Source organism: Vigna angularis, chromosome 6, assembly GCF_016808095.1.
Source record: "Vigna angularis cultivar LongXiaoDou No.4 chromosome 6, ASM1680809v1, whole genome shotgun sequence".
In the NCBI taxonomy this organism is placed as follows: Eukaryota; Viridiplantae; Streptophyta; class Magnoliopsida; order Fabales; family Fabaceae; genus Vigna; species Vigna angularis.
The window spans coordinates 28,303,893-28,375,981 of NC_068975.1; the positions used below are offsets into that span (position 1 = coordinate 28,303,893).

Here is a 72,089-nt window from a genome sequence, read left to right on the forward strand (position 1 = left end):
ACCAATAAAACTAGTAAATCATGCAGTGTGATAACAACCAAAGGCGCATATATACGATGAAACATAGGAAAGTTGAAACGTACATAGATACTTTTTAGAGGAGGCTTATTAATAAGCCGAAGTTGTCTCTCTAACTCCAAATCTTTCTTTAGTATAGTTTGAGTTCCTTCAACTTTAAGACAAAGATGAGTACTCAAAAAATGCAGGACAAAAAACAATACATGGATCATCATTTTTGCAACTATTACTCAATACAATCTCTATATATATATATATATATATATTAAATATCAAATGTTTTAATATGAATGATAATGTAAAATATATATAGTGGTAAATTTTTCATATAATTCTTATTTGGTTCTTCTCATTTCTTTTATTATTTTAAGTTTCTTTAATATATTTTTTGTATAGTAACTAGTATACGTCACTTATTATATAGTAATTAATGCATAGCATTTAATATTTATATTTTGTATTTATTATTTAATATTTATTAGTATTTATGATATATCTTTTAGGCTTAAATGTTTATTTTGTCCCTATGTTAAAATGTGCATTTCTGTTTAGTACACGATTTAAAAAAATAAAGACACTGGGTTCTTATGTTATCAAAATTGTTTCACAATTGATAATGTTGAAGTTATTATGAATATGAGGTGTGTAAGAAATGTTGTTGTGTTATTTAATTGGCCTAAATTTAATTGGAGAGTTTGGATTATGTGTATATTGAAAGTTTAGGGTTTTTAATTGGGGAAATAAATCCCCAATTCTGGTTCTCTTTCTGTCGCGGGTTTGCAAACCCTAATCCCCAATTTTCTTTTCTCTTCTACAATGGTGGAGCTGCGGTGTTAATGCAAGTTGCTCCTTTGTCTTTTATGGAAATCCTTACACTGCTTCATTCTTCCTGGCAGATTCTGGTCACAATCTCAACACCATTAACGAACATGCCAGGCGCGAAATCCAGAATCCCATCAATCTCAAGAAGCTCATCAGGCACGAGCGTCTTCAAGAGAGTCCTAACCAGAAGAGAAGCGAGTTCTTCGTAACGAAACCTCTCGGGAAGAATATGAAGCCTCAAAGCTCTTTGAAGCAAAGTCGAAGGGTTGGGGCCAATCAACATGAAATCAGGAGGAGCAAAGATGGTAGCAAAACCCAAACTACCTGAATGATCTTTCTTTATTCCTTCAAGAACTGAATGCAGTGTAACGGAGAACGAAGCATACCCTTTTGCACGGAGCAAGTGAACAACGCGGTTCCAGGGAACCTCGTTCTTGGAAAGGGAGTCGTTGAAAGATCAAGTGGGTCGAATGAAGAAATCCAAACCCCGTTGAAGAAGGTCTTGCGATCGGCGTTTTCCTTTCACTTGTGTGGCAGATTCTCTGCGTTGTCGTCTGATTCACTTAAGGTGCGTTTCTTTCCTTTAATTTATTCTCTGGCGTAGAGTTTCTGCGAATAGATCTTATTCTTATTCCATCGAGGCGATTTTCCTTTCCATTTCGTAGTTTTGTGATTCCAACGCAGCGTCGTTTCCACTCATACTCGCGGGAGAAGAGAAAACCCTAATCGGACATGGGGAGGAAGAAGCCGACTGCGAGGGACGAGGAGAACGTGTCGCAGCAAGGCGGTGGCGGGAAATCTAAGAAGAAGGTTGTGGTCATCGACGATGATAAGTATTCCATTAGAACAAAGCTGTCTGAGGAGCCGGCGCTGGAAGAGAAACCCGTTGCAGCGGGAAAGAAGAAAAGTAAGAAAGACAATGCTAAAAGTAAGAGTAATTGATGATGACCAAGATGTGCCTGAAGTTGTGTTTGGTGTGAAGAAGAAGGGGAAAGAGAATTTAAATTTTGCGACGTTAAATATTTATTTTGCCACATCAATTAACATTTAATGTCGTTCCTATCAATTTAACGGATAGAATTGAAGTGAAACAATTTTGATAACATAGAGATTCAATGTGTTTATTTTTAAAATCAGATACTAAACAGAAATTGACCTCTTAACATGGGACGAAATAAGCATTTAAGTTTATTGTACCAGCAGGGTCGGGCGACGTACAGACAACCACAGGTCAGCGTCCAAAGCCGCCCGCCCCTAAGTCACAAACAAGGCGAGCGTCTGTCCAAGGCCGCTCGCCCAGGTCACCAATCAAAGAGCGAGCGTCCGTCCAAGGCCGCTCGTCCAGGTCACAATCAAAGACCACGTGTTCGTCCGTCCCGAGCGCCAAGACCAAGCATTCAGCTTGAGAGGCCATCTACAAAAACCCCTCCGCATAATAAAAATATGCTCGGGCTCGGGGGACTTGTGTACCAGCCGGACCGGGCGATGTACGGAAAGACAATCAGAGCGCCCGTCCAAGGCCGCTTGCCCTGGTCACAATCAAAGACCGCGCGGACACCCATGTCATCCTCCTGATTGTCGAGAAGGTATGTCAGGGCAGACGCCCATTTATGCATCCGTAGGACCGAGCGTCTAAATGACCGGACGAGTCGTTGTATGTCATCCTAAACGCGCAGACCGAACGAGCGCTTAACACTGCCGCCTGCTAAGGCCGAGCGTGCAGTATGAGGGGACATCTACAATACCCCTTCGCATAATAAAATTATGCTCGGGCTCGGGGGACTTATGTACCAGCAGGGCCGGGCGACGTACGGACAACCACAGGTGGGCGTCCAAAGCCGCCCGCCCCTAAGTCATAAACAAGGCCGAGCATTCGTCCAAGGCCGCTCGCCCTGGTCGCAATCAAAGACCGAGCGTCCGTCCAAGGCCGCTCGCCCTGGTCGCAATCAAAGACCAAGCGTCCGTCCAAGGCCACCCCCAGGTCACACGCCAGAACCGAACGTCCTCCCGTGCCGAACGCCGAAACCGTGCCGAACGCCAAAACCGTGCCGAGCGCCAAAACCGAACGTCCAGTATGACCGGCCAGCAGAGCCAAACGGCCGCCCACCCATGTTGGCATCCCTTGCCGACCATCTCTCCAACCGACCGTGATTGGGCCGTTATCAGTCCCACTAAAGGTAAAAGGGCCGTTATCAGGCCCACTAAAGGTAAAAGCCCATTACAATCAGTATAAATAAAGGTCTCAAGTATGAGTTCGAACGAACTTTTCCTTACGATGCATCCATGCATCACAAACTGATCTGTTATATTACTGACTTGAGCGTCAGAGTGCCTTTAGCAGGTACCCGACCCCCGGCTTGGAGCATGGAGCAGCCCCTGGAGTAGGAGGACGTCCGCCCGGCTTGGAGTGTGGAGCAGCCCCTGGAGTAGGAGGACGTCCGCCCGGCTAGGAGTGTGGAGCCGCGCCGTCCATCTTGGTACCGTCCGCCCGTTCAGCTTGCTTCAGTTCGTGGGATTCAGCAGTGTCCGCCCGGTCCATGCGTCTTCGCCGTTCGCTCGCCCGCCTTTAGCGTTCGCGACCGCCCGCCTTTAGCGTTCGCGACCGCCCGCCCGTCTTCGACAAGTACGTTCGTATGTTTTAGCAGGGTCCCCCGGATCCAGTCGAAACACTTATCTTTTATTAATATTTTAATTACTATTTTGAAAATAAAAAAAATTTAGTTTTACCTCTAAATTAAATTATAAAGTATTTTATCCCTACACATTATTGTAAAACATTAACTTATATTATAATATATTTTGAAACTTCATGGCAAATATTGAGAGCATGATGTTTCACATTACTTTTATAAAGTTTACAGCACTAACACAATGAGAGCCTTATTTTACGCTTTTTACATTAGAGATATATTTGAAATTATTGCATGACATGAAAACTTGAGTTACATGAAAAATGCATGATGTAAATTTACCTCGCATGAAAAACACACGATTTACATTTATGTCATACACTACTATTAATCCAACATAAATTTATAAATGCGGAACCTGTACAACTCAATCTTGTTCATGTGTAACCCAACCTTTGTCCTAAGTTTGACTTGTTTGTTCAACAACTGTTTGATAACAGTTGGTGTTTTTATGTGTATATTTTAATGAATAAATTAACTTCTTTATAACTTTTACCTTGTTTTATCTCCAAGTTTAGTGCTTTTTCATGTTTACTCTTGTTTTAGTTAACGTGTGCTTATTTACTTTTAATATTTATTTTGAGTGTGTAAAATAAGTCATTAAAAAACAATTCTAGTGAAAGAAAACAAGTTGAAACACAAATAAGCATGATTAGAAAATAAAGAATGTTTTTTAGACAAATACCTACTTAGGGGGCACTAGAATCACACCCAACATTGTAAACATGAAAAAAAGACACACTTATAGGATTATACTACCTTGGACCGCCCCGGACAACTAGAAAATCACCATTGAGCGTTAGCGAAATCATTAAGCGAGCTGGCTACTCGCAGAGTGAAAATGATATCCCAAACTTGCAGTATTCGAATCGTTGGGCGGAAATATGTGAAAGTGGGTATTTAATCATGTTTTTGCAAGAGTTTTGGGGATTTTCTCCTCCCAAATTTCATTATTCACCTAGAACGATTAGGAGAGGCCCATTGAGGTCTATTTGGGGTGTTAGGAAGCTTTCCCTTCTCCTCCTTGGGCTTCAATATTCATTAATGGTGATTTTGCCCCTTTTGGATTGAGGAGGAAGATGAGTTAGGAATTGAAGATGGAAATGCAAAGAGGAAGCATAATTGGAGCATGAAGTAGAGACAAAGAACCTTGGGGAAAGGCATATATCTCTCTTTGGTTTCAATTTCTTCTTATTTTTAAACCCTAGGTTCTCCACCGTGGAGAGCTAATCCTATTTGTTGAGATTAGATATAATAAACTGAATCTTGTGTATAATAATTAACATCACAAAGTTAGTATTTAATTTCTATGCTTAATGTTTATTGTGGCTTGATCATCTATGGCTTGATTGTTGGTTCTTGAGGTGCTTGAAAATGTCTTTTGAACCTAAAACTGAAGTTTAATACCTAATATCTAGGGGTAAAACATGATTCATTAGTAATCTTAAGACTCTTGAACTTATTGCGTGGTTGTTTGTTGAGGATTCAAGGAACTGAAACTTGATGAGTTATCATAGACTCAAAGTCATAAGTGATAAGATTTAAGCATTTTTGTGAGTTAATTTTGACTTGAATATGAAATTTAGATGTTTGTGTATGCATGGGAACATGATTCATTAGTAATCTTAAGACTCTTGAACTTATTGCGTGGTTGTTTATTGAGGATTCAAGGAACTGAAACTTGATGAGTTATCATAGACTCAAAGTCATTAGTGATAAGATTTAAGCATTTTTGTGAGTTAATTTTGACTTGAATATGAAATTTAGATGTTTGTGTATGCATGGGAAAAAGTGAATGAAATCTAGTATTGACAATTGTAAATACTCTATGTTAAATTTCTCGTTGCACACCAACTGTTTGATAAAAACACAAAAAGAGTTTGTTTGTGTTTTTGTTATCATTGTGTCTAATTGAGTTGTGAATCGTGAGGGTTGTCATTTGTTGTAGAAGTCCCTATAGAGAGAATGATATTTATTACTTGTTACATGTAATCGATACACTTGCCGTTTTCCACTAACACTCTTCCACTTTATCAAAATTCTTCATTTTATATATAATAGGTTAAATTGAAACAAGATTAGAAATAGTCATTTTGTTGCAACATTTATTATTGGTGATAAACTATTGTATGCCAGACCTAGTAGTATCCAACATAAAATGATGAATTTACATCGGACTTGTAGTAGTGTCTAATGTAAATTTATGTTCTCTTCATATATTATGTAAGTTTATGTTGTGTGTTTTTCATGCAATATAAATTTAGGTTATGCAAAACATCAAATCTAAGACTCAGGTAAAATGTCCAAAATAAGTTACATAAAAGACTTTTTGTGTGTGTGTTAGTGGTATGATAATTAACATTATCATGTTTTTTATTTTGTTATTTTTATCTTTTATTGGTATTTTTATTATTATCTTTTTAAATAATTAAGGATTTATTAGATAATTTTTGAAAAGATAAGTATTTTATCTTTTATTAGATAATTAAGGTTTTTTTAATAAACTAGAAAAAAAATAAGTATTTTGTTTATAATTTGCATATAAGTAGAAATCACTGAAGATTAAAGAATATGTCAACAAAATCAGTTATTAATAGAATCAGTTATCTAGAGTTGATTACTTCAAGTACAAAATTAAGTATAAATTTCACTCTCGGTCTAGCGAGCTATGAGTTTTGGAAAACTTATAAATAGAAGAATTTACATAATTAAATTTAATACTTTTTAGAGAGGAAACTTCATCAAAAAGGAGAGAAAGTTGATATTCATTCCAAAGACGATTGTTGTTTATCATTATTATTTTTTGGTGCTCATAATGTATAAGACTAATTAACTCCCTTATTTACGGAGATTTGACATAATATATTTTTATTTTTTGTGATTTATGCTATTCAATATTTTTTTTCATTACTCTTGTGTTCTATTCTCGTTAATTACATGATAATTGATTAATTGAATATTTGATTATTGGACACAATGTTATAACCTAGACTAGGATAGAAAAACTAATTGATTCAACTCCAAACATGAAGATTTGATCATTGGTTATTCTAAACATCTGAACTTAATGCTTATGCGAATTTGTAGTCAAAATATACAAGAGATTTTAATTTTTATTATTAAGGTTTATACTTGTTTCTAAGAAATTAGAGCTTGTTAAATATTTGTGTGAATGCTAATAGGAATTAAAAATATATTGTTCAGTGTTTTCATATTGATTTGATACATGAAATCTAATCTTGATGAAATTTTTACCATATAATTTTTTTTGAAAATTTAATTACTTTCTTAAATTTAGAATTTTAATAAAACAGTAACTATTTTCATTATCTTAAAAGTTCTTTATCCTAATCAATAAGCATTATTTTTCTGAACAACCAAGTCTCTTGGAAAATAATATATGTAGTTATCCACTGTATATACTATATACTGTATATATTGTATGCTTTAATACATTTCCAATATTGTAACATGTTCATATCCCTAAAGATCTTGAGATAGATTGTACTTTGCAAGAACCATCTGGATGGACAGAAAATGAAGACTTTGCTTTCAACATAATAGTAAGTTTAAATAACTTTTTTTAGATACAATGTAAACTTAGGGTGTACTTATCATTTGATGAATATTTCAATAAGACAAAATAAAAATTGAACTTTATGTGATCTATTTTTTTTTCTTAAGTTTATTATATCGTCTAACAAAGCGGTTGTACTTTATGTGATCTATTTTTTTTTCATAATTTAACATCTTTCTAATAAAATTATTTATATTTTCCCCTTTAATAACTAAACGAAAACTACAACAAAATTGAACTTTTACTCAAATAAATCACTTTGCATAGAATATTAAAAATTACAATAGTAAGTGAGGATTTAAAATGTAAATAATAAATAAATAATTAATATTATACTGAACTTTCTACATGAAAGTTAAAAGAAATAGTAATCTCTCATACTTGTATAACATTTATCATATAATGTTTGTTATATACTTGTTATATGGTATTTATTACATGTATTATTAGAATTGTATCCTTATTTATAATAAAAATAAAAATATTAACTATATTAAATTTTATTAAAAGCCTAATATGCTTTCTGAAATGTCGTCGTTATTAATCACCTAAAATTAATAAAAAAATACCATAGATATATAATAGTTAGAGTTAATTAAAACCAGTCAGATATTGGTACATTAGTGAGTGTGTACCCCTCCTTTCAGAAAGTTCACGAGATAATAAAATATCTAAACGTCATTACTTTGATTTGATATTAACAATTTTTTTTACCAAAAGAATTTAGTAATTGTAGTTAGGGCTGGACATAATTAGCCTAACTAAACTATATCTATGCTATAAAAATTAAACTATTTTTATTAAAAATAAAACTGAACTATACTGTTGTGCAGTTCTTTAAATTGAACTGAACTTTTCTATTTGCAGTTAATTGTTACGAATTGTAAATAAATAAACTGCAATTCCACCTAGCTTGCAAACCTACAACGAACTGTTTGTTTTTGTTTGTTTTATAACACTCAAAACTTAAATAAAATTTAATTGCATGGTTACATTAAAAACATTAATTAGAAAGATCTTAGTCAAAATCTATTCATGTATAAATTTCAATAATATAATAATTTTTAATAAAAATAAATACTTAAATGAAAAATAATAATAAATTAGTATGATATATAATTATGACAAATAGGATATACAAATATAAATTAATATAAACGAACAAGTTACATGAGAAAAAAATAATTTATACCGATTTGTAAATAGTATTAAATACATCTTTTCTTTTTTATCTTAAAACTATTTGGGAATAAGTTTTAAAAATTAATTTAAATTCTTAAATTACTTTTTGTTAAACTAACACTTAAAACTGTTATTCAAAATCGCTTTTCAAAAACAAATAATTGATTTATTTGAATTGTGATAAAAGTGCATTTTCATTATGTTTGCGTGGAGCCACACCTTTTATGATCTTTTTGAAGCAGTTAACTGATAATATAAAGTTCAGTTTTCTTAAATTGAATATATAATTCAGTTTTTAATCTATAGTTTTTATACTATAATATAGTATAGATAATCTATAATTTAATACAGTTTTTATAGTATAATATAGTTTTTTATAGTTTTTATAGTATAATATAGTTTTTATAGTATAATACAGTTTTTATAGTATAATACAGTTTTTATAGTATAATATAGTTTATATAGTATAATATAGTTTTTATAGTATAATATAGTATAGATAATCTATAGTTTAATAGTTAGATTAATCATGTCCAACCCTAATTGTAGTATCGAGTTAATAAAAGTTCGGTGTTACCAATATTACTGGAAAATGGTAAACATAAAGAGTTGTCAAAACGGATAACCCGACTCGGTTCACTATGGATTGGTCACTTAGTGAACTAATCTAACCTAGCTTACTTATTAGCGAGCTGAAAAAGTTCAAACCCAGTCCGACCCATCACGGGTTGGTGGGTTAAACGGGTTAGCTCAATGACTCATTTAATTATAAGTTTTTTTAAAATAAAAAAATTACAATTCTTTTTAATTTAAATCTAAATAAACGTCGTACTAAAATGATGTTAATCCAAAAGGTATTATACAATACAACTATAATCCAAAAACATGTACAAAAAGCGAACAAATAAGTTTTTAATATTAATAATTTTTGTATCACTTGTCAATTCATAATATTAGAGTTTTGAATAAATAAATTTATAATATTCTTCTTGAAACATCTTCTATATCACCACACAAAAATAATTACGTGTATTGGTGAACCCGACTCATCACGAATTCAATCCGGTGAATCAGATTCTAAGTGAGCCGGATTGAAAACTAGTCCACATAAAAATATTATATTTTTTTCAAACTCAACCTAGTTTAAACCTACTGTAAACCAGGTTGGCTTGTGATAACACTACATAATATTATTGATGGATTTAATGATGAACTTTACCGCATGGTCATTTTGGTACCTATTTTACTAGAAAAATTTACTGTTAACTAAAAATTCTAAATTACTAACAAATTTATTAATTCATCTGTTACAAACATATATTTTTATCAATAATTAAAATCGTAAAATCATCAGTATAATTCTTCGATAAATTTTATTTTATCAATAGATTTTCTTTTTTTGCTGGCAAATGTTATTTTACTTTATCGATGAATTTTTAGTAAAATAACTTAATATTAACCGTACAAAAATAATAAAATACAAATATTTTAAATTAATAATTTGGTTTTTATAACTAGACTTTTAATTCATTTAGTTTTTGTATTTCTTTTATCTTTTTGTTTAAAAAAAAATCAGTGTCTGTTTCAATTAATTTAGAGTTAATTTCATTTAGAACCGTAACATATCAAAATTTGAGTAACTTAACTTAAACTTTAATAATTTTATATGATACTTTTAAATAGTGTTAACGTCAATTTAATATAAAAATATAGTGAGGTTGTACCACGTACTATCATTCTAACATTTGAAAAACCTTAACTTCATTTACCTTTTTCTCTAAAATGGATGTAAATTAAATTTCTTTATCATTCTTTTTCCAAAGTTAAGTAGATAATGTGATTAGACAATTTAACTTATAAAGTCATCTATATGTTAAATATTTCATAATCTCAATTTAAAGTCCAAGTGCACGTATATTTGCTTGTTAGTTTCATTGTATCTTGTTGATTGTTTACATGAAGAAACAATGGAGAATGTTTTTATGATGACGAAAGCAAGGAGTTCAAAATTGTTTGCTAATTGTGCGTTGTATTATGTTCTTATTATCAGATTTTTTTTTCAAATATTTGATTACGGGCGTTGGTAAACAGAATCATAACATGGCATTTGAAAACGAGTGCGATTAAGGAGGAAGTTTTAAGTAATAAGGGGGTGCAAGAAGAAGCAGTTCTATGTTTAGCATTTAAGGGAACTAATGGGCCTATAATTCTCTATCCACGCACTTTTCCACCCAACTCTTATTCCACTTCTGCTCTCACAAAATACAAACATCCAAAATTTCAGACTCTCAAATTCATTTGAGTAATAATAAAGTTTACATTTGATACACACTATAAAAGTAAAATAATTATAAAAATAAATAAATTTTTATATTTGTTTTTAAAAAAGAGAATAAAAAATAATAAAAAATAGTGTCAATGAACGTTAAAATTTTTATGTGCTCCAAATTATCATTATTAAATTCATTTACCAACATTTACTTTTATGAACATTTCCTACGTGTACCAAGGCATCAACTTGAAATAAACAACGAAGCACTGAAAAACCAACCAACAAATAGACCCACTAACAAGAGATATATAAAGAAATGAAAGAACATCGCAGAGAAAAAAGAAAAAAAGAAAGAAAGAAAGGAGATAATGAATAAGGAATGGAAAAAGAGAACGAAAAGTGAGTGAACAAGAGAGTGAGAATAAAACTTGTGTAGTTTCATAAATACTATATTTTATATTTTATTGTCTCATCTTACTTTTTTGCAAGTTACACCAACTCTAGACTTAGGTTGTTCATGAAACATGTTGGCACAAATTTTTTCTGTCTCTAGCTACCTAATTTTAAATTTGTTAGATGATCACTCATTTCAACTTGAACCCTATACCTAGTTCAAATCAGACAATATGTGGAACAAGATCAAATGAACTTTATTTGTTGTTTTCTTATATCACTCTTGATATAAATTGTACAACAATAGTTAAGGTATGTTGTGTAGTATACATCAAAAAATAATATCAATAAAAATACAACTCCACGTCAAATGACACATTATTTATTAAATTAATAAGTTTTTTTTTATTAATACATAATTATTTCAACATATATGTTTAAGAATAGGAGAATGATCTTAGTTGAAGTGACGTAAAATATAAATTGAATTTGTGTTGGAAGTTCTACATCGATTAAAGATAAGATCAAATTGTAATATATAAGTAAGATACAAACCTCACTTTATAAATCAGTTTTGTGGAATTGAATTAAGCTTAAAAATCACTTTCTAATAGTTCGTCATCAAAATACATTCAAGGAAATTCAAATTTAAATTTGTCAATGTTGGACACTTTGGATTAGACTGAGTTAGTGAGATAAGATGGGTCATGCACACCTACATCTGGATCACGACCAAACTATTAAGCTTTTTCAAACACAAAGTTGTGTAATTCATACAACGTAAACTAGATTTAACTACCTCTAGTTATCGGAACCTAAACGTTGTGGTATTTGTGTAAGACATTTATTTAATTAGCAAGCTTACATATGTTACTAATTATGTACTGTAAGTTACTAAAAAATATTTATTTTGAAATTCTTATCTGTAATTAGGTTAATTACGTCTTATTTGGTATGAATAGTGGTGAAATAAAAAAATATTTTTATTTCAAAACAATTGTAACTATTGTATACAAGTTTAGGATAATATTCTTTTCGTCTCCAAATTATTATATGATAAATTGTATTTAGTTTCTAAACTAAATTATAAAATATTTAGTCTATGTATTTTATGAGAATGAATATAAAACATCGTTATCAACAAACAAAACGTAAACTATAAATATAGTTACATAATAAACTAAAATAGGACTTTTATATACGCCTAAACACAATTTTTTAATAATAATTTGACAACTAAAAATATATTTAATCATTACGTTTATGATACTTGTAACTTAGGTTTAACTTTCTTTAACCATTTCGTTTATAGAAAAGTTTTATAAAAGTTGGGTCAATGAATTATGTTGCAGTTTTTTAGACCCACCTTTTTAAATTGTAAAACGAGTTTACTAATTTGAAACTCAATCCGATCTAATTACACAGTATACATTAAAAACTAAAAAAAATCTTTTATGGTTAGTAGTTATTCTATTTCCAAATTATAGAAATAAAAATGATTCAATTTTCTAGGTGGCAATATATATTTTTGACTTATTTTTTAATGATAATTTATGTTATTTGAGTTTTTAAAATGTTATTTTTTAAATCATTCAATCTAACTCAATCAAGAATGAGTTGTATTACTTAAAAGGATTCAGTTCAATCCAACTTAAATATATTTAGTTGTTTTTGCATATAAGTTGCGAGTATAAAATTATATAATTATCCACAATTCAAAACGAGATGAAGCTTAACAAAAGAGTTTATGTCGCAAATGAATACGAAGATAAAGTGGACCATCGAGTACAAAACCTTTCGTAGGTCGTTAAAAGAAATTATTGCATTTCAATGTATGCATGTGATGATGATACTCATCATTAATTTGAATATGGAGGTACTAATTTTTTGAGTGAAGTTAAAGAAAATATCCAACACGTAAATGAATTTATTTTTCACATAAATTTCTAACAAACTTGCACAGCATAAAGTAGCATCGGCACGTAAACATGTGTTTATACTATGGATTATTAAATAATAAAAGCTATTTTTACAAATTGCTTTTTGTAGACCAACTACCAACGAATGGTTTCCTCAAATCTCAATTGTATATATTTTTGTAACTATTCTTAATTTAAAAAACTAACGTTGTTCTATATTAAATATTAATAATAATAATTTTAATAAATTTTTGTCATCGGAAGAGACACAATTCAGAGTGTTCAGCACATTCGGCCTTCGTAAATAATATATAGCATGGCTCAATATTAATTTATATCAAGACCATGTGATTTTGCATGATGAAAAACGAAACAAGTTTAATGCAAGTACATTAAGTGTACACTAACTGAGATTTGAATTGATTAATTATCCGACACAAAGACATTAAAAATAGGTAGAAACAAAAATATAACTGTGGTATGTTTAGTCCACTTCCATAGATTTGTTTAAGTTGTGGTTGGATATACATAAATTATGCAAAACTATGCGTGAAAGAGAGTAGATAGAACGTGACATTTCCCGGAAGGAAGAAGAAGACAGAAGGTATCTTGACTTAAATATGCCGACCAAAAGATACTGAATCTCTGTGTGAACATTGAATACCTTAAAACTCACTTCTTTTTGTTGGTTAAGACGTTTTATTCTAGTTGGTGGGGTTCAGTTAAAGTGTTACATAAACATACACGCACACCTTCACCAAATTTCTTCACTCTCACAGAAAACGCTCTTTGAACTTGTGGAGGCTTTTGAACATCGGAAGAAGCTGATTATGGAGTAGCTTAAAAGTAACTCCTAACCAAATTCAGACTGGTATATAGAATATATGCATTTGCAGGCTCTTCAATGCTTCAAAGCCAACCACATGATAATGACTCCAACAGATTTAAATAATGGATCACACAATTAATCATGCTTCAGATGTCTTAATTCAATCTCCAATCATTATTCCAAGGAATGTCTCCAGAAAGCAGCTTCCTCAAACTGACTTCCTCAATCTGTAGCTTATAATAGAAAGTAGACTTTAACTACCTTCTTATCACTTCTATGGATACTGTATAATGGATATCTAATTAATATTATAATTAGCATATAAGAAAAATGAATTGAATTTCATTTTTTTAATTAATCCATGCCTAACTTTTTCTAGTGTACTTTATTTCATATATCCCATAGTTTAATTAGGTACTTAAAAATGTATTATATAATTATTATGAGTAAAAGTAAATAATTTTTTAACTATAAATTAAATATCAAAAGTAAAATAAAATAAAATAAAAATAATTAAATTCTTAGATAATACATATTTTTTTATAATAATTTTAGTAGGATGGGTCTTGAATTAAAATACAAATCACATATTTTATTTATTAGAAATTGAATTAATTTTTGTTGATTAGTTAACTCAATTAGAAAGAAAATTTTGATTTAATATGTTTGGTTTAAATTGAGTAATCGAAATATCAACTTATAGGTCTTAAATAAAAAAAACAGGAAAATATTTTAAAAAATAAGAAGTAAAGAATGTTTGTTTGTTTCCACTAAATGCAAAATTCATAAATATTTTTTATATTAAAAAATATAGATAATGGATAAGACAGATTATACCACCTAACTGACCTTGCCTTTTTCCGGGGTTTGACTGACTGGTCATCACAAACGGTCAACGTGACCTTGTTCCGTCAGTCAAAATTGAAAACCATGAATACCAAATAACACATTACACAGACAGAATAATAACCATTTAATTAGATTACTTATATGGTAAAATTGTTAATTTTTATTTCACTTCAACATCATATTCAATTTTAACATGGGACAACCATTTTTTTTCTGTATTTTCTTAAATTAAATAATTTTAAAATTTATTTCATGTTAATTACATCTATTTTCATCCAACATATTTCTCTATCCTTCTTCTTTCAACCAAACTATTTCTTTTTCTTCTGTCAAACACGTGCAAAGTTAAATATCGAAAGGCTGAACACACCACAATCTAGATAGTTTTACTTGAACAACGATGCTCTAAAAGTGCGTATAAATAGTTTGGTTGTCTTGTGAGTAAAAATGTCCAAGACAGGAGTTAGGTTACGACAGAGAACAATTTTGACCCAAGTCACGTGCACCAAACTAAATTTAACTCTTCACTGCATAGTAGATGAAATGCAAGTTCCACGAATAAAGTAAACGGTTGTGGAATTCATTTTTCTAGGTACGCGAGGTTGCTACATTACATAATACTTCTGACAACAACAGATTCATTTAGTATGCCAACTAGTGCACCCTTCCCATCGTTCACTTCAAATTCTTCTTCACTTCTTGGTTTCTGCGCTTGTAAGTTGAAACCTCCATTTTCACGTCCTTTTCCTCTTCCACTCTTCAGAAAACATGCTTATTTTACACTACTCTGCCTACCCAAACAGGTTCTTTTACATATCCGGATCAAATTTATCCTGAAATTACATCATCAAGTAAGAAAATAATTGTTGGTCATGGACAAAGTTGTAAGCCAAATCGTGACCACTTTATATGATTGCTCCATAAATTTTAAAAAAAATAAAATTGTAAGGAGTCCTAACAACTTTAATGGTAATATTAATTTATGAAAAGATGAGTTCAAGACTCATAACAACTTCATAAAAAAATATTAACACTGAAATGACTCATAAACTTTTAATTTTTCAAAAAATCACAAAGTAGTTATACAAAATTCTCAATATTTTGCTTTTGAAATCGTTGAGTCTATAGGATTTAATCTTTGAGTAGTAATTATTTTTTTACTTGTCCATTTTTGTAATTTTTGATTAAATGTATCATGATACGTAAAAAAACAAAATTTTAATTGAATCGGAATATAATCGATCTAAATGAAAAAAAAATAGCATCAAAGCTATAGGTATGACACGTTACGAGGTTTTGTATAACAGACTGTTTTATGTTGGTATCATGATGGTGAAGGTGTTTGAAAGGTCTTGAGCTATTGCAGCAGAACATAGAAAAGGTGAAGTTGATACAAGAAATGATGAAGACCTTGTAGAGTAGGCAGAAGTCCTATGCTGACCAGAGAAGATAGTTGGAGGGATCATGTTTTTTTTTGTGAGTAACTCCGCCATTGGTGTGGGAAGGACTATTCGTTTAAGGAAGTTTTCTCCTAGGTTTATTAGTCCATATCAAGTCTCGAGACATATTGGACTAGTGGCTTATGATATTGTCATGCATTCTCAGTTGTTCAAATTTCATTCGATATTTCACGACTTATAGCTAAGGAAGTATATGTCTGATCCTTCTCGTGTGCTAGAAGTGGAAGATGTGCATGTTAGAGAAGATCTCTTAGTGGAGATGCAACTTGTTATTTGTTAGACGAAGTAGTTTAGAGGGAAGACTATCAACCTAATTAAAGTTGTCTAGGATAGTAGAACATGTGATTCTAAGTAAGAGATAGAGGATGATATAAGAAAGTCATACCCACATATGTTCTCTAGTAAGTATAATTTTCCTTGTTTGTGTGTTCTTAGGTGCTTGTTTGAAGTGGTTTATTATAAGGATTCTATGTATGTTTATTCTGAATTTATGATGCGTCATGGGTTATAGTATAACTATGAGTATGAATGGTGTATGTTATGAAAGGAATTTCAAGGAAAAGTTTCTTGTATTGGTTTCCATAGTGTATGTATTGATGTAAAGATTTTGTATTGGAGGTTATCCTAACGTTCTAATAATCATCCAATCTAAGTGGAGTATGTGGTGAGAGGAGCAAAATGTCATAGTCTAGGAGCTTTTGTTAGCAATTTGAGTGTTTTACCTTGACTTAAAGCGTTAACCGACTAACTTTGTGTGTAGTAGGATGAAACTCATTAGTAATGACTCTATAGAGCAATAAAGACCAACATAAGTGCATAATCATAACTTGTCAGAGTTTAACATCAATACATGTATCTGAATGGTAAAGTCTAGAATGAATGGTTGTATATCTTAAGATTGGTTAACATAAATTTGTATGTGTTAACATCCATATTTTAATTGTATGAAAGTTCTTTTGGTAAATTAATTTACCTTTCTATCTTTATTTATTTGTGTGTTTATTTTTTGTTTGTAATAATCACTCTAATACTATGAGTAAATGATAATGACTTTATTGATGATAATGACTTTATTAATTAAGTAAATGCTAAATCACAAAGAAGAATTTTGTTCTTTTCTTTTATTTGATTAAAAAGTCTCTATTATCGATATAATATAATTCTCAATAATATAAGATTCTTGTAGTGTTATAATTTTATCTGAATATCTTAATAACATTTATATATTTATTTGAATTAACTATTTTCTATATTAAAAAGTAATAATTCCTTTAACACTGTTGAAAATAGAATTGTACGTTTTTAATAGACGACAACCTTATATAATATATATATATATATATATATATATATCATTTTAGTTGACGTACACATAGTAATTCAAATTAAAGCTTACAAAGAAGAAGAAAAACTGAAAGAGATGTTTTGGATTAAGAAAAGGAAAACCAGAAATCTATGAGTGGATTTGACTGGCATGAGAAAAGGAAAAGAACATAAAAAAATGATGTGTACGTAGGAATAGTAGGAGGTAATATGCTACAGGCTAGCAAACAATACACGTGATGCATGGGTTGGGGACCAAAGAAAAGCCCACGGGTAGATAACATCATGCGAAGGTGGCATAGTAATGACAGGACAGGTAGGTGCAATTGCATGATGTGTGCATACCCATGTTCCCATGTCCCTACAATTTTTCTACCATCGCTTATTTATGGACTCATTGCCTCGTCCCATTCCCTCTGGGTCGGCCCACCCCTATAAATCGCACAATACACTTTCCACTTCACCCTCTCTCATACTTCATTTTTTAATCGCTGCCACGAAACTCTTGCAGCTTCGAACTGGGAACCAACATGTACCCATGTGACTTTGGTGTGCCAGTTCGGAGGCAAAATCCATAAACAGCCAAATCGCGACCAGTACTTTCACCATCCATTCCCTGCCTCTTATAATAATAACCTTATAAATATCTCTTAACCTCAATTATCTAACCAATTACTTTAACCACTCAACAACGCCATAATTAGTTCCTCTTAATTTCCATAGTTACTGTTCTGCTCAACTTTTTATTCACACCCTGTCTTTCCCCTGTTTCAAGGTTTAGTATCTCTCCAGATGTATTATGGGGTTAATGAAATATGTTCTTTTTCCGGCATAAATCTATACCCCATCTAAATGTTTCAATAATTTAAGGATGAACAGATCAAATCTTTATGTAAACAAAGAAAGACATACATAAATCTCAAGCAAATTAAGAAAATTTGACAGAACTTTACGTATTGAAAAACTTAATGCTAATTTACAACAAATTTCCATGGGGATATATGCTAAAATGTCAAAACTGCATTAACTACCGTCAAATCTTCCATCTCACTCTCTCACGTCAACTTGATAATTTGTTTCACTTTCACTCTCATAATCACTTTCTTGCCATTTTTCTTACTAACCCGCCTTTTATTTTTCTTCTGTTACTCTCATCCAAGTACCACCAACATAATAGTCCCAAAAAAATGAAAAAAAAGAGGACCACAACAACATAATACTAACAAACAAAAAGAAAAGCAAGTTGTCTCCGTCAACCATACCAGCATACCATCCCAAACCGATTGTGGATTCATCCTTCTTTGCTTGCTTCCTTCCTTCATCTCTCCTTTTCACCACTTAACCAAACCCATCTCATTTCTTCTCAAATTGCCTTTAAAAGTATTCGCTTTTAGTTATAGTTTTACCGCCCCCACTTTAATACTCTTTCTTTCTCTCTCTTTCTCCACTCACATTCGGATCCTTTTAACACCGCCCCATTATTGCCTTCTCGTTAATTACGGCAATGACTCGGCTATTTCGATCCAAATCTTGCGGACTGGTCGAGTTCAACGCTGCTCCGCCCAGTCCACTTTTCCATGATGTAAGAAACGAGGACGAAGATAATGAAGAAGACGAAGAGGAAGAAGAAGAACTGGACAGCGACGACGACGACGATGAAGAGGACGATGATAGGGACGAAGATGTTTCAAGCAACCCGGTTTCAACGCCGTTCATCAATTCAGGGTCAAAAGTAGGTGGTGGTCTGGATAACAAAGGTTGGCGTGGTCATGGATGCCAATCGAACCAGTTTGCGATATTGGATATTTTGATGGCTGCGTTGAAGAAGTCGCTGGTGACTTGCAGTGTGGAGAGAGAGGATGTTTCTTCGTTGGACATTAGCTGGCCAACAGAGGTGCGCCATGTCTCTCATGTTACCTTCGATAGATTCAACGGCTTTCTCGGTTTGCCCTCTGAGCTCGAGCCAGAGGTTCCCAAGAGGGTTCCCAGTGCCAGGTGACCCTTCAATTCTCTCTTCTTTTCGTCCCTTCTTCTTAGCCTTTATATTTTTGTTATTAATTAAGCTATCACAGAACATGAAGTTGAGTGATTGAAGTAATGCTGAAGGTTCCGATCAGAGGGTGTTGATCTACAATTTGCTTTCGATTAAATGATTTCGTTATTTCTGTACTTGAATAAGTTTGTAAATTTATGATTATTTTATATTCTCTTATGAGTTAAGTAAACTTTTATGAAAGTCAAGTACATAAGTTAGCATTTTCAGAGAAGATGATTCAAACGATCAAGGCAACCTAATGGCTCTATTAGGACAGCGTCTCTTTCTGCTGGTTGATGCAGGAATGTTTGTAATTTTGTATTCCATTGGAATGTTCTGACGTGGAAAAGATATTGGGTTTCATGGTGAAGTTGGAAATTCGATTATATTTTTATTGCCTCTTCTCTGCTCAGTGAGGAGGAAATTCAATTACTGTGGAAAGCAAGAGGGAGAAAAAAAACTAACTGTGCTGGGAATTGAGTGGTTTACCTTTTACTTTCATATAAGCAATTCCCCTTCTCTCTTTTCTTTTAAATCCATCTTTGACTGAGTTCATACGTTCATGCAGTGTAAAGGTATTTGGAGTTTCTGCAAAGTCAATGCAGTGCTCTTATGATGAAAGGGGAAACAGTGTTCCAACGATTCTGCTGATGATGCAAAAGCGACTGTATTCAGAGGGAGGCCTTAAAGTATGTTCTGATTGTGTAGAATAAGATTTTAAAAGCATTTAATTGGTTTTGCTTTGCATTGCTCTTTAGTCACTGGATACTTTCTAAATTACCAAACCTGCATTTGTTGTTTGGTGTAGCAATAAATGTTCAATAGTTCATTATATACAACATACCATTAATAAATTTGTTGGACAACCTAACTCGAGTATCGCATAAATCCCCTTTACTTTGACATAAATTCTGAGGCCTAATTTCTTGGTTTTGCTATGGCTGAAGGCGGAAGGGATATTCCGAATTAATGCAGACAACAGCCAAGAAGAATTTGTGCGCGATCAGCTAAACAGAGGTCTGGTACCACTTGGAATTGACGTTCATTGTTTATCTGGTTTAGTGAAGGTATACTATAAATTCTTAATTAACTTTTTTATTATTCTTATTTTAATATATATTAGGGTTAACAAAAGCGTACTTTGATTTTCGCTAAAAGTTATTATGCCTAAATTAATAGTGGATGGATCTGTAAGCCAGACAAAATCCGCAACATGACAGAAAAGAAAAAGAAATTAATAGGGAATCTCTTATTGTTCCTTCAAACATTTGGAGAACCTTAGAAATTTTCGATTTATTTTTACGTTTAACTTGTATAAATATTTGGAAAGGAAGCTCGGCCATTGATTTGCAAATTTCATTAGTTCTTGTGGCGCATTATATTATTTAGTGTAGTGGGTGTTATGAAAGGATTCTTTCTTGTAAGAAACAAAGTAACGCCATCGATAAACTGTTTATTATTATTAATTATTATTACTAATGCTGACAATTTTCCTAACCTGTTAACAAGATCTTCTGCCCATTTACTATTATTATTGTTTTCTTTAATTTAATTTACGACTTGTAGGCTTGGTTTAGAGAGCTTCCAACGGGGGTGCTTGATTCCCTCAAACCCGAACAGGTGATGCATTGCAACACAGAAGAGGATTGCACCAATGTTATGAAGTTGCTTCCTTCAACTGAAGCTGCTTTGCTTGACTGGGCAATCAATTTGATGGCAGACGTTGTTGAACAAGAGCAGTTCAACAAAATGAATGCTCGAAATATTGCTATGGTTTTTGCCCCCAACATGACACAGGTTAGCTCAGATTGTATTATAAGCAAACATTGCGGTTCTGTTCCTTTTGTTGTTTATTGGTTTTTCTCAAACACAGTTTAATGAGGTCATTCTTTTGTTGAGCAACCTAGTTTCATATTTTGGATATTCTGGATGACAAAATCACTATAATTAGCAAATGCAATACACAGTTGTTATTATGAACGTGCTGTTATTTATGCATTTAAATGCTTGTTTTATTTGACGATATGCAGATGGCAGACCCTTTGACTGCATTGATTCATGCAGTGCAAGTCATGAACTTCCTTAAGACATTGATTCTGAAGACCCTTCGGGAAAGAGAGGAGTCAATTGCGAAGGTGAGACAGATTTCATCGCTCTTGGATTCTCCCTCATGCAAAGGTGATTCCCATAGTCTGGAATGTAAGAACGGGGAGGAGGAGTCTTGTGAGGAAACTAAGGAAAGTTGTACGACAAAGTCACCAGTAAAAAGCAAATTCTCGAGGACTTCTACCTTGGGAAGAATAGAATGGTGCATTGAAGAGAAACTATGGAGATCTGAGGAAAAGGGAAATGGAGGGGGGGAATCTGAATCTGTTTCGGGTGGTAGCTCACCTTCTAGATATGAGAATGGGTCATTAGAGAATGGATATAGAGGTATATATGACAGTGAACATTGGGTGAGGTTGAGGAAAGGAGTGCGCAGGCTATGCAGACACCCTGTGTTTAAACTGAGCAAGCCAACTAAGAAAAGTGAAAGTGTTGGTATTGTAAATACTAGGGAAGAAGGTGGAAAGGCTTGGGTCTAAAGCAACTACTGCACGCATGCTTTGGTTTTACGCTTGTGTGATTGAGATGTATAGATGTTCGCTTGAGATTGAATGTAGCCTAGCTTTAGTTGTAATTGCTGCTTGGCTTCTTGGTAGAATACAATGTTTCTCACTAATCATTACTCCTATAAAGAATTTTGTTGGATGTTACTGTTATACATCACAAATAGATAAATTTATATGTAGGAGTACATCTTTTTTTCTTGTCAAACTCATCACCCTACATTTACAGGATTTGAACCTTTCCCATACAGGTAGAGTGTTTCTTCTATGTTTTAAGCATACTCAATAATTTTACATTAATTTAAGAGTTGAGGTTAAGAAAAGTTTAAATATTTTTTTCTTCTTTAACCTTTTAAGAAAAAATTAAATACTCTTCTTTTTTTCACTTTTTCAAGACATCTTTTAAGAACAAAATGAACATTAGTTCCGGTTGTGGATTGGGTTTAATCTTTTAACTTACAGTAAAGGTGAAAAATTAAAATTCCAAACATTCAGAGTTGTCCAAAACCAATATGCAATTAAGGCTACGAGCCTACAAAACAGTTTCATATCTACCCTGTATGATTTCAGTATGTTGTGGCATCAGCACTTTCAGTTAATACAAAACTGGCTGTATGCCAAAGCCCTATCAATCAAATTTCGCATACTGAGATCACAAAAAATGAGAAGCTGTCTCTTCTTTGCTTGATTTATATCAGTGGGCATCAGAGCGCACTAATGCTACATATAAAAGAAGCCTACTATCAATAGTTACATGTATATCATTGAACTTTTCGTGAACTATTTAATAAGATTAAAATTTCAACCAAAAGAAACTCAAATTAACACAAAAACAAATGTTAAATCCAACAAAGTAATGAAAAATAACTATACCTTGGACTTACAACGTATATTTTTTTATTTACACAAAGCTACAAACTTTACAAATGAAAAAGAAAATGATAGAACACTGAACCTGAACTCGTATCAGATTATGTTTGCGGAATGTTACTGTACAGATGTACTTTTGTCATGGCTGGTGGGTAGAATAATATAATCTGCATGGTGCTCACATATACTAATTAAATTTAGGCCAAAAATCAGCCCAAATAAAATATGCAGATACAACTGAGAGCTCTTTTACGTGGGATATTCATCAAGTTTCTTGAGTTTAATAATTTTCCAATACTGCCAGAATCAGCTTCTCATTCTAATCAAGAAACTGCATCATGTGCCATAACAAGACATTCAAATTAATCATGAGAATCTTGATTCTTTGGGTATATAGCATGCCTATCATGCGAAGTAACAAAATAACAATCATTACAAGCAGACGAAAGGATTCAGAGAGGAGGGAGAAATTTTAGGTGTTTGTTCAAAATAGGCCTAAGACAAAGGACAACTGAAAAATTCATGGAATACATTTATAAATCCATAATGGTACAGAAAATTTTCAAGGACATTATAATAAGGAATTTTCAACTGGTACAAATTTGAGAATAAATCCTCTTCAACAATAACGAGAATATGACATAGAACTATCTCCTGACATCCATATATGTAATTTTTGTTTTTTGTTATGTTTATGTGTTTTAAGCTTTGAACTTTATTTTAAGATTTTTAAGTTTTTTTAAAATTTATGTGTCTATATATAAAGGTACTAAAAAACTTATATGAATATTTTTGAGTCATATTAGATGAATTTGTATTCTTTGAGAAAAAATAATCTTAGATCTTGGATTAAAATTTTGATTTTTATTAAATATTAACATTTTTGTAATAAATCTTCACTTGACTTATCAATCTACTGATTGTGGTGTTTTCATTAGGGATGACAAAAAAAAATCATTGCTTTCGATGCGTGCGGGTTATGAGTAGCGGATATTTCAATATTCACTTATAAACGGGTCGAGTGCGGATATTATATTATCCGTATCCACGAATATCCGCTATCCGCAAAAAATAAAAGTAAAAATATAATATATATTTTATTAAATACATTTAATTAAAATTAAAATTAATTTATATTTTATAAAATTAAATTTAATTAAGATTAAATTTTAATTTATATTTAATTTATATATTTTTGTAATTTTATTTAAATTTTACTTTTATAATTTATAAAAATATAATTTTTTAAATATTTATGGATATCCACGAGTTTTATAATATTCACAGATATTTTTTAAACAAATATACAGCGGATCGAGTAAATTTTTTATTTCGGGTCAAGTTACGAATAACCTGTTGATAATTTCTAGTCTTCATTCCTGTCTTATTCCACGTTATATACTTATATTGTATATATTGAGAATTGAAATTCATAAGCAATGACATTTTTCTTGTACATTATCATATAAGAATAGCACCATTATTGTTCATGATCTCAGTCTCAAACATTTTAGTATTCAATAATTTTGCACAATGAAGAATTCTGATGGCTTAACTTCGTTGCTTGTGCAATGATAATTTGTCTGATTTAAAAATTATTTATAGGCATTATTTGATGAGATTGTCCACACACATTTGTGCAACATATATTCCAAAAAATTGACATAAAAATCATATGAAAAACTTATGAATTATTCAAACGAAAGAGGAAAAATTATGAGTTTCAAAGTAAATGGGGCCAAAGATAAATTTTCAAATGCCAATTACATTTCCTTAATATCAAAATTGATTTTAAAATTTAGATGTGTTTTAGTAAGAAAGATCTTAATGTGTTAATTACAATTAATAGGAAAAGTGACTATACTTTTTTTTTATTAAAAATATTAATTAGCAATAGTTATTTTAAATAAAAATCATTTATAGATATAGAATTCGTTATTCAAAGTAATATAAATATTTTGCTAGTGGTTGAATGCGGAGCGACCCGTATTTGAGACAAGGACTGAGATGAGAGGGTTGGGTTGTTTGTGAAGTGGGAAGTCTTTGGTTGGTGTTCTTGAAAGAAAACCCCAATATTCCGATTCCAATTTCAATTCCGATTCAGTTAATCCAATCCTGGCTTCAGATATCTGGAAGCGCTTGTTCCCGGCCCGAAGAAGTAGGTCGTTGCCGTTGTCGGGTTCAGGTTGGGTTCCAATTCCGAACATAGGAATAGGAATCAGAATGGGAAGCAACATAAACCTCTTTAAGCTCTGCTCTGCCCTCAGAGTGCTGGGCTACTTCATGATCCTCTTGTTCGCCGCCATTGTCGCCCTCAGTTACTACGCCGTCGTTTTAATCACCTGGGGCCCTCTCCTCTTCCACTCCCCTCTCCGCCTCCCCTCCTTTTTCTCCGCCTTCTTCGTTCTCCTCCTCTTTCACATTCTCCTCATACTCTTAACCTGGTCCTACCTCATGGTCGTACTCAACGATCCCGGTTCCGTCCCTCTCAATTGGAGACACCAACACCAACAACTTCGCTCCGATTTCGATTTGGAGACAGCACCGCCAACGCCCTCTCCCGCCTATTGCTCTCGATGCCAGAATGGCAAGCCACCGCGATGCCACCACTGCTCTATTTGTAAGCAACTCTCTCATTTTCAAGCTCTCTTCTTTCTTCCATTATTCACCATCGCCATGCCATATTCTCCTCTCTGTAGGCCAAAGGTGTGTTCTGAAGATGGATCATCATTGCATTTGGGTCGTCAACTGTGTTGGGGCACGTAACTACAAGTACTTTCTCCTATTTTTGGTAAATCTATTTCTCTTCTTCCTTTTATTTTTTTATTAATTTTTTCTCCTTCCTTTTATCTGATTCGTTGGTTCAAGTAGTGAGTAACGCTGTTCAATTTAATTTTTGAAACATATGGCGAAACGTCTATTATTGATTCCTTTGGTGAGAGTAGGAGGGAGGGAACTGGGAAGTGCATTTAAAAAGTGAGAGATTTGGGGATTTGATATATTAAGAATACTTTATTTTAGAGAAAAGATGAAATTGAGAACAGTGTGAGACCTGTTGGAAGAGAAGAGGGAGTTCAGGTGGAGTTTGGAAAGGGTTAAGTCAGAAGCTACTTCTAGACTTCTAGCGTTTGTTTTGCCCGACTTACATTTTTCTCCCTACTATCATGCACAGCTGTATACGTTTCTCGAGACAGCACTGGATTGCTTAGCTCTGGTTCCTAGTTTTATCAGATTCTTTGGTGGAAACAAGAATCATTCATTGTCTCCCGGGGGCTTTGCCGTCATCTTTTTGGCTTCTAGTAAGTTTATGTATTCTGCTTCCAGAAGATTAGGTTATCATGTCTAGATTTTATAGTATTCTCATAACTGTTAATGCTTCTTACAGATTGTGTGCCTTGATGCAGTTCTTAATTTAGCCTTTGCGCTCAGTCTTCTCTGTTTCGTTGTTATGCATATATCTCTTCTGTTAAGCAACACAACTTCAGTCGAGGTAATAAATACACTGTTATTTTCCCTTTTCACTCTTATGGTAATGGTATTGTGATTCATGCATGAGGCTGCTGTTACCTTATGTCTGAGATCCAGCATATTCCTTGTTGTCTTGGCATAGGAATTATGCTAGGCTATTTATTAGAATGACAACCCAGGCATTCGCATGCGTGTACCGAAAATTCACTCCAAATCAGATCTTATTTTTGAGAAAATATGACAATTTTTGAGCAACTTGACATATGACAGTGCTCTGGACGGTTTTATTTTAGATATAGAGAACAGAATCATGATTATAATAAGATAGTTATGTACTTGATGTTTCAAGGTAGCCGGGAGAAGTCTTGCATTGGTTAGAAATGAGTAAGATAGACAACATATAAATAGAAGATTCCATAAACCTATTGTCTTAAGTTTTTTTTGTTGAATGTGGTGATTTGGTTTCTTATTTGATCTGTTCATTATTGATTGGTATTAAATCTTTTCGATATCTTTCCTTGAAGAACCTCACACGTGAGAGATGTTATTGTTCCAATGACTTATTGATTCATCTATCTCTTCCTTATCGTCTCATTGACCTTTAACTAGATGTAAACCTGCTCCATTAACTCTATCGAACAAATTTGAAAGCATCTTGTCATTGTTTATTCTTGAATCGTCATGCAGCACTGTGCCTTCTTTTATCTAAAAGATTATTTGGAAAATGATGATTTAGGTTCATGAAAAGAAAAAAGGAGTTAGGTGGATGTACGACCTGGGCTGGAAGAGGAATTTTGAGCAGGTAAGATCTGTTTTCAAGTAGCAAAGATTAGAAAATGATAGTAAAACAGCAAAACAAACACGTTCTTTAGCTCGAAAATTTTGGAAGCAAATGGTACGTGTATGATTTATTAGTTAATTTTTTTTAAAAGAAAAAAGAGGAAGGGTGTGTTTTTGAGAGAGAAGGTACAATTATTCGTTTTTTTTCTTGCACCTTTCTGTCTCCCTCGCCCGTAACAAGTATTTTCCATCCCCGTCGCATAAGATAATCTTATTCTTGAAGGGTTCTGTAAACATAGTTTTAAAAGATTAAAACTTGATGACAAATTGAGTAAAAGGGATGGTGGAGATCCTTCCCGGTTTTGGAGAACCGAAATTTCTAATCCAGGATGGTGTAAGGACTTTTCATAACCCGCCTTCCCCCAAAGGGACCAAAGCTTAATTTGAATCAAATTTAATATAAAAATACAGTTTTTGGCTGAGGAGTTGCCTGTCTCATGATCTTTTGTAATTAAACGAACAGGTTATAACTTCTCTTGATGGCCAAAATATAATGAGATTATGTGATGGTTTTTACTCAGTAATTTAACAAGAAAATAAGTCTTCTACTAACGAGTAAACCATGTCACGATTTTTGGTCTCCGTGCTTTCTTAATTTTATGATTTGGTTCATCCCTTGTATATTTCTATATTGAATTGTTAACTTGTGAATAGCATAGTTATTCTGATATGAAGTCCGTTAAGATTATATTGTTATGGTCAATTAGTACATTTGAGATATTGTTTTACTTAACTTGGTAGGTGTCTTTTAAGGATAAAAGTGTGATGAGGTCGGTAAATTTGAGTGCAGTGTAAATTTGAGGTCGGTACATTGGTACCTTCTGTGAGAATGGAAACGAAGTTATGAAAACCCCTAATACCCTTAGTCCTTGACTAGGTACTTTTTTTGGTATGTACAAAGTTGAAGTTAAAGATAATTTATATACACTTTCTTTCCTTAACACACTGATGTGTTTCTAAAGGAGCAAACTGTGACTGATCCACCAAACTCCAAAATGAATAATATTTTAAATTTAAATGTGATGAGTGATCTAACGATGATAGTTTAGTGGACATCAGGTCAGAACAATATCTGATTTTTTTCATACTTTTGAAGGTTTTTGGCACTAAGAAGGCCCTGTGGTTGTTTCCATTATTTTCAAAAGAGGATTTAGAAAACATACCTGCTCTGAGGGGGATTGATTTCCCGACGCGTTCTGATGTTGATGTATGAAGCCCTGGTAGCTTTTAGGTTTGAACATTTTTTTTAGTTAACTTACACTTATTTTATGAGAGTGCAGCTTAGGGAATGAAATTATGGAAATACTACTCTGCTTGATATGTTCGATGTTAAGAATTGTCCAGTAGGTGTATATATGATTTTCGATTCAGGTTGTACTGAATACTCGTATAATTTCTGTTGAGGCGGACAAAATGTAGAGTTGCTTTCGAAGGACAAAATTCATTCCAAGTGTTTGACCTGTTGTTTGTTTTACTGTTCTGAAAAAGTGTTGTTGTGGACTTGTTTGTGGAATTTATTGATCAAAGTGGAAATTGCACTTTTATCTGTTAATGGATTATTTCTGATGTCTTTGTTGTACTAGTTGATATTCCTGGTAAAAAGAATTTAAATCCTTATCCAAATATTAGAGTTGTGAAGAATTTGTCTGGGTCAGATGCAACTGTCGAAAATGGGTTGGGAATAATAATAAATTGGCCTCAAGGAGTCAAGAAATTCATTTATTCTCTCCACTATTTAATTCTTAATGCTGGTGAAGGTATGATACAAAATAATAAAGCAACAAAATACAAAATATTTGAAAGAATTATTTTCTTTTTTCTAATTTGTGAAGATTTAACGAATGTAATTCTCATTTGGTTTGGAAGGTAAATATCATCAGTATTTTTACTTTGTTTAAAAAATAAATTCAGAGACACTTGTAAAAGAGAAAAATATGAAAAAATTGAACTTAGTATTTTATGGACTAAAATTAATTTATAGAAGTTTACTGGTATAATATGTTAAAATTTCTATCTTTCATTATATGCAAGTTAAATTTATTTTATGAATTTTTTTTTAATATTTATGAAGAAACTTGCTCGAGCACTTTATTTTTGACATTGGCTTATTCGTCTCAGCTTATTTTTCAGCACACTATATAAATCCACTAGTGCAGGCCGTAGAACAAGAATAGATGCATCCATTTTTTTGTTTCATTCCTTAAAATAAAGCAAAAGAAATGACCTTCCCCCTTTTAACCAGACGAACCTAGCACAACATTTTCTAGAGAAACAAAATCTCTCACATGTATATAATCAAACATCTTCTGAGCATCCTTCAAACGTCTCTGTTCTTCGTGCATGCCCGACAACAATGTTCCAAAGACATGATACCAGTGCTTTGCCCGGATCTTACTGTCCTTCTGTGCGATTTCATGACCGTAACCAAGTCAACAATGAATAAAAAGGCCTAGAGAACAGAAGGGCAAAGGAAGGTGCAATTTTGGGTGAGGTGGGAGAGAACCTATTTGGGAATAAATATTTAATATTGATGATGAGAGACGACTCATTCGGGCGTAGGACGAGAAGCTTGGTAGAGGCAAGTGGTGGGAGCTAGTGACAACGTGGTGTGCTTATAGTTAGAAGTGTCCATTTAGCAAATGGTTCACGAACAAGTCCTGTCACACCCTTAATTAGGCCCCTTTTTAAGGAGCTTCCAAACGAGGGTGAAAAAAAAAACACAAGTCCCAAAGTCCTCTCTCAAGAAGGGCTTGAGTTGAATAGTCTCGGGTTAACCTATACCAAAGGTCGAGACAACTCGGGTTGAATCGAAGGTTGAGACTAGTCAGTTCAGGCCAAAGGTCAAGAAGTACTAGTTCGAGTCAAAAGTTGAGATGTCTTAATCAAGGTTGAAAGTCAAGGCGGGTCGAGCCAGTCGAAGATTGAGCACGGTTGCACAAATCGATGATTAACACGAGCCGACCCAAGACAAAGGTTGAGACACATCATCACGGGACAAAGGTCGAGACAGACTGGTTCGAGCTGAAGGTAATGACAGGATAACTTAGGATGAAGGTCTAGATAGGTTAACCTAGACGGAAGGACGAGATAGGTAGCTTGAACCGAAGGTCGTGATGGACTAGCTTAAACCAAAGGTCAATATGGATCGTCTCGAAAAGAAGGCTAAGACAAGCTAACCCATGTTGAAGGTCAAGACTAGCTGGTTTGAGCTGAATGTCGAGACATCTGAACCAAAGTCGATATTGGCTGGCTCGTAAAGAAGGCTAAGACAAGCTAACTCTTGCTGAAGGTTGAGATTGGCTGGCCCGAGTCGAAGGTGGAGACAAGTCAGCTTGAAATGAAGGTGAGACAAGCCAACCCATGCTAAAGGTCAATATTAGTTGGCCTAGGCCAAAGGTCGATACAGATAAGCCTAAGCCGGAGGTTAAAACATTTCAGCCTAGACCGATTGTCGATACATGCTAGTTTGAAACAAAGGCCAAGACAGGTCGTCCCACGCCAAAGGTCAAGACAGAAGACCCATGTTGAAGGTTAAGACAGACCGACCCGAGCCGAATGTTGAGAGGGGTTAGGCTTGGTCAAAAGTCGAGAAGTTTCGTCACGGTTGAATATCGATATGAACCAATGTGGACTGATGGTCGAGACGAGTCGAATCGGGTCAAAAGTTGAGATAGGGCAATTGTTGAGATATGCTTACTTGGGCCGATGGTCGAGACAAGCCCGCTTGGGTTGAAGGTTGAGGCGTGCAAACTCAAGTTGAGGGCGGAGACGAACTAGTCCATATCGAAGGTCAAAACGGGCTAGCCCAACTGAAGGTCATGAGGGCCTACCACAGGCCAATGGTCGAGATGGACCAATTGGGTTGAAGTTTGAGACAAGCCAACACAAGCCAAAGATCAAGACATGTTAATTTTTGAGACAAATCTTCTGGGGCCAATGGTCGAGACTGAATGGTCTGTGCTGAAGGTCGAGACAGACAAACTCGAACCAAAGGTCGAAATGGGCCAACTTGGATCGAAGGTCGAGAGTGTTGTACTGAGTCGATTGTTGAGACGTGCTGACTAAGCCAAATTCAGCCAAATTTGTATTGTGCCGACTCGGTGGAGTTGAATTGAATTTTGATCAAATCGATTTAGCAAAATTTGGCTGAATGTCAGTTAAGGCTAACTTAGTTGAATATCAGTCGGAACTGATGCGGCCAAAATTTGACTAGGGTCGTTTTGTTGAGTTTGACTAGGGCTAAATAAGATAAATTCAGGTGAATTTCGGCCAAACTCGACATGTCAAATTTTGGTCAATGCCAAATTTTGCTTGAATTTGCGTCAGTCAAAATTTGGTCAAATTTGGACGAGTTAGCCCGACTTAGGTCAAAGGTTGTATTAGACCAATTTTGTTGATGTTTAAGATGAACTAGACTAGATTGAAGATCGAGATGGATGTGCTTGAGTTGAAGATCAATCATCGATGATTTGGTTAATTAAATTAAAAGTTTAATAGTATATTTTTAAAAAATAATATATTTTTTATGTTTAAAAAAAATCCATAACTAAATTTTTTAAAGTTTTTTTTGCCTTGTAGACTTTTTTAATAAGGGTTTTTTTAGTACTGGGATTTTTCCTTTTACCCAATATCAATTCCTCTTGAGTGGAACAAATTGACGACTCTCCCTATATTTGACTTATTAACTAAACTATAAGTATTGTAATTAATTAATATTATCCTAAGGAAGGATAGGAGGAGTATAAGAGAGAGGGAGGGAGGGAGGGGGGAGGGACAAGACAACTAAAGAAAACGTGTTTTATAAAGGCGAAGGAAATAAAACAAGGAAAATATGTATGTGAGAAAAGAAGAGAAGAAAAATGTGAGAAAAACAGAGGTAAAGTTAGGTTTGTTTAACATAATGCTCTGTATGGTATAGTTGGAATGACGTGGAAGATTAACGAAGGAGAGAAAAAGAGAAAAAAAAACATAAGAGATTAGGGTTGGAGGTGATTTTTTTGGACATAATTAAGTTTCCGAAACTCAGAAAATAGGTTTTTCCTTGGGAATTACAAACATAAATAAGAAAAATCTAACAAAATATTAGTCAATTTTGAATGTTATTGTACCTTTGGGGAAAATCTCACTTAAGGGATTAAGTCAAATAAAGACATCAATCCTGTACTTCTTTGATGGCTTGAGAATAAGAGACTTTCTATCCTTAATGAGAAAAGTATGATTTGAGAGATTAGATTGATTCAATAATTCAACATACTTCAAGGGAGGTTAGTTTCTTAAACTCTGAGGGTAATTATTATCTTATTTGGACCCAACTTATATGAGAAACTCTAAGAAGAAAGTTATTTTTTATGTATATCATATATTTTGATGGTGGTTTCCATTATTCTAGTATACCAAGATTGAAGTCCCCAAACATTCGGGAGATAAGTACTTCTATGGTCAATATATCCTAGTTGCTAGACATCTATAAATAAGAAAGGAACTCACAAAAGATCAATCAAATTTTAATCCCTTTGTACCTTCTAGGTAAATTTCACACAATGGATTAAAGACATGGACTGTTTCACCTTTTTCATTCAAAATCCCTAGAAAAAAAAAATCTGATCTGAGGGATCAAATCAATATAATACTTAAATCTCTTAGTTATTATCTTATTTGGATTTGACCTACACAAATCTCTTAGAAAAACATTATTGTAAATACAATATCAAGAAGTAATTCGTATTATTTTAAATTATCTAAATCAAAGCTCTCATTCATTAAGAAAACTAAGTACTTCTTTAAGGATGTTATAACGTATAAATCCCCGATACCTAGACAAATCATTATATCCTAACCACTATAGAGAAAATCAATCTAATTCTAATTACCTAAAACATCTGTGCATTCCAACTATACTACAACGTAGGCTAGATTTTGAAGATCATACCGTGTCTTTGGGACTTCGCGTTAGATGAAAATGGAAACTCAAATTATGGTGGAGATCACCACTTTACTCTCTCATTTGCAGAATTCAATTAATCATGAATAGTTTATAAACTCATGTTATAAAACAATTTTACATTACCATACAATAAAATGCTATTAAAACGATGTTTAAAATAACTATCATAGCTGTAAAAGAATAATTAAAGTTACTTTTAAAAGTAATTTTCTTTTGAATTATGAAGCATGTTAATTATGGCAGGTGTCCCTCTGGTTCTCTAGCACCATGTGTTGAGCACAGGACAACAGGAACGAAGAACTGTCTTTTGAGGATACAATAGAAAACGACTTTTCAACAAACACCTTTAATGAAATTACTTAAGAAGAAATGTTTCTGTCATAAAATCTTATCAATCAATAACCTTATTGTACCGAAAACAAAACATCACAGGATTTCTCCGAATTTGTATTGAAATAGCATGTATCTAGAAAATACTGTATGAATTTTGGTGGCTCTTGGTTACTCGCAAGTCCAAGTTAAATATTTGCCTTTTTGAAATGGTTGTATTATTGGAAAGCAATATCTCTTGGAAACTAAAGGAACGGTGTTGGAAAATCTGCTTTTTCTTGAAAGCAACCGTTAGCTCACAAGTTACAAGACTCACTCACTTCATATGTGGCGTTCTTAATTCCAATTGAATTGTAGAATCTGGGGAAGGGAGCATCTGTGACTAGCCTACCCCTGCACACTTTTTTCCACGCCGCTTCCAAATGTCACAGCTCACCTAAGATTCTCATAGATATCCCTTAATAGCTACCTTTTTCTTTAATCATAAAACATGTCACTGTACTAACAACAATAATAATAATAATAATACTGGAAAATTTTGTCCCAGATATGTACTACCCCTGTCATGTTCTAAGATTTTTGACACTCCGAGTTGTGAACCAGAAATGGAATAAAGTAAACAAATACTGGAAAACGACGGCTTGATAATGTCCTTCAGTTGCAGTTAATCCATAGAAACTAGCCAAAGATTACTGAAACTAATTTATGAATGAGTGAAGAGTGCTTTAGTGCATATATAGCTGCATAATAATACTATTATCAAGTATACTTTTGAACTGTTCTATACAAACTTGTTTTGAATATTAGAAACATGGAGGTACACTCCTCTTAAAAGGCAGGAGAATGAAGGCAAACATAAAGAAAACAAGGTTATTGTATTATGGGATGAAAAGATAAGAGCATCATCGGACTGGTTGAGAAAGTGAGTGATCCTGTGTCTTAGGTTGTTCTTGGTCGATTCTGGATGTGGCAGCACAGTGGTCGGGAATGAGTACAGAGAGGCAGATTATGAGAGGGGTAAGAAAGAGAAGGAAACCAAAGGGTACCATCCATAGTTGGGTATTTGAGGGATGGTATTTGTGCAGCCACCATCCAAGCACGAAACCTCCTGCCATGGTTAGCAACAAGGAGATGAGTAAAATAAAGAAAGATGATGGCTTTGTTAGCCACCTGCTTTTCTTGAAGCTTCCGTTTTGATCTCCCTGGTTTGATCCCATCCAATTGCAGCCCTGAAACTGAAGAGCGTTAGCAAAAGGTGGTTTCTTTGTGATGTGTGAAAAAGTTGAACGGAGGAGGTAGTAAATGTGTAGAATTATTTATAGGAGTAAGGAGTTTGGAGGGAGTGTGAAAGAAGAGAGGGGACAGGGGCGCCAAATCACAAGTTGAATGCTGGGATGCTAGAAGACACGATGTGGGACTTTGCCTCTGTGTGAGTCAAACACAACACACCACAACGCTAAGTTCCTAATTAAGTTATGAGCTACCCAGACCAAAAAAAGAGGTAGAAGCTTTGGTGGGAATAGACTTGTTTTCTTCACATTTATTAGACTAAAACTTAGTGCCCAATTTCTTCTTCTTCTTCTTCTCTCTCTCTCTCTCTGGTAAATAAAATGGTTTTCTCTTAGGAAGGGAATTTTGTTATATATTTTTAAGTTTCAACGCACAATTTTAAACATAATGTATTTTTTTTAATTTTAACTATTTAAATAAAATAAATAATTTACGTTTAATTTTTTATTTTCCATAATTATGTTCTCTTTAACTAACTCATACTTTTTCTTATATAAAATATCCGTCTATTTTTGGTATTTGTTAATTCTTTTTAATTAATTGAGGTACTCCAGAAAAAGTATACAGTATGAAAATTCCTGGTTATAATTGTGTCCGAACAAAAATTCAAGAAAATGTATGTTAGCAAACTTCATAAGTATCCTTCTATTAATATTTTAATCAAAGTATGTTTTAATTATAATATAACATTAAAAAATATGTTTTAATTAAAGTTTTAAAACTAAGAAAGAATTTCGAGGACGAAATTTAGAAAATGTAGAAGGTAAAAATAAGGTTTAATCATTCACTAAGTCCCTATTTTCGCATGGAATCTCAATTTCGTCCCTTTCTTTCTGAAAATATCAATTGGGTCCCAATTTTATGAAAATTGCAACAAATAGATCATTTCCGTTAAATAGTGTCAAACGGCGTTAAGTGTTGTATGACCTGGTATGCTGACAGTGTTATTTTTAACACACGTGTCATTAGGAACGTGGTGAAATTATATTATTTTGGTATCGTCTTTCTTCAGTTCTCCTAAGCTATTCGCCAATTTGACATCGAAAGTGTTGTGTGAAACTGAGACTGCGATGAGTCCAACCTCTATACTCAATAAGCCTTTGTCTGGCTTGAAAAACCCTTTCAGGTCAGAAACAAACAGCCCCAGAACCCCAGTTGGCGAACACAAGCGTTATTGGGATAAATTGGATTCAAAGGGTCTTGTTGATGCTCTTGTTGACGACAATAGACCTGGGGAAGTAACATCAAAGTCACAAAGCAGAATGATTCTGTTTGGATCCCAGCTTAAGATTCAGAATCCTCCACTGTCTCATCCGACAGTCTCTCCTCAATCACCTAAATCTGTGTTTGGTTCCGCCAATTCAACCCTCGAACCCTCCAAATCTTCGAGAATTTTCACGCTCATCTTCTGTCTGCGTTGTTGAGCCAGGTTGCTTTACGGGATCACCGAAGACTCCAAACGCTGCCGTTTCTGCTGGGGCTGCTCCGGGGAGCGGAGCTGCGGGAGGCGGAGAAAGGGGGGTGGGATGGTATTGGGGAAGAATTTGAAAGGTTGAGAGGGTTCGATTTTAGGGACAAGGATTTTTGGAGGCTATGCGGTTTGCGGAATTAGGGTTGGGTCGTCAGTCCGCGAAAATGGGAAGGGTTGAGAGGGGAGTGGCTGTAGACTGGTGCCGGAAAACATGGGGTCCAAGAGGAGACGTCGCCGGAATACATTATCATTGCAGAGAGAATGGGATTTTGTAATTGAATTGCCAACTTTGCCCTAATTGAATTTCCCCTATTTTAATTTAATTTTTAATTCAAAATTTAAAATAATAAAATTTATCCACGTAATGACACGTGTGTTAAAAATAACACTGTCAGCATACCAGGTCATACAACACTTAACGCCGTTTGACACTATTTAACGGAAAGGATCCATTTGTTGCAATTTTCATAAAATTGGGACCCAATTGATATTTTCAGAAAGAAAGGGACGAAATTGAGATTTCATGCGAAAATAGGGACTTAGTGAATGATTAAACCTAAAAATAAAGATAATGTCGATACCTAAAAAATTAATTCTAATGATTTAAAATCTATTTTATAGGAATTTATTTATTTATTCATTAATAATCATGTAAATATTTTTCTATTAATCTATTTTGTACTTTTTTTTGCTTTGATTTATTTATTTATGACGGATGTTCTTTCATATGATGTGATTATATAATAAAATGGTTGCAGGTGGAATTAGAAACAAATTTTTTTCGGCCTTAAGAAAAAGCAATGACACATTGAAGGGTGTTGCTCCCTTCACCCCCACATGCTTCTCCCTCCACCTCCCCAATTTTATATAATTCCAATTATGTCCTAAAGTTAAATTTTTTTACTTTTTTTATTTTAATATTTTAATTAATTTAAATTTACTTTTTTCTATTTACTGCCTACACCTACCAACCTTTCATTTTCATCTCTCACTTCTCACTTCCGTAACCTCTCTCTCACTTCCGTAACCTCTCTCTCACTTCCGTAACCTCTCTCTCACTTCTCACTTCCGTCTCCAACTTCTCCATTTTCTTTCTCCATTTCTTTCTCCATTTCTTCTTTGTTTTTCGTTTTTGTAGAAGACCGTTTGGTGTGGAGCAAGACTGGTGAGGAGGAATAGCGTGTGCGGAGGAACAACGTGGAGGAGCGAGATCTGCGTCCAGGTTGGTTCTTTCACCGTGCTCTGTTTGTCAATTTTACTGTGCACGAAAGGCTAAAACGGATGTGGGACATCCGTTTGCCTTCGACGGATGTCCGACTTCCGTCGACGGATGTGGGATATCCGTTGAAGGCCAATCGGATATCCCACATCCGTTTCGGCTCTGCTGCATTTTTTTTTACTTTTTTAATTGTTTTTAAATTATTATAACTGAAATATATATTTATATATTTGATATATTTATTGTTAAATGTTTTTAAATTTTCTTTGACTTAGATTATTATTTGAATATTTTATAAATTTTTTTATTTGTAGTTTGTAAATAAATTGATTAAGAATTAGATATGAAAACTTTTATATATTTAAATTATTTTTATTTCTTAAAATAAATATTATCAATTTAATTTATTTAATATTAGTAAATTTGTATTTGTATTTATTTTATTTATAGTAAATTTGTATTTGTAATAATAATTAATTTAATAATAATTAAATGGAAATGTATTTAAATATATTATTTTAATTAATTAGCTAATTGTTTCTTTTATTTAATTTTTGTTGTAAGTTAATAAATTAATTATTATTAGTTTAATTTATTTTGAATTGCATTTTTTATAGTTTATTAATGATATTTGAAACAATAATTTATTTTAATTTTTGAAATTAAATAAACAAATTATTGTTAGAAATGGTAAGAACACGTGGTGCATCTTTTAATTCTCGAGGTGAGAGTTCTCGAGGAGAGAAATCGTCGCAGGGCGAAGCTCGGAGAAGACTTACCGTTTCTGCTCGTAGAAGTCGGGCAGCTCCTATCCAGCATGACCCCATAGCTGAGGAGCGAGCCGTTGAGGAACAAACATATAGGCGTATGAGACTCATGGAGAGGAGAATGCATTTGAGGCCCCTAACGATGATGACGATGAGGAGGAGCATGCAGATGTTCATGACATACAAGAGGATGTCGCTGGATTTCCTGGAGGTCCACACGATCATTCATTGCTGACACACTATGTTCAGCATGTAGCTTATGCTATTTCCCAAGGCCGGGTGAGTGCAAAAATAAAATTTATTTTATTATTTTTTTAATAGAAAATTTATTAAATATTGATGTGTAGGATCGAGGGGACACACTGAAGTTGATCTCCCACGGGAAAAAAGTAAATAAGTTAGGACCATGCCACGAGGGAATTCAAGACATTGTGTTGAATTCCAGTTTGATGCCTCTTACAGGGATTTGTTATGATTACGTTGATAAGGGGTTACTCCTCGGATTCATAGAGAGGTGGCATTTTGAGACCAGTAGTTTCCATTTCCCTATAGGGGAGATGTCGATTACTCTTGATGACGTCTCGACATTACTTCACCTGCCCGTGATGGGACAAATGTGTGATTTGGAGGAGTTGGAGTTTGAGGAGGCTCGTACAGCCCTTGTGCAACTGCTCGGCGTTGATGGTGTCACAGCAGGTGCTGAGATGGAGGATGCACGTGGTCCGAAAGTCAGACTCAGCTGGCTTAGAGAGATATATGTTCAGAGGTGTGAGTCGCAGCATTGGGACTATGCTGCTAGAGCATATTTGTTGCATCTAGTAGGATGTACGATTTTTGCAAATAAGAGTGCCAGTTCTATACGCGTGTCTTACTTATTGTTATTTAGAGACGTACACGCGTGTGGCAGATATGCCTGGGGTGTTGCTGCACTCGCCTATTTGTACGAGCAGCTCGGGGATGCGAGTCTCGCGTCCACGAAGCAGATGGCTGGATATTTGACTCTATTTCAGGTACAGTTATAACTTTGACATTTATTTCAAGTATTTATTTCCATGTTCGAACATGGATGTAATTTAATTGAATAATTATTTTTTTAGAGTTGGATATACGAACATTTCCCTGGCTTGGGGAGGAGGCGGTTGGTGACTTCTTACGATGATACCACACCACGTGCCATGAGGTGGCAGAGCCCTAGACAGAGTTCCACTCTCGCAGAGATTCGGTCACAGTTTGATGCGCTGACATACAGTGGAGTTGTATGGCATCCGTATGAGGGGCATCGAGGCATTCGGCCATTCTTCGGCATCTGTATGTATTTTGGATGGATTTGGATTGGTGACACCCTTTGTCGTCATTTGCCTGAGCGTGTGCTGAGGCAATTTGGGTTTCAGCAATACATTCCACGATCACCGACTACGATTCCAGATGCAGATGTAGTGGCCATTGATCATATGTGGTTGCACTTCAGAGCTCACGTTGTGAGTAATGTCAGACATGCAACATCCCCTTCTGACTGTGTTGATGGGTACATTCAGTGGTTCAGGAGGGTTTCGCATCCTTATATTATTGTTGCTGCAGATGACGCGCGACCGGCTCTTGCACCTAGACAACGCCCCGATGTTCCACGGGAGGCACGACCCCATCGTAGATCGTCTCCACCTTCACCATCTGGCGCCCTGGTATATTATTTTTCATTGCTTATATTATTAAATTTTGATCACCTTGTTTATTTAATTGTTTGATATAATTATAATGCAGGCTAGATTTAGGCGAATGGCGAGAATGTTACAGTCCTTGATATCGTGTCGTCATGTCACCGAGGGTACTGTTGCACATCAGGTGTCAATGGACCTGCTTCAGATTGCTAATGAAGGCATCGACGAATATTCCACGACTAGGAGAGAGCAGAGGCATGTGCGTGGTAGACGGTCGACGTCTAATTTATAGGACTTTATATTTCCTTTTGAAGGATGTCATCCGTCCAGAGGTAGTGTTCCTTTTACGTTTCGTTTTTATTTTACTAACGTTTTGCGGCTCATGCAAGGATTATAGGCTTGGATATTAAAAGGATTATTGGAAGTATGGGAAGGGTTTAGGGTTTAGGATTATTGGAAGGATTATGACTACGTACCTGGAGAGGAACCACGTGATGACCCAAAACTTGTTAGCCGTTGCTAGGACTCGGGTTCAATCCCCAAATCCCCGGCAACGGCGCCAAAAACTTGTTAGCTCAAAAACTTGTTGGGCTCGATTTCGGCAAGTGCACCGAATCGTTCAAGTAATAAACCGGTAAGACCGGGTATCGTTTTCCCAAGAGACTCGTAATACTAGAGAATTGTGCGATTAACAACTCATATAAACTCAATAACATAACATCAATATACAGAACAAGTGCAGAAATGTAAATTCATACATAATTACAAGGTTGGACTTTGGTATTGAAGGCACTTGGAAATGGAAAAGACTAGAAATGATATGAAATGACATTGTTAAGGCTAGTTTTCACCAATGCACTCTTGTGTATAACCAATTTTATCTCCTCTCTATCAATTTACTAAAGTCAATCCACTAAAACACTCTAGCCCTAATTCCTTAGGTGAAAGAGCCTAGGTTTTCCTTATCAAACCCCAATTCCTTGGCAATCTAACAAGCAAAACCCGCATTAAAGAGCTAGGATCTAAGACAACATGTGAATCATCTTCCATTCCTAGAATCAATGACCCACAAGGACTCTTATTTCAGTTCAAGATTTCATCTTACGTTCCCATAATCCATAAAACCCCAAAATCAAGCCATGAACGTTCCCATTACATGCAAGCTTTAAGATTGGAAACAAGAATACTAGCAATTGATAGAAAAGGCATATATATAATCAAATCATTCAACAATTACACAAGAATTCAAAGGCTACAACTAATCCCAACAAGATGGGTTTGGCTCTCCATTTCCATGGAGAGCCTTTAAGCTTACAAAATGACCATGGAAGAAGATGAAGAACCCAAGAGGAAGAAGGGAGTGTTCCCACGAACCCTAGCAGTGCTCCAAGCTCTCCTCTGAGTGAAATTGCGCCTCCAAATGACCAAAGACCATAACCACATCGCGTTTCTGGGTTAAATAAGCTGGATCTGACACATCAGCAAAAGTCGCGCCCGGGCGCCCTCTCAGTCGCGCCCGGGCGCGAGCCTCTCGGAAAAAGTCGCGCTTGGGCGCCCCATTTCTCACGCCTGGGCGCAAGCTTCTCGCAAAAAGTCGCGCCCGGGCGCCCCTTTTTCACGCCCGGGCGCGACCAGCACACAAAACTGGCACCTGGTCACTTTTCTGTGCAGAAACTGGCCCTGGTGCAGTCGCGCTTGGGCGTCCCTCAGCCAGGGGGGGCCCGGGCCTGACTTTTCAGCACTGCATCATTTTCACTTTTTCTGCAGATCTGCTTGCTTCTAGTGGTTGGTTCAGCCTTAGACATTGTTGGAGAGTCTTCCAAGCTCATTTTTAGCTACAAAATAAGGGATTATTGATGAAAGTACATCAAAGTAGCCAAAAACACAATTATTTAGAAAATAAGACAAAACAAGAGGATTAAGCAAGTTATAAGTAAGAAAGGAGTTGATTTTGCCATTAAAATGATGCTTAAAATATGGTATAATTTAGCATTATCACCACGACAAGGACACTACACCACAAACGCACTGCACCGAGAACAAGAGGAAGATTGCTTGATAATTCTTTTCACGATCACCAAGCTTTGCAGAAAAATATTTTACTCATACAAGGAACTACGTAGGTTATCAGTGAAATATGTTATAAATGAATAAAATTAAAAAACAATAATTTTAAAAATAAAATTTTACTGAGGGGCAAAATAGTAAAGGAAAGGTGGAGGAAGGGGTAAAATAGTAAAGGGGAGGTGGAGGAAGAGATGTGTGGGGGTGGAGGGAGCAACACCCCACATTGAATCATACGGGTGTTGTGAAGTTGATAAATTCTGTGTTGTCTGAATAGTAAAAGAGTTGCTGCAAATAGTAAAAAAGATGGGTTGTTGGGTCTAAATAACTCGACAAACCTTCCCTTAATATCCTTTCTACCTCAAAAAAAAAATAAAAAATTTAAACGTGTACACGTGTGTATTGTAAAACCTAATTTTCATTTTAGTTTTATGTTTAAAAAATTATCCGAAAACTAAGTTGCTTTACTATCGTAATAACACAACAATGAATATTTTAATTTGTAAATTCTAAAATTTATCTTAAATATAACAGTGGTAATAAAAAATATTAAAAAAAAGGTTTAATCATTCACGAAGTCCCTATTTTTGCGTGGAATCTCAATTTATTCCCGTTGTTTATGGAAATCTCAATTGGGTCCCAAATTTATGAAAATTGTAACAATTGGATCCTTTCCGTTAAATTGTCTCCAACGGCGTTAGTGTGTGTTTGACATGGCACGATGTAATCAGTTTCTTAACTGACGTGACACGAGTTTTTTAATTGACGTGGATTAATGATGTGCACACCGTCACCTCCCTCACGGCATATCCGTGTCCATTAAGCACACTGAGATGTACTCAAGGGCAAACTGGGTAAATTAAAAAAAATAAGTGCAACCCTACAATTGAGAAATCAAAATCAGATTGGGGAAAAAAATTGGTACTCCAAATCAGGGTTCGTGTGAGAGAAAAAAAATCGTTCTTTCTTGGATTCGAGCGTTCGTGGGATAGAGAAAAAAAACCATTCTCTCTGCAAAATTGTCTATATTCTTCTTAATCTCATCAATCGCAAACCTAACACCTTCCTCATTTTTCAGAGCAAAATCAGCACTCTGCAACATAGATTCAATCTTTATTTCCAATTGGTCAATGAGCACCCGAATATTGACGCTTGCTTTTCATAAATTGATTGAAACAAGGAATAAAACTCTTCAGTGAAAGGTCCCTAGCTTCCTTGAAACCCTTGAGCTCTTGAAATGTCTTCAAATAAGTAAACCCTTCAACCCCATTTTGTACCTCTTCCTCAAAATAAGTAATTGCAAATTTAACGATAACATGCCTTTCGCGTGCTCGATTCAAGCATTTGTCAAGAAAGAAAGTTTTTTTTTTCTCTCCCACGAACCCTAATACGGAGTCCCAATTTTTTTTCCCTAATCTGATTTTGATTTTTCAATTGCAAGGCTGAACATAAATTTTTTTAATTTGCCCAGTTTGCCCTTGACTACATCTGATGTTGCATCTGTCCAATCCATTTTTTAATAAAAAAATTAATTAAAATTCGTTTTTAATGCCATGTCTGATTAATCAATACACTGATCATGCCACGTAATCCAAACTTAAACGACCGTTTGTCTAATTTGACGGTAAGCCTTTACAAAAACAAGGACCCAATTGAGACGCCGAGAAATAAAGGGACCTATTTGAGATTTTGGACGAAAATAAGGACCTACCGAAAGATTAAACCTAAAAAAAACTCTTATATTTGTTTTAAGGATAATTCATTGCAAGTTTAACTGTAAGGATGGATAATATTTTAAATTTGTATATTATAAATTATAAGTAATGAATTTTTAGTAAATCAGTAAAACTATTTAATAAAACTCTTATAATTGAATTTTTTAAATAAAAATAATGAAAAATTAAATTGATCTTTGAAAATAATAAAACTATTTTTGAAAATATAAATCAGTAATCTATTTAATTTCTAAAGTTATAGTTGGGATCCTTGTTATGCTTTTATGATGCATCTTACTTTCTGTAGCTATTTTACTTTTTCTAATTTCAATTATTTTTTTAAATCAAAAGGAGAACTAGTTTTTCTTGTTTAACTCATTCTATACTATCTGGGAGCCATTTGATACTTCTTCAAAAAACTTTAAGGCTTTCATAGACGTAAGCTTCTGTCTGTGTTTTTAATGCGAAATCATGAAAAACTTGAATATATATAAGTTTCTACAAAACAATGTTGTATAAATTACTTATGAGTCCACGAAGAAAGAATTTATTAAAAAAATATACAGCATGAAACTTGAATTCAAATTATTTAAGAAATTCACACTATTTTGAATCGTGAATCCTCTATAAAAAAACTCACATAAGATATTAACAAAACAATGTTATCTAGATTATCTAATGTGAAAGAATACTCTAAAACTTTTGTTACTCATATTAACATAATTTTTAATATCATTTATGAGAATACACAATATCGATAAGATTGGTATGTTAATTAAACTGTTTATGAACTTGTATGATTTTTTTTTTGTCTTTCTGCACTTTTAATACGTATCAGATAAAATTCTTTACAAATAATTATCACATAAAAACTTTCTCATGGATTGTATAATCCTGTCACAAAATCCAGAGGGATTCATGATAAAAATAAATTCATACTTTTTAGTAGTCTTGGATGCTTGTTTCAAAGAGCAACTGGTCTTGTATCATTTTAATTTTTCTGTATTGAGTTACTGTGAAAGTTTCATCTTCAGTTGAACTGTGAAACTAAATGTTTGTCTATATTCTCTTATAAGAGGAGGATGAAGATGTCCTTTTCAAACACTGAAACTAGGATTTATAAATAATAATAATAATAATAAACAAAATTAAAGCCGTCAAGAAATGTATCAAAGAAGGGGAGGAATAAAAATGAGTAATAATATACCATGATTTTGGCTACCCAAATAGGTATCAACCTATCTATAAAACTGAAAAGAAAGATTCAATCAGAATTGGATTTCGATTCGAATTATCTACTGTATTTACGGTGTCGTTTTTGTGATATTACAACGAGCACAGTTCGTGTGGAAGATCAATGCCCCTTTGCAACCCTTGCTAATGGATATATTCTGCACAACACCTATGAAACAGCAGGTAGATGGTATATTCTGAAACTCTTACCCAACCAAATGAAAATGTCATATCACATTAACTTTGGATAAACCAGATAAGAATTGGATTCCTGGCTGTTGCATCTATAAATTACGCTTAATTAGTCGGTAACGTTCAGGCAATTCCATAAGAAAAGAAGTTGAGAGAATTGGTGTGCAGAGAAAAGGTGAAAATGGGAGACTTGATGCAGAGAATTATGGCAATGATTGAGGCTGAGCAAGCAGCGAAAGGGTCCAACAAGGGTTCTTCAAACTCATTTAACAACCATGGCAGCGGTCCACAGGATTTCGGCGGTGCAACGATCAACAGTGGTCAATATGCAGGTAACCGTAACAGGTTTAAACACTCAGAGCACTACGGTGAAAAGATTCTGAATAACAGTGGTACTTTCAATGGTAATGGGAACGGAGGGAGTATTCAGGGTGGCTTTAAGGCTGAAACAACCAACTACTTTTAATTATACGTATTTCGTATGGAAGGTGATGTAGTATCTGTCATGTTATGTTGTATTATAAACCCATAAATAATGTAGAGCTACGGCTCTTGGTTTATATAATAAATAAATAAAAGGGTGTTGGGGTGTTATCCAATGCCTTTATGTGTTCTTTCTTTTTCTTTACTTCACCAGCTCATCAACCTTCATCCGAGTTTCACCAAATACTTCATTTTGTGAGGCAGATTAAAATCTATTTGACAGGGTTAATAAAGAGAGACAGGGTTAATAGATGAAATTTTTTCCTCCTTATTACTATCACTAGATCCACATCCATTTTATTTCTTCAATTAGACCTTTTATTATTGACATAGTTTTTTTATTTGGAAAATATTTTTTATTCTAAAAAATATAGATGTGAATATTTAAAACTATAGAAATATAAAACTTCTGTTTTAAAAAAAATTAATTAGAAAAAATTTAAAAATAGAAGTTTGAGTTTCTCTATCCATTTTTTAAGTATTATAAAATTTGTTTTTCCTTTTTTTAAAATAATTTAAACAACAAAAAGCATTTAAAAATCTAATTCAGAATTTGATTTTTTGGAAATCAATTTTGAACTAGTTTTTCGGTATAGAATGACCACATTGAAGTAAGAATTCGATTTCCAAGAGCCAAATTGTAATGTAGAAATAAAGTCATGTTTCCGTTGTAAATATTGCACACAATGTGTTATGTGGAAAAAAAAACTCCAATTATAATCAAATTTTTTTCATCTATATTCTATAATTTTAAATATTGTTTTTATATATTTTCTAAATAGAAATTTATATACTTTTAAACAAAAAAGAAGAAGAAGATAATTACACTGCATTTATATTAAAAGGATCTAGTTGAGAAAATAAAATGAAGGTAGATATAATGATATTAATAAAAATGTGAAATAAAAAAATTCCAATAAATAATCCTCGACTAAAACAAATACAATTTAGCAACGAAATTAAAAAAAAAAAACTGTGATCATGCCACATAGCATACGCAATCAGACATTAACATATAGGTCTAACCTTTTCTAATTTGAGATATTTTCATATTTCCCAACTCAAATATAATTGGCACATTAATTAATTTTTAACTAATTAATTTTTTATATAATTTTATTTTACCATCGAAATTTAAATAATATTAAAACATGTCCCTTGAATGAAACTTGATTTCGAGAACACTAAAAAAGCTCTTTAATATGCTGGTTAAATTTAATTTCATCATAAATTCTTTTTTGTCTGACATGCTAATATATATATATATATATATATATATATATATATATATATATATATATATATATATATATTGTAACATCCCCATTATATAATAATCAATATTATATAATAAGGACGTTAATCATTCAAATATAGAGAACAGTCAGAATTTTGACGTATAATTAAAGTGCGAAATTACAGTCATCCAAATAAAAGGAGTAAAAATTTAACTTAAACAGTTGAAAGGATTAAACACTACAAGTGTTCAATCAGGAAACTCTAAGAAGACTATTCTGCAATATCAGCAACCTCCAACTCTTGCTCCAAGGGAATCTTCGCGACAACATCTGCTCCCATCCAAGTGGATGATCATCGCCAAAGGAATATAACCAAATGGCACACAACACAAACAATGTAAGGGTGAGCTAGATATAAAAAGCATGTTATCTCATAGCACAGTTAATTCATGTCATCATACATAGATTTAAATAGAGAAATATTTAGGCATGCTTATTAAACCAAAATCCACATATTCATACGACTCATCCGGATTTTTGTATAATTGTCGAACTATTGGTCGTCTCTGCACTTGCATAGTTCTGCTGGTCTTTCTCCAACACTAGCAAGATGAGTCCCCCAATCTGCCTATGTCTAAATTCAAAGACTATAGACGAGGACCTCCCTCTACTCTCACCACTCACATTATTCTTCTCTACTTGAGTGTGAACAATGCTTTGAGTTTAGGGATAAACATACCATTTCGAAGCTCCTACAATTATACAGAAACAACCACGATATTCCCCATAACCACTTTCATCCATCTCTCCCTGAGATTTCCGAATCATACTCAAATTCATCATTCCCATCATATAATCACAGTAATTTATCATATTTCATACATTCTCATATTTTCTCATAGCTCACATCACCACATATATTCCACACAAAATTCTCAAATTTCAACATTTACATCAGATGATCACAATAATCTATCATATTTATACACAGAATTCAATTCAAGAGGAAATAAAACTAAAAAAAAATCCAACATATGAAGAACACTATTTGAACGAATACTGTTCACCGAACTCGAACGAACGCTATCTCACGAACGTACTTTTCAAGCACCAGGTCGAACACCATTTTGGACGTACGTTACGAATGCTCAAGACCGAACGTCATTTTCGAACACCAGCCAAATTTGGACGAACGTCATTTAACAATAGCATCTCTTCAAAATGGACGAACGCCATCTAACAATTTGAACGAGCGTCCTTTCCGGATGAACGAACGTCATTTTACAAAAAGGCCAAACGCTGAGAATCGAAAACAACACTCGTTTGGACGAGCGCTCAAAGGAAGAACGAACGCTACGGGACGAACGCTAAGCCGAACACTTTGGACGAACGCTAGCCGAACACTTTTCTTTTGGGCGCAACTTGGACGAACGCATGAGCGAACGCTCGTCAGGCTAAAGAAAAACGAGTGTTCAAATCAACGTGGACGAACGTTCAATTCGTCTAGTTTTGGACGAACGTCCAATTTGAAACCAAATTGGACGAACGCGATTCTGCAGATTCTGCAGAATCACAGGTTTTCCAGAAAACCAGAAAAACCTCCATTTTTAACTCTAAAGCTTTTAGATTTCTACAAAAACAGTAAGATTAACTAATCAAAACGAAAAATCTAGCACCACTTACCTCTTGAAGACTTCCTTTGTGAATTCTTGAATCAATCTCTGCATTGTGTTCCTCCTCTGCCGTTTCAACCCCCTTGCCACAGTGTCCAGCTCTCCTCCCTTCTTCTTCTTTCCTCCTTCAAGAATCTCTAAAATGAAGAAGTGAATCTCCTTTCTTTGCAGTGGCTTGCCCGTATCCGTCCAATACTCCCTCCAGTTATTTTATTGTGCCTCCATTCCCTCCACTCTCTCTCGGTCTCTCCTTTCCTCCTTCCCAGCAGCTTCCAAACTCTCTTCCTTCCTCTCGGCTTTTCCTCCTTCCATCCTCTCTTCTTGCTCATTCCTTTATGTTCCTTCCCACTTCTCCTTCCCCTTCCTTCTGTATATGCGTGATCCCATGATCAAACATTGTTCTCCCGTGAAGAGAAGATAATAGTAAAATATAATGGTGGCATGTGAACTATAATAATGTTCACGGGTGTGGCATATCACTATGCTCTTGCATGAACGTGGGACATAAACTTTCAAGTAGAATACGGCTGCTCTCATTTTTATTTTTATTTTTTATTATTTTTTTTTCAAAATTAAATAAATAAAATAAAGATAAAAACAAGGTTCTTACATATATATATATATATATATATATATATATATATATATATATATATATATATATATATATAAAGTTTATATCTTTAATCTAACATATAAATTTTAGGATTATCATTCACTTAAAATTGTAAACTGATTAATAATAATAATTTAAAAAGATAAATTTAGGCTTCCAAATATTAAAAGCAAAATGTGACATCCCAAAAATACAGTCATAACTATAAATTTAGAAAATCACATTTAATAATAATCTCAAACAGTTTTACACTAAAAGTTAAAGAAATGCGAAGCAAATGAGCGCTCAAGGATGAACGTCCTTGAGTGCGAATCCAACATAACAGACGAATGTGCAAAAGCTGCACGTCACACATAAGAGTTACAATTTAAAGCCAAACGTACAAGAAACCTGACCGAACGGTTTACACAAGACAAATACCGAACGGTCGAAATAAACTTAAACGAAAACAAGAGATGGTCGAACGACCACTCAATTCAACTAAATACAATACAGGCCGAGCGATCTCACTGCTCGATCTTCACTTCGACATCAACCAGGTTCTCTTCATTCAACGCATCTTCCAAACGCTCATCTCCCTCTGCTCACATCCACACGGATGATCATTGCAATGACAAGACGGACGTACAAGTACAATGGACAACACAAGGAAAACGAAAGGGTAAGCTTACGTAATTTAACTCATGCATCAACATACAATTTCAGGTAAATAATTCACCATACATGCATATCTCAACATGCACATTCATTAAATAACAACCCACTTTAACGTATTCACAAATTAAAACTCAACACGACTGACTGTCCGGACTACAAGGTTTTTGTGTAGCTTCGGTGTTCGTGCACTCGGGTGATGTAGTAACTGGAACTCTCATCAGCTGCCACCCGAGGTTAATCCTATCTGTCCAATAATTACCAGGACTAGGACCTCCTGCCATTCCCACACATGACGTACCCTCTCTACGTGAGAACGAGTACTCACGGAACATCAGGATGAACGACCGGCTAAGCTTACCACATTCATACATTACAAATCTCAATAATCAATTCTTGAGTCGTTCCTCCCCGGAACGCTCTTTCAAAAGTCACAATATTTCCATTCATCTCATGTAATCTTCATCATTTACTATTTGTCATTTTACTATTCATCATTTACTGTTCATCATGTACTATTCATCATTTACTGTTCATCAATATCATGAATTTTCGAACGATCCAAGACCGAGGATGAACGCTATCCACGAGACCAAAATACGCTCGTCGGATCAAAGAACGAACGCTAAAAGCGAGATCGAAAGACGCTCGTTAGGGTCAAAGAACGAACGGCAGAGTTTACAGAAAATGCCAAGTACTGTTTATTGGACGTACGCTATTTAGCGGAAAAAGAGTACAAACGCTCAAAGCAATACTGAGTGTCATTTAGGACGAACGTTCAGCACAAGGTCGAATCTCATTTTAAGCGAGCGCTCGGTATAAGAACGAGCCTCATTTAGGACGACCGCTCATTTCAAAAGCCGAGCACCATTAGGACGAACGCTCAATTCAAAACCGAGCAGCATTCTGGACGAACGCTCACATCTTGAGCGAGCGCGAATATCATTTAGTGCGATCGTTCGGTATAAGACCGAACACCAAACAGAACGAGCGTTCAGTATAAGACTGAACAGTAATTAGGACGAACGTTCGGTATGAGACCGAACTATAACTCGGACGAACGCTCCTATTAAAACCGAGCAAACAAAAGTACGAACGCTCATTTCAAACAGAGCATCATTTGGACGAACGCTAATTGGTGCGAACGTTAGGTGTGAGACCGAACGTTAATAACTTTAAATAATAGATTCTTACGAATGGAAGTAGACTATTTCAAACATACCAAATACAACAAAGCTTGGCCGAACGCTCAACAAGGCAGTGTAACATGAGGACGCTCGTCCTTGACCAGGAATCATTCCAAATGAACGAATCCCATTCTTGATTATTCAATATGGAGACCGAACGGTCTAAGACCATTCAGCACGAATGTTCCTTCTCAAGGGAGACTCTTTCAACTCATTTACATTCCAGTTCAATCTTAACATGCAATTCTCATAGTTCCATACGTTCATATCAACATCAACTTCCACATTTTATACAATCCATGTCATGTAAATTCATATATCTCATTTTACCGAGAAAACGAACGTTCAAGCAGTTCAATAAATCAAATATTATGCATTATACACATACCATCAAATAACGAACGTTCATGCATCTCAGAAATCCAATATCATGCATTATATTCATACAATCAAATAACGAACGTTCACACAGGCATACATCAAATCAGTTAAATTAAGTAAGCTTCCCTTACCTGGAATGAACGAACGTTCACAGGCGCACATAGACGCTCTCTACTCAAATCCTTATCACCAACGCTCGTTAATCCACTATATATGAACGAACGCTCAGAAACCCACCTATATTAGGTCATATAGTGTTAGGACGAACGCATGAGCGAACGCATGAGCGGACGCTCGTCAGGCTAAAGAAAAACGAGTGTTCAAATCAACGTGGACGAACATTCAATTCGTCAAGTTTTGGACGAACGTCCAATTTGAAACCAAATTGGACGAACGCGATTCTGCAGATTCTGCAGAATCACAGGTTTTCCAGAAAACCAGAAAAACCTCCATTTTTAACTCTAAAGCTTTTAGATTTCTACAAAAACGGTAAGATTAACTAATCAAAACGAAAAATCTAGCACCCCTTACCTCTTGAAGACTTCCTTTGTGAATTCTTTGAGTCTATCTTCTCCAAAACTTCAAAAGTTCTCCACTTCTCCTCTTTCCCAGAACTTGCAGCAAGAACTTCTCCTCTCTCACAAAAATTTGGCAGCAATCATTTCCCCTCCCAGCAGAACCCATAGCTTCCCTTTTTAACTTCCCAAACTCTTCCCTCTTCCCCTCTTCTTCTCTTTCCTTTTCTTGTTTTCTTTTGGTTTTGTTTTCAAAGGGGGAAGCAACGTTCACTGTCCCTTTGTGGCAGCGCACGTTCCTTCCTCCCCGTTCTCTTTTTTTTTTTAATTAATTACGATTCCTTACATTCTCCCCAACACAAAAATTTTCGTCCTCGAAAATTAAAACGTACTCTCAAACAGATGGGGATACAAATCCTTCATGGCATCTTCCACTTCCCATGTAGAGTCGCCAGTCTTTTCATCCTAGACGACCTTCACCAATCTGACTGCTTTCCTCTTGTAGTATTTGGTGTTGCTATCTTCAATGCGTACCGGCTGCATCTCCAATGTACGATCTTGACGAAGACGAATATCTTCTAACTCTAATATGTGAGAAGGGTCGGATACGTACCTCCGAAGTTGAGAAACATGGAAGACTGGATGCAAGTTTGATAACTGAGGCGGAAAACATAACTCGTACGCAACTGGCCCGATCTTCCTCAAGATCTGATAAGGTCCGATGAATTTGGGAGACAACTTCTTGGGTCGAATGGCTCTCCCAACTCCCGTGGTCGGATGCAGTCTAAGGAAAACATGATCTCCTGCATCGAACTCCAAGGGTCTTCTCCTCTTGTCAGCGTAGGATTTCTGTCGACTCCTGGACGTCTTCAGCCTTTCTTGAATCAACTTCACCTTCTCAGTCGTCTGCTGAATGAGCTCTGGTCCTGTTAACACTTTTTCCCCTTCATGAAACCAACACAATGGCGTTTGGCATTTCCTACCGTACAGAGCTTCAAAGGGAGCCATTCCTATGCTGGCTTGGAAACTATTGTTGTAGGTGAACTCTACCAAAGGTAAGACTTCATCCCAAACGCCCATGTGATCTAGAACACACGTCCTCAATAAGTCTTCAAGCGTCTGGATGGTCCTCTCGGACTGACCGTCCGTCTGAGGATGATAAGCCGAACTCATATGGAGTTTGCTACCGAGCTCACTTTGTAATGATCGCCAGAACCGAGAAGTAAATCTCGTGTCTCGGTCTGAAACAATGCTAGACGGAACTCCATGTAGACGAACAATTTCCTTGATGTAAAGCTTAGCCAGGTTCGTCATGGAAATCTTCAGATTGACTGCTAGGAAATGAGCACTCTTCGTTAGTCGATCCACAATTACCCACACGGAATCATGATTCCTGACAGTTCGAGGTAAGTGGGTCACGAAGTCCATCGCAATGCCGTCCCACTTCCATTCCGGAATCTCTAACTGCTGAAGTAGACCGCCTGGCCTTTGATGTTCAGCCTTGGCTCGTTGACACGTTAAGCATGATGCCACAAAACGTGCGACATCACTCTTCATTTTCGGCCACCAGAACGACTTCCTGAGGTCCTGATACATCTTAGTCATACCAGGGTGTATGCTAAGACGACTGTGGTGTCCTTCCTCAAGAATCATCCCTTTCAACTCACCATCATTCGGAATGCACGTCCTACCCATGTATCGTAGACAACCGTCTGTTCCCGTGTTAAACTCCTTGGCCTGATCTGTACCGAGTGCGTTCAAGATCTTCACCAACTCTTCGTCTTCTCGCTGCTTCATTCTGATCCGGTCAAATACGTCACTGGAGATTCTAAGAGTACAACATTTAATAACATTCGGTTCCAAGTCGAACTGTAACCTTAGATATCTAAAACTTTCTACCAAACTTAACTCTCGAACCATCATGGAGGAGACGTGAACTACCTTTCTGCTTAAAGCGTCTGCTACAACATTTGCTTTTCCCGGATGGTATAGTAGTTCAAAGTCGTAATCCTTCAAGAACTCCAACCAACGTCTCTGCCTCATATTCAACTCCTTCTGATCAAACAGGTATTTGAGACTCTTGTGATCACTGAACACTTGGAAAGTTGATCCATACAAGTAGTGCCTCCAAATCTTCAAAGCAAAGACGACCGCTGCTAATTCCAGGTCGTGAGTTGGGTAGTTCTTCTCGTGAACCTTCAGTTGCCGAGAAGCGTAAGCAACCACCCTCTTTTCTTGCATGAGTACACAGCCCAAACCCTGATGAGACGCGTCACAATATACCACGAAGGGTTTAGCCGTGTTAGGTATGACTAATACCGGGGCGCTTGTTAACTTATTCTTCAATTCCTGGAAACTTTCTTCACACCGATCGGTCCAAGCGAACGGTTGATCTTTTCTGGTCAGCTGAGTAAGCGGAGCCACTATCTTGGAAAACCCTTCAATGAACCGTCTATAGTAGCCCGCGAGTCCCACAAAACTGCGAACTTCAGTTACCGAGCGTGGACTCTCCCATTCCAACACTGCTCGTACTTTAGCCGGATCCACTAAGATTCCTCCAGCTGAAACCACGTGTCCCAAAAATGGCACTTCCTTCATCCAAAATTCACATTTAGAGAACTTGGCGTATAACTCCTTTTCTCTTAAGATGCCTAGAACAACCCTCAAGTGATCTTCATGCTCTTCATAGCTCTTGGAGTAGACAAGAATATCATCAATGAATACAACCACAAACTTGTCAAGATACGGCCTGAAGATACGATTCATGTAGTCCATAAATATTGCTGGGGCGTTTGTCACACCAAATGGCATTACTACATACTCGTAGTGTCCATAACGAGATCGGAAGGCTGTCTTCTGGATGTCTTCTTCCTTCACCCGAATCTGATGGTATCCCGACTGTAGATCAATCTTTGAGAATATGGTCGCGCCATGTAATTGATCTAGCAGGTCGTCAATCCGAGGCAAAGGATACTTGTTTTTGATAGTCAGCTTGTTTAACTGCCTGTAATCAATGCAGAGACGAGAACTGCCATCCTTCTTCTTCACTAAGAGTACTGGCGCTCCCCAAGGTGATACGCTTGGTCTGATAAACTGCTTATCCATTAATTCTTCAATCTGCTCCTTGAGTTCAGCTAACTCTGCTGGCGACATCCGATAGGGTGCAATAGAGATAGGTCCAGCATTCGACACTAGGTCGATAGTAAATTCCACTTCGCATGGAGGAGGTAATCCAGGCACTTCATCAGGAAATACATCAGGGAATTCATCCACGACTGATCGTCCTCCATTCGGTTTACTAGACGATCGCTCATGATTCAAATCTTCAATTCGTTCGTCCGAATGCGTCATGATCAGAAAGCAACTGGCGCCATCCACGATGTCTTCTTTCAGTTGACCGAGCGTCACAGATAAATCCACTTCATACTCGTCCGGAAACACCAATTCCTTTGCACCACAATCTATGAGAATGCGGTTGGTAGCCAGCCAATCCATTCCTAAGATTACTTCTAGATCTTTCAAGGGTAGACAGATGAGATTTACCTTGTAATTACGCCCTTCAACCTCTATAGGACATTTAACACATACAGTAGACGTCCTATTCAAAGTGTTGAAAATAACTCATTAACGCAATTTAAGCACACAGCAAAACACAGTGTACTCATAACCTACAGTGTCCTTAAAAGAACAAAACTGCTCTGATACCACTAATGTGACATCCCAAAAATACAGTCATAACTATAAATTTAGAAAATCACATTTAATAATAATCTCAAACAGTTTTACACTAAAAGTTAAAGAAATGCGAAGCAAATGAGCGCTCAAGGATGAACGTCCTTGAGTGCGAATCCAACATAACAGACGAATGTGCAAAAGCCGCACGTCACACATAAGAGTTACAATTTAAAGCCAAACGTACAAGAAACCTGACCGAACGGTTTACACAAGACAAATACCGAACAATCGAAATAAACTTAAACGAAAACAAGAGATGGTCGAACGACCACTCAATTCAACTAAATACAATACAGGCCGAGCGGTCTCACTGCTCGATCTTCACTTCGACATCAACCAGGTTCTCTTCATTCAACGCATCTTCCAAACGCTCATCTCCCTCTGCTCACATCCACACGGATGATCATTGCAATGACAAGACGGACGTACAAGTACAATGGACAACACAAGGAAAACGAAAGGGTAAGCTTACGTAATTTAACTCATGCATCAACATACAATTTCAGGTAAATAATTCAACATACATGCATATCTCAACATACACATTCATTAAATAAGAACCCACTTTAACGTATTCACAAATTAAAACTCAACACGACTGACTGTCCGGACTACAAGGATTTTGTGTAGCTTCGGTGTTCGTGCACTCGGGTGATGTAGTAACTGGAACTCTCATCAGCTGCCACCCGAGGTTAATCCTATCTGTCCAATAATTACCAGGACTAGGACCTCCTGCCATTCCCACACATGACGTACCCTCTCTACGTGAGAACGAGTACTCACGGAACATCAGGATGAACGACCGGCTAAGCTTACCACATTCATACATTACAAATCTCAATAATCAATTCTTGAGTCGTTCCTCCCCGGAACGCTCTTTCAAAAGTCACAATATTTCCATTCATCTCATGTAATCTTCATCATTTACTATTTGTCATTTTACTATTCATCATTTACTGTTCATCATGTACTATTCATCATTTACTGTTCATCAATATCATGAATTTCCGAACGATCCAAGACCGAGGACGAATGCTATCCACGAGACCAAAATACGCTCGTCGGATCAAAGAACGAACGCTAAAAGCGAGATCGAAAGACGCTCGTTAGGGTCAAAGAACGAACGGCAGAGTTTACAGAAAATGCCAAGTACTGTTTATTGGACGTACGCTATTTAGCGGAAAAAGAGTACGAACGCTCAAAGCAATACTGAGTGTCATTTAGGACGAACGTTCAGCACAAGGTCGAATCTCATTTTAAGCGAGCGCTCGGTATAAGAACGAGCCTCATTTAGGACGACCGCTCATTTCAAAAGCCGAGCACCATTAGGACGAACGCTCAATTCAAAACCGAGCAGCATTCTGGACGAACTCTCACATCTTGAGCGAGCGCGAATATCATTTAGTGCGATCGTTCGGTATAAGACCGAACACCAAACAAAACGAGCGTTCAGTATAAGACTGAACAGTAATTAGGACGAACGTTCGGTATGAGACCGAACTGTAACTCGGACGAACGCTCCCATTAAAACCGAGCAAACAAAAGTACGAACGCTCATTTCAAACAGAGCATCATTTGGACGAACGCTAATTGGTGCGAACGTTAGGTGTGAGACCGAACGTTAATAACTTTAAATAATAGATTCTTACGAATGGAAGTAGACTATTTCAAACATACCAAATACAACAAAGCTTGGCCGAACGCTCAACAAGGCAGTGTAACATGAGGACGCTCGTCCTCGACCAGGAATCATTCCAAATGAACGAATCCCATTCTTGATTATTCAATATGGAGACCGAACGGTCTAAGACCATTCAGCACGAATGTTCCTTCTCAAGGGAGACTCTTTCAACTCATTTACATTCCAGTTCAATCTTAACATGCAATTCTCATAGTTCCATACGTTCATATCAACATCAACTTCCACATTTTATACAATCCATGTCATGTAAATTCATATATCTCATTTTACCGAGAAAACGAACGTTCAAGCAGTTCAATAAATCAAATATTATGCATTATACACATACCATCAAATAACGAACGTTCATGCATCTCAGAAATCCAATATCATGCATTATATTCATACAATCAAATAACGAACGTTCACACAGGCATACATCAAATCAGTTAAATTAAGTAAGCTTCCCTTACCTGGAATGAACGAACGTTCACAGGCGCACACAGACGCTCTCTAATCAAATCCTTATCACCAACGCTCGTTAATCCACTATATATGAACGAACGCTCAGAAACCCACCTATATTAGGTCATATAGTGTTAGGACGAACGCATGAGCGAACGCATGAGCGGACGCTCGTCAGGCTAAAGAAAAACGAGTGTTCAAATCAACGTGGACGAACATTCAATTCGTCAAGTTTTGGACGAACGTCCAATTTGAAACCAAATTGGACGAACGCGATTCTGCAGATTCTGCAGAATCACAGGTTTTCCAGAAAACCAGAAAAACCTCCATTTTTAACTCTAAAGCTTTTAGATTTCTACAAAAACGGTAAGATTAACTAATCAAAACGAAAAATCTAGCACCCCTTACCTCTTGAAGACTTCCTTTGTGAATTCTTTGAGTCTATCTCCTCCAAAACTTCAAAAGTTCTCCACTTCTCCTCTTTCCCAGAACTTGCAGCAAGAACTTCTCCTCTCTCACAAAAATTTGGCAGCAATCATTTCCCCTCCCAGCAGAACCCATAGCTTCCCTTTTTAACTTCCCAAACTCTTCCCTCTTCCCCTCTTCTTCTCTTTCCTTTTCTTGTTTTCTTTTGGTTTTGTTTTCAAAAGGGGAAGCAACGTTCACTGTCCCTTTGTGGCAGCGCACGTTCCTTCCTCCCCGTTCTCTTTTTTTTTTTAATTAATTACGATTCTTTACACAAAATCTCAGACAATAAATATCAAATGAGAGGGTGAATAAAATATAAATAATAATAATAATAATAATAATAATAATAATAATAATAATATAGTATGATTTTGGCTCCATCCATATTGGTACCCATCTATCAGCAAATCGGATCACTCACAAGAACTGAAAAGAAAAATTCAATAGAATTGGATTTGTATTCGAATTCTTTAGAATCTATCCAATTTACAATTAGATAGCTTTTGTTTGTGCATCCATTTTCGCATCCTGAGCAAGACTTTATATGTGGTGCTACGTAACCTAAAACAAACCTGCTCAATGAATATTAGAAAAATTACTTTTTTTTAAGTGTAATTTAACTCTACTGAATTAATTTTTAAATTAAGATTTACAATATATTATAATCTCATCATATTTGTAAATTCATATATGAAATCTTTTACTTTATACTACCTAGATGTATTTGTTAATTTTACCATTGATATAAAAAAGTTCAAAATAACCATCACGACATATTAAAGCATAGTAGAGGCATAAGTTAAAAGTGGAGCTCCATCTTCCATTGAAGTTGGCCAACATGCACATGATTATCTTATGTTAATTACTTTTTATTTATTACTCATTTGTCTGCTTTCGATCTTTTGGTATATTCTATAATGTGAACGTTAGAGCACCTTAATATTCCGTTTTGCCACATAGTATTCCAACCTAAGCCAGGAGTATTCGGTAAGATGACTTTATCTGACAGGTACATGTTTCCTCTTGTATCATTGGTAAACCCATAATTCTACAATAAAAAAGAAATTTGAAACAAAAAAATAAATAAAACTGAATGCAAATTTGTTCTATTTTGCTATGTTTTGTTTTTTGTTTTTCTTTTATCAATAATACATAATATATTAATTATAAAATATTTGGAATGTATTAACCTTTTGAGAAATAGTGTAATACAATGAAGGTTAGAGAGTGGATAGAGCGACCAACTATGCTTTAGTTGGTAACGAACGGGGAAGTGGAGAATTGATTTCTATAGTCATTCCGAGGAAGAAGTAAAGGGAGCCTGAGATTCAGTTTGATGAAAAGATGACGGATTTGATTACAAATTTTATTAAAGTAAATAATTCGTTTAATTGAATTAATGAAAGAGGGTAAGTTATTTTCGGTATAATTTTAAAACTAATTTTAAGTATATTTTTCAAAATATAAAATATTTTTATTAGAAAAATAGTAAAGAAAAGAAAAATAATTTATTTTTTAAAAATATTAACTTTTAATAATATTATTTATTAGGTAGAAAATGATTTCAACCTTTGATATGAATTAGACTTATATGTCATTAGGTTATTTTTTTATCAATCATTTCAAAATATTCATTAGTGATGCAAGTGTGTTTCATTATTATAATAAAATATGTCAATATCTTAAGTGAGTTAAACTTATATTTAATTGGTGTTTTGTTTCTTCCATAAATTTCTTGGAATAACTCAACAAAATTATAATAACTTTGATTCATACGTGTTTCAGTAGGGATTGAGACCGTAACACTAACCTTTGACTTGTGCGTTTTGCTTGTCTGCTTCCAGTTTGGACCGATCGGTCATCTTCAATATTGTCCGCTCGGTAAACTTCAATCTTGACCGCTCAGTTGTAAAAGAGGAAAGGTACCTGCAAAAGGCACTCCGATGCTCAAGTTATGAGTGATTTTATGAATTGTTTGTTACAGTTAAATATTGAAGTCCTAATAGGACGTAAATAGGGCGTATTGTAGTATGAGTTGAATCTGTCTTTACCTCAAACCTAAACCCTTATTTATAGTGTTTGAAGGAATCTAAATTAATTTACCTCTTAATAGTCATTAATGCAAACCTTAATTGTTTAACAGTAGTCGTTATCAAATTCATTATGCGTTAACTCTGTTCAATAGTTGTCAAGACCGAACGGATGTGAAGTTGGTCAAGACCGATCGGTAGTCTATGAGCCCATAGTAACAATATGTTAAACAAATTATAATTATGCTAATAAAAACTACATATATTAATAAATAAACTGTTTCATAAAATAATATAATTTACTTAAATTTACTTTAATGTGTAAGTTAATTTTATTCAAATAATACTGATTAATAATATATATATATATATATATATATATATTGATTATACATTTTTTTTAATTATAAGTTATATAGCATACATTTTAAGAGATCCAATACTTCCATTCACTACAATAGAGGTTGAAGTAACTAGATTCAAGAATCCGCCTTCTCAATTTTTAACAGAGTCCAAGTTTCTCCATCATGCCATTCAAGTCCCTCTAGTTAACCTAGTCAAATCATTTTTCAATATCTAATAATTTGAACATTATGCAAGGCTTACCTCAAGCATCATATACTAGTTCATTGAGAATAAGAGCACATCTAGGATTTTCCTACCCCTGTGAAAAGCTTTTTGATTTTCAGAAATTATGGTCAATTAGCATAATAAGTATAAAAGTAATACAAACAACTATTAGTTTCTTTTTGTGCCCATTTTACGGTGGGCCTGGGCTGTCACACCTATAAACATGGGCCAGTAAGGAACAAATGTCTTTCCACTGGACCATACCTAGACCAACTTTTCCATCCGTACATACATAGTTCTGATGCAAACTTTTATACAAGGCTGTTTTTTCTTACTAAATTCTTCTTAAAGATTGCCTGATAAGGTCGAGTTATAAGCTCTTATATTCTCAACCCAATCCTTCCCCTTTCTCTTTTTAAAAAAATTCCCTGGTAAAATTGAATTGTGATAATGAAGAAATATGACACTATATATTGAAAGGTAATTGAGTTGGCTTAAATTGGAGTCATTTTAAATTTTTGCACAAATTACGCTTCTGTAACGAAGCACTCCATTTTAGTAAAATTATGGATTTTCTAGAAAATAATTCTGATAAGCTTTCAGCAAATTCTGTATTCAAGAAGGGTAATTTTGCATGGATGGTTTCGGCCTATGTCCACGTCGTAGTTTTACTCAAGATGATTCTAGTAACTTCTTTGTCACTGGGTAATTTTCTATCTGAAATGATATTTTGGGATAATATTTTTCTTCGGCTTTGTTTTTCCCGTTTTTCCTTCCTTTATGGTGAAATGTTTTACTCAATTTGGCCCGTTATCAGGTAAAAGAAAGGTTAGCAAATTTTCGTTTTAATTTTTCATGAGGTTTTGCGGTCTATATTGGCTTTGAGGATGGTATAGTATTTCACATACCAAATTTTTGTTTAACTCTTTGATGATTTATTGAGATAGTAAATGTAAATTAAAAAGTACGTATGCTTTAAACAATTGTAATACGGTTTAACACTCCCATTAGAACATACACTTTTAGTACTTCTTAAAATTTAAAATTTCATAAGGGTGAGATTCATTAAGTAAAGAGTGAGACTTAGAATTTTAAAATATTTAATATATTTTAATCAATACTAATAGTTATGCTTTAAAAAAGAGATAAATATATACTACTATTAACCTTGATCATAATGAAACAAGCATGATGTGAACAGGCTCAGGCAATCTGAGATTTTTTTTTCCGGGTACTGTGAATTTGGCTCAAAATTCTGATCTATCTATAAATCGCATCACTCACGACAATTGAAAAGAAAGATTCTAATTGAATTGGATTCCAACTTCCTCCTTGCATTTATCTAAATTATTAAAGGTAGTTAGGTTTCGTTTGGTCCGTCCGTCTTATCATGAGTGGGTATTATAGCTTGCATGACGATAGTGATATTACGTAACGCAAAGAAGCTGAACACAAATTGCTAGGAGAACAACTTGTGTGGATAGGCAATGCAATGCCCTTGCAACACGTGACAACAGATATATTCTCAAGTCAAAGACTTCAGGTTGAAGCAGAACTTGTGCTGATACAGAATATATGGCTGGTATTGCATGCATGACGCACATTATATTTTTGTGAAACTCTTACCTTGAATCCAAGTTGTTAGTTAAATAATCTCCGTATAAACGTTAAGATTTGGATTCCTTTAGTTGTTGCCATAAATTAAGCGAAGTTAGTGAGTACGTTAAGGCAATTCAATAAGAAAAGAAGTTGAGACGGGTGAGGTGTGTAAAGAGTAAGATCATAATGGCAAATTTGTTTCATAAAACAATGGAAACAATCTCCTCTTATTCAACACGTCGAACTTAAAAAACAAATACTATAGAAATTGTTACATTTAGGATGATTGCCGGTATCAGTCAAGGAAACGCTAGATTACATATTTACAATTATAATTCATAAGTAAAAAGAGGATCTCGATTAATTAACTTTATACAGAAAAGTATATTTGTAAGAGGGTGATAACTATATTCAAGCAGAGGAAATTTGTGAAGCATGATGATGTCTACCATCCCTCTATGAAGTAATTATTAGGAATACACTTACTACAGCTGCAGGCTTTTATGTGATAATCTTTAAAAAGTAAGAATACTCCGAGAAACATAAAATTTTCACATTCATTTAATACTATCTTTTATTATTTTCTTTTACAAATACAAATATTATTTTATTTTAAATAATGTATAATAATTTCCGTTTCCGTCTCCGGTGAATCCAATACTTTTATCTGAAGTCATATCAGAAGTGCGATTTGTAAGTGGGGTTTTCTTTTTAGCAGGGCTACGACTGAAGTTATTGGTAATATAATAAGTGTTACGATCACCTGATTTTACACCATTGTTGCTCTTTCTGCCAGTGATGTTCTGAGAACCATCCCTACGGTTGGTGTAAGACTTTTGGGCTGCTTCCTCAGCCTCCAGATCTGCAAGCATGTCTCTAAATATAGCACTCAAATCCATGATTTGCTGATCTTATAATCACACACAAATTTCCTATCTTATACTACCACTACTCTCATTTGCTTCTTAACCATCAATTAACTCAGCCACCAATTTATAGATTCAACCTCGCGAATTCGGTGCTCTGCTTCCTCACCACGCTATCATATAATTGAAAGGTGGCTACAGCGTTAGCATAAGTTATAATGGGAGACAGCAATATATTCTAATCTAATCCATTCAATTATTCAAAACAAAACTTTTATATCATTGTCTGTAGGATGTATTAGTATAGAAGTGTTGTGGATTGCTAAAAGTTGAGATACATAGAACAAACTTGTTCTTATTCTTATAAAGTGTTGTGCAAGGTTGAGAACTAACATGCAGATAAAACTATGAGGAGGTAAAAGATTTACGAATGTAAATTTTCAAGCATAAGAGGGGTTGGGATGTTTGATGAAAGATTGAATTTATCCGCATGGTATCTGTTTCGGATATGTAGGACTGTGCTGTTCCAAATCTCCAAATTCTCTTGCACTCTTGTCTCCGTGGCGGGACTCCACTTCCAATCCTAGCTCTTCTCTCACTCCGGAGGGGTGGAGACCTGCAAAAGGTTCTCCGATGCCAAAGTCAGTTTCACAGCAATAGCTATTTTCAGGGATAGCAGTAAATGTGCATTCAATGTAACCTATCTACCACTCACCATGGACTTGTATTTATAGTTTTTGCTATGGGCTTGGGATTAGTGAAATGTTAATCACGGCCCAAAATAGCCCAATAGCTTCTAATTCCTACTTTCGTCCTAATCAGATTAATTTACCTGGACCATAAAGATTAGTGATTTGACCGGTGGGCGTCCGCCCACGTGGTATGGGCGTCCACCTAACTGCCAACGAGGTATGGGCGTCCGCCCACGTGGTATGGGCGTCCGCCTTACTCTATTCGATCCTTCACATTTGTTGAAGAGGTAATCTTCCGAGTTTCCCATATCGGGGAAGGCGGGATATTGAAGGGGGCGGACGTCCACCCTTCGGAGTCGGGTGTCCCTCCGTACGGCTCCCGGCACTCTCGGGTATATAAGCCCTCAGTCATCTTCCAGACGTTTCGTCTCTCAGCCTTTTCCTGAAGGGCACTTTTTGTGAGTATAGAGAGTGCAGGGCTATCTTGTGGTGATAAAACTCCATGTGAGTTCTTCAAAGTTTCTCTTGCAAACAGGGGTTCTATCCGGTTGGGCGGATGGACGTGGGCATCGAACGAGGCGGACGGTCATCTACGTGGGCGACCTTCCATACGGCGACCGACGCTCCCTGGTACACAAGCCCCCCAGTCCTAGTGCACGTAGTGCACGTAGTGCACGTAGGATTTTGAACAGGGTGCGCGTTGGGCCAGGAACCCGCAATTGGGCCGTATGCAGTGGGCTTTTGAATTTTGATTTTAAGCGGGAAAACACGTGGCGTTTTTCCATTGATTGAAGACGAACCGTCGCCAGATCCGGAGCGTTGGTCATGCGAGATCTGAACGACAAGTATGCGCTCAACGGTTATCAACGTTTTCCTATAAATAGCGGATAGGGCGAGGTCATTTTCACTTCTCTTGTTTGTTCAAGCTTTCAAATTCTTTTCTCTCAGGTAATAAATGGCAGTTGTGTCTATCGAGTCAGGTTCTGGGTCGTCGGGCGGATTCCGGGAGGGGTCGGCGAGGGACGACAACGGTTATTCTCTAAGCTCAGTTTCTTCTCATTTCGCGGAAGACGCGATTGGGTCTTGTGGGGCGGACCCTGAGGTACCGGTCTCGATTGGCAACCGGATCTTTCATGGCGTGCCTCTGTTCTTGCTCAAAGGTGGTGTCCGTGTAGTCGGGTCCCCCTTCGAGCCGGACGGTCAAGGGACGATGGTGTCCGAGTGGGCTCCCCATGATCCTAGCCTGTATGCTTCTTCCTATGCTTTCCGCAAGGAGTTAGAGTGGAGGGTCTGCCGTACCCATATCGTCCGGGATGTAGAAGACTCGAGGTTGATACGCGCCGGGGTAACTTTGTTAAATGAAAGGGTCTTCCACGACGGGAGGTCGAGTCCGTACGATTTCTTCTTCATGTACGTGACCTTTTTCACCCATCTTTTTATTCGGGTGCCTTTCACTAGGTTTCAAACGGCCATACTTCGGGAAGTTAATGTGGCTCCCATTTAGCCGTGGGCGTGACTCCCACCATCCCGGTCTTCTTTTATTATTTCGAGGTCCGCCCTTCCCCCTCTAAAGGTTGGGTATCTTTCACGTCAGTTCGGGACAGGACACTGTTCCGCCCCTTCTCTGATTCCTTCAAAAAATTTAAGCAACATTACTTCAAAATAATCATTGACAAAGCCGGCCTCCACGAATTTTCTGATGGTGAAGGGAGGTCGCTGTTCCCATTTTATTGGACGAGGGATCCTCGACGAATACAGGCGACTTCTATTGGGGCCTTAACAGCACCCGACCTGGAGGCCGTTTTTACCATTAACGCCCTCCCCCGCCGGATCTCCGCCCGTCACTTGGTCGAATGCCTTAGTCTCGAGGATTGTGGACCAAAGGCGTTCGGTATGGTCTTGTCGTATTAGGTGTGTTTGTTTTTTCGTATACTGACGTTAATTTTTCTGAATTGTTTTGTCTCTTGCAGAACTGATGACAACTCCGGGTCCCCGCAAATCCAACTTTATGGCCACCAGGAAAAAGTCAGGGGCCAGTTCGTCGACCGCCCGGCCAACAACTGTTCCAAACGTGCCACGTCCTCCTCCTGCCGGCACTCCGACTGTACGCCTAACCTCGAAGGTAGGGGTCCCCCCTGCCGATAAGACCGGGGGTTCAGGAATGAAGGTTCCGGGTTCTAGTCCCCCACCAGAATTGGCGGCCGTCCAAGTGGATCCGACATCTGAGGCGGCCGCTACCTCCGCTGATCCTTTGACTCGCAAGAGAAAAGATCACGCTGCTGAGGGACGCAAAGACAAAGAGGGCTCTTCGTCTCGGTCAGCTTCAAAGAAGGCTCGGAAGGGCAAAGACAAAGAGAAAGATCGAGAGAGGGTCTTGGCCGTCCCCTTACTGGGCGACGTTTTCAGCCCGAGTTCAGCATGAGCGACCGGGCCAAGTTCCACATGAGCTCCTCCCAACGGTCGCTCATTGAGCCCCTCTCCGAGTTGGAGTTAACTAATGCCATGCTAGAGATGTCGACCCGAACGTCCGCTCTGGCCTGGTATCTGAGAAAATTTGCTGACCGCCCTAGAGTGGCGGAGGTCCGGGCCGAGCTTGACAGGGAGAAGAAAAACTCAGCCTCCCTTCAGTTGACCTTGGAGCAGATGGTCCTCAATCAAGACGAATACGATAAGAAGATCGAGCAGCTAGAGGCCGATCTTGAGAAGGCCAAGAGGGAGGCCGCCGAAGGTTTGGCAGCCGCCTGGGGCGAACAAAAGCGTATGGCAGAGGAAGGTCGTCAGCTGAAGGCGGAGGTAGCCCGCCTAAAGGAAACCGAGGCCGAGCGCACCAAAGCAAATGAGGTGCTTACCCTTGAGGTTACCAAGGCCAAGGAGCAAATTGCTGAGTTGGAGTCCACAATCATGTTTGAACATGAGGAAGGTGTCGATACCAAATTTCGTCTGGGTAAATAAGATTTCACAAAAATAAAAAAAGAAAAAACATAAAAAAAAACACCAAAATGAAAAAACACTATTTATTTTACTTTTTGCACCCCCAAATTATCTTTTAAACACTTAACCCAATGGCCCAAAATAATCTCTTACTTTTTTACTTCCTCACCACCCTTTTTCTCTTATCACACCCCACTCTCCACATCATCATCCACATCACCCTCCAAATCTCATTCCACATCATCTACCTTTTTCATTTACTTTTTCCACATCATTTCCATATTAATTTTATATATAAACCTTTCTAATTTTTCCACTTACATTTTTTAATTATATCTTCTCCATCAACATTTTTTATTATCCATTTTTCTCCACCTAATTTCTCCACCCACTTTTTATATTATTTCTTTCACTTATTTTCCACATTAACTTTTACTATTTACTATATTTTATTTCACCTACTTTCTCCACCACCTTTTTATATTATTTCTTTCACTTAATTTTCACACCTAATTTCTCCACCAACTTTTTATATTATTTCTTTCACTTAATTTCCACACCTAATTTCTCCACCAACTTTTTATATTATTTCTTTCATTTATTTTCCACATTAACTTTTACTATTTACTATATTTTATTTCACCTACTTTCTCCACCACCTTTTTATATTATTTCTTTCACTTAATTTTCACACCTAATTTCTCCACCAACTTTTTATATTATTTCTTTCACTTAATTTCCCCACCTAATTTCTCCACCAACTTTTTATATTATTTCTTTCATTTATTTTCCACATTAACTTTTACTATTTACTATATTTTATTTCACCTACTTTCTCCACCAACTTTTCATATTATTTCTTTCACTTATTTTTCACATTAACTTTTTCTATTCATCTTTTTTTAATTATATTTTATTTCATCTAAATTTTCCACCAACTTATTATATTATTTTTATTCATCAACTTTCTTCATCCTTAACTCTATAAATACCCACATTTTCTTCACACACAAAAAAAGGAGATAATATCCATCTTCTTTCTCTCACACACCAAACCTCTTCATCCTAAAACTCTACTTCATTTTTCTCTCACATTTTACTATCTCTCTATACATATAAAATCTCATACCGCATTTCTACTACAATTTCATCTTCTTCACCATCAATCTACCTCTTCTCACAACTTATTACAAGCAAAGCCTTACTTCATCTTTCAAATCTTTAACAAGGTACACATTTTCTTTTCATTATACTTATATTCATTTTGATCATTTTTTAGTTTATAAATTTATCCTATTTTCTACCACAATTTTATCCTATGCTTTTTGATATTTTTACGTCATAGATATTTCAACTCACCTCTCTTTCTTAATAAAAAAAATAAAAAAATATAAAACTTTAAAAAACATGTAATAATAAATATCGGTATGAGTACTCGTGCGATCGTATGCATCAGCCTAGTACTCGTTACCCAAAATATAAAATATAAAACAAAAAAAAGCCGTATGAGTGCTCGTGCGAACGTACGCATCAGCCTAGTACTCATTACGCAAAACAATAAAAAATAATAAAAAAGCGTGTGAGTGCTCGTGCGATCGTACGCATCAGCCTAGTACTCATTACGCAAAACAATAAAAAACAAAGAAAAAGCCGTGTGAGTGCTCGTGCGATCGTACGCATTAGCCTAGTGCTCATTACGCAAAAAAAATCTAAATATTACATCAAAAAATACCAAAAAATATAAAAATCTTCAAAAACTAAAAACATCCACATTTTCAAACAACAAACAATCTTCCTAGCTAGAACTACGTGATCCTTGATTCTCCATCAAAAGTGGAGATACGTAGGAGCAAGGCCAGTCCTTGTCAGGTTCACTCTCCCAAAAAATCCAAATTTATCCATAATCAATTTCTCAAACAATTTTCAAACAATTTTCTCAAACAGTTCCAAAACGAACTACGGAACCCTGATTTCTCATTCAAAATGAGAATACGTAGGAGCAAGGTCAATCCCTGTCGGGCCCAAAAAACTAAAAAATATTGTTTGTTTCTTTAGAGTTTTATTTTAAGGGAAAGTTAAACATTTTGAAAACCACATCAATATTTGTGCATTTAGTTAAAGGTACTGCCTTAGGGCAGGCGTTGTAGGGTGCTAATACCTTCCCTACACGTAACCGACTCTCGAACCAAGAATCTGGTTCTATTTGACCATGCCTTATCATTTTATGGTTTTTCCGTAGTTTTCCAGAATAAACTATGGTGGCGACTCCAAATCTCTTTTTCAAACCCGTTTTCTCTTTCGGATCGTCGTCCCGTCGCGATTCCGGTTGCGACAGATGGCGACTCCGCTGGGGACATGAAGAGAGTCAGGCCATTTAATTAGATAAGCGAATTCGATGTGGTTTTTCTTTGTGTTTTTATTCCCTTTTTCCTTATCTATGTTTGATATTTGGAATAATTGCATGTGAGTTTCTTTTACTTTTTCTTTATGTTTGAAATAATTGTTCCTTATCTATGTTTGATATGTCTACTTATTTGTGTTTATTTTTGAAATTGTTGTTATAATCTCCCTCTACACAATATGCATATCATGAGTGAGGCCCTATACCCGGGTCTGAGCGCAACTTAGAAATAGAGGGGTTGTGTAGCGGTGTCACTCTGGGATGTACTTCCTGTCTGGCTATCGTGAGAACTCCAGCTAGAGTCTGTTCTCTTCATTTGTGTCTCCACATCTAGTTGATTACTCTGACTGTTGTGGAGAGACAGTGAAAAGAGCCATAGCTCTGGTGGCCTTGATTTAAGCATTAGGGAACTATCCTTGTGAATACATATATTTGGCCTTAGAACTTTAAGTCACTCAACCTTTGATAAGGCACAAAAGGGAGATTATTTGTTTAAGTCTGTCTGTCATTATTTTTTCTTTCTTTTTTTTACAATGAATGTGTCATATTTCTTTTTGTAAAAAAAAATAAATAAAACAAAAAAAAAATAAATAAATATGGAGATAAATAAATAAAATTTGAATTCAATATTTAATTTTGTCTCGGAATCATTCTAAAAAAAAAACAAAAGTTGAAGAAAATCTTGTGTCACTTGTCTTTCTTACAAATTGTCAAACTCTTGTTTTTTGAAAATAGAAAAAAATGATAATCAAAGACAAAAGTTACAGTGTCAGACTTTTTCGAGGTCAAATGTCTAATCAAAAATAACAATTTGATGTTTTCTCTCGAGACGTTTGCACGCATGGTGTTTGAAAAAATCTCACCCTTCACCTTCCAAAATAAAAGGATCTTCCCCAACAAATACTGTCACTGCCCTCAAGAACAAAGTAAACCTTTACACCGGGGAAAATTGGTCTGGTGATCCCTGAATCCATTGAAAGAGAGAGAGTTGAAAATGAATAATGTCTCAGGAAGAGAGGATCTCCTTGCCAACTAGCCAAAAGTATGCACAAGAAAATCAAACCAATTGGGGTCACCTTTTAGCCGATCCTTTCATACCCACTACTTCTTCTAAAAAGAACTCATACTCAAAAACAAAAATTGGGGCAGTTGGGTGGATCTCACCACGCGCCTTTTCCTTGAAATTCATCAACCCATAATCCCAAGACTGGGGCAGCTTTGTAGATCTTACTTGGATTTTTCACCCGAATTATCATGGATTCATCATCATACTCATTACACAAAACTGGAGCAACTTTTAGGTGCCTCATAGGAGCGCATGAGGTGACGTGCCGACATGGTTATCCCATTATCTTCCAAACCATTCTAAACAACTCTCATCCTTCAAGCATGTTGTGTTGACATCTCGAAAGAAAAAGTCAAAATGTAATAATCTCAAAGTTAGATCTCAGATGTATGACATTCCTCACTTTTCTAAGCATTGGAAATAATGACCAGTTTGATGATTGCAAGTAAGACAATTGACTCAAAACAAAAAAAAAACAAAACAAAAAAAAATCTGTTTTTCAACTAGTATCATCATGTTCATTTCATATTACTTTTTTTCATGCATAAAATCAAAAAATTACGCAAAAGTTAAGTCAATTATTTTCAATGCAAATCATCCATTTTATGAGCTTTGAAAAAAAAATGTAATGGATGTCATAATCTCTTGTAGTCAAATGTTTAAACCACATATTCTTAAGAGATATTTGTGTGTGCATTGCTTGAAATCATCATCCTTCAACCTTCACCAAATCAAGAGATTGACCCAATCATTGTTCTAGAGCCCAAATAATAAACACCAAGTTTTACACTAGGGCAGATTTTCCGTTACCTCCACTGGCTTTCATTTGGGAGATCTTGGAATCCGTTAGGACAAAAAAAAAAAAAATGACCCTTGTTGAGATCATTTAGTCTTGTCTCCTAATTAATCTTTTGAAAATAAAACAACCAAAATTTGAAATGACGTGTGGCCATCTTTCTTCATTCAAAAAAAAAAAAAACAACAAAAAAGTTATATCCTTTGTACCAAATTCGAGCCAAAAAGAAATTTCTTTTCAAATTTTACCCGAACAAGAGTTACCATCACAGTAGAAGTCGACTCAAATTGCAAGAAGAACACACTTAGTGATCAAATGAAGAGAATTCAGCAAAACCAAAGCAAAAATGGAAAGAATCACAAAGTGATGTCAAACAAAGAATGAAATTTGAGAAAGGGCAAAATAGTCAAAACAGATTTGGCGAATAGCTGATACAAAGTGTAGATGGTAACTCTTGTTTCAGATAACCCCAAAAATTTATTTGAGCCTTTATATCCTTTCTTTCAATACCCCTTAGCCCAAGCCACATTACAAGCCCAATAAAAGTCCACACAGATTGAATAATGGTTGCTTAAATTTTCATAAAGCTTAATTTTTGAGACAAGACAAAATGACTAACAATCCATTAAAAAAAATGATGAAAAAAAAAAGAAAAATGTCCTCGGAAGAAGGGAACTCCCTATCGATCAAAATTATATGAAGGAAAATCAAGCTAATTGGGGCAATCCGTTCAAACCAATCATTTCCATATCCATCACAAATTCATATCCCATTCAAACTCTTACCCCGATTCCCAAACTAGGGGGCAACATTGTAAGTGTTACGTAACCTTTCCGCCCATTCTTCAAAACTAAGGCAATTTTGTGAGTTTCATGTGTTTTTGGCCCATTCAAAATATTGGACAACTTTGTTAATCTCACATTTGTTTCATCTGTATATTCAAGGTTCGTACCAAGACCAGGGCATCCCTTGTTGGGCCTCTCAGATTTGTCCACACTAAGATTCA

The 72,089-nt window shown here is 35.3% G+C and overlaps 5 protein-coding genes and 1 long non-coding RNA gene across 8 annotated transcripts in view; 4 read left to right on the forward strand and 2 right to left on the reverse strand.

The window, feature by feature from the left end:
* LOC108342362 (uncharacterized) overlaps window positions 1–242 on the reverse strand; it is a 2,025-nt gene extending 1,783 nt beyond the window's left edge. For both annotated transcript variants that reach the window (XM_052878809.1, XM_052878808.1), the window contains exon 1: window positions 84–242. In XM_052878809.1, coding sequence (XP_052734769.1) covers window positions 84–233 — 150 coding nt within the window. In that variant the 5' untranslated portion in view covers window positions 234–242. The remainder of the gene's footprint in view (window positions 1–83) is intronic.
* Window positions 243–18,460: 18,218 nt separating this feature from the next.
* On the forward strand, window positions 18,461–22,131 carry LOC108343349 (rho GTPase-activating protein 5). Its single transcript, XM_017581575.2, has 5 exons — window positions 18,461–19,329; window positions 19,938–20,058; window positions 20,317–20,436; window positions 20,936–21,166; window positions 21,400–22,131. The coding sequence occupies exons 1-5, from the start codon at window positions 18,839–18,841 to the stop codon at window positions 21,952–21,954; spliced, it is 1,518 nt and encodes a 505-aa protein (XP_017437064.1). The 5' UTR covers window positions 18,461–18,838; the 3' UTR covers window positions 21,955–22,131.
* A 2,689-nt stretch (window positions 22,132–24,820) lies between these two features.
* Window positions 24,821–33,594, forward strand: LOC108340967 (probable protein S-acyltransferase 12). Of its 2 annotated transcripts, none has more exons than XM_052878810.1 (6): window positions 24,821–25,468; window positions 25,548–25,639; window positions 26,021–26,147; window positions 26,253–26,338; window positions 27,053–27,118; window positions 33,344–33,594. In XM_052878810.1, the coding sequence occupies exons 1-6, from the start codon at window positions 25,072–25,074 to the stop codon at window positions 33,374–33,376; spliced, it is 801 nt and encodes a 266-aa protein (XP_052734770.1). In that variant the 5' UTR covers window positions 24,821–25,071; the 3' UTR covers window positions 33,377–33,594. The 2 variants fall into 2 exon arrangements, with proteins under 2 accessions (XP_052734770.1, XP_017434044.1); XM_017578555.2 differs by lacking the exon at window positions 33,344–33,594 and adding an exon at window positions 28,253–28,710.
* A 4,503-nt stretch (window positions 33,595–38,097) lies between these two features.
* LOC128197557 (protein MAINTENANCE OF MERISTEMS-like) lies at window positions 38,098–40,124 on the forward strand. Its single transcript, XM_052879616.1, has 4 exons — window positions 38,098–38,388; window positions 38,525–39,187; window positions 39,275–39,856; window positions 39,936–40,124. Exons 1-4 carry the CDS (start codon window positions 38,098–38,100, stop codon window positions 40,122–40,124), a joined length of 1,725 nt encoding a protein of 574 aa, XP_052735576.1.
* Window positions 40,125–45,179: 5,055 nt separating this feature from the next.
* Window positions 45,180–45,613, forward strand: LOC128197349 (uncharacterized). Its single transcript, XM_052878812.1, has one exon. It carries the CDS (start codon window positions 45,218–45,220, stop codon window positions 45,500–45,502), a length of 285 nt encoding a protein of 94 aa, XP_052734772.1. The 5' UTR covers window positions 45,180–45,217; the 3' UTR covers window positions 45,503–45,613.
* A 10,232-nt stretch (window positions 45,614–55,845) lies between these two features.
* Window positions 55,846–58,272, reverse strand: LOC108319345 (uncharacterized). Its single transcript, XR_008249804.1, has 3 exons — window positions 58,073–58,272; window positions 57,673–57,778; window positions 55,846–55,899 (listed from the first exon to the last, which is right to left on the reverse strand). It is a non-coding gene; the product is annotated as an uncharacterized LOC108319345 (long non-coding RNA).
* Between the last annotated feature and the right edge of the window lie 13,817 nt (window positions 58,273–72,089).

Coding starts and splice junctions, on each gene's coding strand:
- LOC128197557 (XM_052879616.1), top strand. CDS start 38,098: ATGGTAAGAACACGTGGTGCATCTTTTAATTCTCGAGGTGAGAGTTCT. Junction 38,389..38,524: donor TGTCGCTGGATTTCCTGGAG/GTCCACACGATC, acceptor ATTGATGTGTAG/GATCGAGGGGACACACTGAA. Junction 39,857..39,935: donor CTTCACCATCTGGCGCCCTG/GTATATTATTTT, acceptor ATTATAATGCAG/GCTAGATTTAGGCGAATGGC.
- LOC108340967 (XM_017578555.2), top strand. CDS start 25,072: ATGGGAAGCAACATAAACCTCTTTAAGCTCTGCTCTGCCCTCAGAGTG. Junction 25,640..26,020: donor AGTACTTTCTCCTATTTTTG/GTAAATCTATTT, acceptor TATCATGCACAG/CTGTATACGTTTCTCGAGAC. Junction 27,119..28,252: donor GGAAGAGGAATTTTGAGCAG/GTAAGATCTGTT, acceptor ATACTTTTGAAG/GTTTTTGGCACTAAGAAGGC.
- LOC128197349 (XM_052878812.1), top strand. CDS start 45,218: ATGGGAGACTTGATGCAGAGAATTATGGCAATGATTGAGGCTGAGCAA.
- LOC108343349 (XM_017581575.2), top strand. CDS start 18,839: ATGACTCGGCTATTTCGATCCAAATCTTGCGGACTGGTCGAGTTCAAC. Junction 19,330..19,937: donor AAGAGGGTTCCCAGTGCCAG/GTGACCCTTCAA, acceptor ACGTTCATGCAG/TGTAAAGGTATTTGGAGTTT. Junction 20,437..20,935: donor GTTTATCTGGTTTAGTGAAG/GTATACTATAAA, acceptor TACGACTTGTAG/GCTTGGTTTAGAGAGCTTCC.